We start from the raw sequence: 68,753 nt of genomic DNA, 5'->3' as shown, positions 1-68,753 counted from the left end.
ACATATATGTCAATGATGTCAATGAATTTTCATTTTAAAAAAAAGTTGTCTAGTACAGTTTACGAAACTTACGAACTTCGCCGATACTTTTTTGGTGGGTAGATTGGTAAGTATGTAGGCGGGTAGGTGGGTAAGTGGGTAGGTGGGTAGTTAGGTAGGTAGGTGGGTAGTAGGTAGGTAGGTAGGTGCGTCATGATGTGAAAAAAATATTAAATACAAAATTGTTATTTTGGTGCGAATGAATGTTGTTGCGAGAAATATGACGAATGCATGTTTGATGACGCGGATGAAAGAGAGTGAAGTTTTGCGATAGGAACGGGTTGTAAGCTAGGTAGTTCGGACTAGAGAGAATGTGAAAGATACTTCGTGCATTGTCGATAGTTTTATGTTTATATGAGAATAGTAGTTGAATAATTATTGACCAAGAAAATAATAGGCATTGTGTAAAGTGATTATCGCCTGTATCGTGGTCATGGGAATGCAGATGGTAGTGGTACGCTTTAAATGGTAGTAGATCACGTGATCGCTTTTTTCTCTTTGCGCTTTTTTCCGTGTGCGCTTTTTTTCCGTTGCGCTTTTTGTTTTGCGCTTTTTTCCGTTACGCTTTTTTCCGTTGCGGTTCTTTCTGGGAACCGAATGTGTTTTATATTTATTTGAAAAGTATGTTACGTCAACAAATTTAAACGTTTTGCGAGTACCGATCGACCCCACACCGTTTCATTTGATCGCGGCTTCGCGACTAAGCATCGTAGAAGCATAATCTTAATCTATCTATCTATATATCTTTTATACTACTCAAGTTTGTTTACATGTTTGAATATTTATTTGTTTGTTTGTTTGTCTGATTGGCTACTGGAGAGAATCAGCACTATGTGTAGAGCTGTAAAACAGTAAGTAGGTAGAGAACAATTTTTGTTTTCAGACAGACTGTTAATCACATTTTTTTTAAAGAAGTTAATTAATTTATTGATTTATTCATTGGTAGATTAACCACATTAATTATAAAAGTTTAAAAGAATGGATTTACTTTGACTGAATAGTGACGTAACATATTTTGTTTACTTTTTAGTACAATAAAATGGCGGCTTCCAACCATCGAAGATTGTGTTACCATTCCAATGTTTAACGCGTTCTAAAGCTAATTTTCTGTTGGCTATAACTTTAACAATACGTCCGTTTGCTATTTCTATTACGTTTCAACACTTATATCAATTTTCAACTGTCTTTTTCATTTAGTTTTACAATAAATTTCTCTAGCTCTACAATCTGTCCAATAAAGTTATTTATAGATCTAAATATCAGGTGGCCGAGAAAGTTATTTATAGATCTAGAATCTAGGTCGAACCAAATTATTTTAAAATCAGAATAATTTATTGAGTTTCTTTATTAAACTTTTTTTAGTCCTTAAATATTTGATATAAATCTTTCCTTTTTAGCTTCACGGATCATCTAATTCAATTTATTCAATTAAGGTAACAATAGTAGGCATGAAGGCTTTTTTCACATTGGCCGTTTTAAAATAAACAAATAAAACAACAATTCAATAACAGCATTTTTAAAAAAAAAAAAGCAATTGCATAGTAACGACATAGCAGTAACATAGCACTAAAAATGTGGAATAAAGAAATAATATTACATAGTTATAATACAAAATGAGATAAAAAAAATATAATAGATGAATGAGAAATGTTTCAATGAGTCAGTTAGAGAGGTCATTAAATGATTGTTGTTTTAGTTTAGATTTGAATTTATTTTCAGATCTAACTAGCTTTATTTTATTAGGAAGATTGTTCCACAAATTAGAACCAGAGTAGGCGAAGCTATGTTTTTGGAAAAAAAGTTGTAGATGGGAACGGTAAATTAAGACGACGATTTAATTTTATGTTAAAATAAAATGGGTCTGATAAGTAAGAGGGGGCTGTTTCGTGGACTATTTTATATAAAAAAATGATTTAGTATATATTATCTTTTTATTTAGTGGAAGTATTTTAGTTGTAATAAAAGAATCTAGACTACTAGACAAGCCAGTAACCAGTTTTATAGCCCTTTTTGTAATGATAGAAGAGGACGCTGCTTAGTTATAAAGCTGTCGCTCCACACTACAGAAGCATAATCCAACCTAGATTGAATAAAAGCTTCATAAAAAAACTAGCCTGCTCCTATAGTCGAGAAAGTTCTTTATCCTTGCTAGTTGAAAAGTTGTCTTTAATAAGGACATTCTTAGAAGATGAATATGATCGGACCAAGTGAGGTTGTGATCTATAACCAATTCTAGGCATTTGTAACTGTTAACCTGTTCAATGTTTGTATTGTCCATAGTAATGCGTAATGAGGTGGATGGGAGACGAAGGCGTTTCTGATGAGTTGTAATAATCATTGACTTTGTTTTATCTGGGTGAAGTTTCATTTTGTTCAATTTTGTCCAAGTAGCAAGCTGATTGGCACATGTTTGAAGTTTGTAACTGAGTGACTCAGTACTGTCTGCAAAGACATGTAACGAAGTATCATCAGCGAACATCTCGCACTGACCTGCGTCGATGTGCAAAGCAAGATGATTAATGTATAAAGCAAAAAGTAAAGGACCTAAGAGTGAGCCCCGTGGAACCCCTATACTAACATATTTCTGTGAAGAGATGGTATTAAGGTGAAACAGGCAATGAGATCTGTTAGATAAAAAGGAGTGAAGTAACCTAACTGTAAATTCGTGGAATTTGTATGGAATTAGTTTTTTAAGAAGTGTGATGTGATCAATAGAATCAAAGGCTTTTCTGAAATCGACGAACAGCGTGCCACAGAGTAGGTTTTTGTTAATATTTTAAAGCCAGTTTTCATTCATCTTAATCAAAGCAGTGTGACAAGAATGAAACTTTCTAAACCCAGACTGATTACTATGGAAAAGCTTATGCTTTTCTATGTAGTTTTACATGCATTTGTTTATATGTATTTCTAGTGGCTTGGAGAGGGAAGAAAGTATAGAAATTGGCCTGTATTTATTAGCATCTTGGATATTACCTTTTTTGTGTAGTGGTATAACCTTAGCATGCTTAAAATGTTTTGGGTAATAATGCTTGGCAATACAGAGGTTATAGATATAGGTTAAAACTTCAGAGAATATTGAAGCTGAAATCTTCAATACTTTATTAGATATATCATCAAACGAAGTTGTTGTAGACGGTTTAAGAGATCTTAGGCTAACATAAACTTCATGAACAGTGAGAAGCGGAATTAGCAGCTCTGTCCTACCACGGTGAGCAGAATTACAAAAAATTTTAAGCTCCTCACTGATTGTGTAATCAGCATCTGTGTTGAGCGCTACAGATGATATAAAATTATTGTTAAAGTCATCAGCAGATATCTGGCAACGTCCAGCTGTATTGCATGTGCGTTTTTTTTCTAATTATTTGACTTATGGCAGTCCAGATAGATTTGGAATTAGGTTTGCCTGACAGCAGCTTATTAAAATAATCCTTCTTCGACCTACGTACGAGCAGTTTGACATAATTTCGTTGCTTACAAAAGTCCTCAGTAGTTCCATAACGTTTAAGCCAGTCTCTTTTATTAATTGCAGATTCGATATTGTTGTTAAACCAAGAAGGTTTGTATGTAGTCTTAACCCTTTTACAGATTTTAGGTATATGTTTGTCATATATAGTATAGAAAATACGAAGTCATTCAGAAATGAGTAGAGCGTTTGACAACTGCGACAGCCTTGACCGTTGGGACGCTGTATTGTGTAGAATCACTTTTAGTGCGTGGTCGTTGCAGGGTGCTGGGACTCGAATGTTCCGATGGTTTGGATAAACGCTGCGTCTTCACGCTGTGTTATTTTAACATGGATTGGGAACGGAGCTTTTTGCAGTATGCTTGCCGATGTGATTTTTGTTTCATTTAATAGTTGTTGATTATCCTCACCTGTTGAGGTGGATAAAGTGTTGTAAGAGGACTGCTTGGCTGTGAGGTGTTTTTTAGTGACAGAAATATTTTCTTGATTAATCACACGTTTCTTATGGTTGACGTGTTTATCTTTATGGCTATGTACTTCATTAGATAGTCTCTTTACTTCGTCCCTTAAGAAAGCGTTTTCGAGACGGAGTTGTTCTAGTTGGCTGTTAAACTGTAATTTTTCCGCTTTAAAAGCTTTTTTAACACTGGTCACCTCATTCAATATAAAGGATCTTAAGTTGTTTTCCAATTGGGTGGTTTGAAGAAAGGATTCATTCATTGATATTTTTGGACTATTGAAATCAGTTGGTTGAGTTAGGTCTGAAGAAAAAGTATAGTTATTTATATGTGTAACACAGGGGTTGGCAACCTGCGGCTCGCGAGCCGCATGCGGCTCTTTTGATGTGTAGATGCGGCTCTTCAGCTCGATGCACAATTATTAATAGTTATTTTATTTTATTTTTAATACTCATTAAAGTATTAGTTTGCAACACTCGGTAATGAACGATATAATAATAAATATAAACAATAAACACTCGCTATTCTATTAGAATATTTAGTTACTCCCTATTTCAATGTACTTCCTTGTTTTCTAAAGCTGAGTTATTTAAATGTAAACAATGCCTGTGTTTGGATTATATTTATCGGGCACTGGTTTCTTACACTACCGCCCATCACCATGGCGTGCTGTATGAAAGCCTTGAGTGTAAGTTAATCACTCACCGTAATATCTCCTTTACTAACTCACCGCCTAACTGTCGAGGACGGAAAGTGGCGCTCTCGTGAACCTGATTACACTACGGCAGGGGCGCAACGTACGGCCTCTAGCTCAGTTTAATTATCGAATATCGTATTGTAGGGTGCTCCTTAAAACTAAGGTAGGCGCTTATTGCTCGCGGGCCAGCCCTGTGCGCTAAATCGCACCCAGCAGATAAGCCGGAGGGCGCACCTGATTCGATTTAGTGAGCGACTAAAGCAACTCATTGAATCCATAGCCTATCGCGCTGTTTAAAATGAACGTATTTTTGTCCATCGTGCCTATAGTGTACAGCCTATTTTTAAAAACAAATAGACGCAATAGTGCTCACAGGCAAGCCCGGGGTGCTTCGTGTTGGGCAATGGTTGCGCCTGTTGCAGTTTTGCCGCTGAACATAGTAGTACCCCTTACCCGCTATGCAGGACGCCCGATTAAAGGATGCCAAATACTAACATAGCCACTCTGGAACTCTGGGCGCCAAAAGGTGTATTGACAAATATCTGCATCACCTTGGTGTCGCCTATAAGAAATTTAAAACGATTTTTTTTGTACAAACCTCCCCTGAAGTATTTTAATCAACTCCTTGAGGTTTCATGACGATCGGATGAACGGTGTCCAACCGCAATCGACATTTATTTTTATATACAGTATATAGAGAAGAATCGAATAGCGCGCTGCCGGGGCGCCACTTCTGCGAATTTGAAAAACTTTTTTCTCAGAAACCTTTCCAGGAGTATTCTCAACAACTTCCCAAAGTTTCATGGCGATCGGATAAAAGGTGTAGTAATGCATAAAAGAAAAACAAACACACACACACACATTGATATATATATATATATATATATATATATATATATATATATTTATATATATATATGGCTACAGGACATTTCCCCCTGGAAATTCCCCCCCCCCCCCGGACATTTCCTCCCCCCCCCCATATTTACCCACCGGAGCAATTACCCCCTGTCAATTACCCCCTGTCAATTACCCCCCCACCCCCCCCTCTCAAATTAGAATCCTAACTCTAACTATAATTCTATACCTATATAGGCCTACTATTTTAATCTAAACCTTAAGAAAAAGACCAAAACCTAAGCATCCACCTTAGCCTAAAACTTCACACAAAACCAAAACCAACGCTAGACACAACCCTAACCCTGACACTAGCCCTAATCCTAGCCCTAGCCCTAGCCTTAAACCCAAACCTAACCCTAACCCTAACCCTAACCCTAGCCCAAAAACCTAACCCTAACCCTAACCCTAGCCCTAATCCTAACCCTAAACCTATCCCTAACTTTAACTCTAACACTGTAGGGGGGTAATGTCCTACTGGGCGGGGGGTAATTGACAAGGGGGTAATTGACAGGGGGGTAATTACTCTGGTGGGGTAATGTCGGGGGGAAATGTCCGGGGGGTAATTGACAGGGGGAAATGCCCTGTTCCCATATACATATATATATATATATATATATATATATATATATATATATATATATATATATATATATATATATATATATATATATATACATGTATATATATACGTATATATAGGGCCTATATATAAATATATATATATGTATATATATATATATATATATATATATATATATATATATATATATATATTTATATAGGCCTACCAAATCCTAAAAAAAAAAGATTATAAGGTCATAATATTGAAATAAAAATGTTGGTGGCTCTTTAAAAACTGAAATTTTGTAAATTGTAAATTTTTGGCTCTTCGGTCTCAAAAGGTTGCCGACCCCTGATCTAGGTTCTAGATCTAGATCTAGATTCTAGAGTTACGGAAAACTAGACTTAACTAAATCAATCGTAGAATCTAGATAATTCTATCTAGATCTAGATAATAATGAGTTTCTATACTAAACTATTCATTATTTTATATAAATCTTTGTTTAGCTATGCAATTGGCTAATTTAAATTTAAGATAGAATTTAATTTGAAAGTTACTAGACTTAGATCTAGATGATCTAGATAGGGCCAATGCGTGTAAATAAAGTTGCATAAGGAGACTCATAGTATTAAGTATACCACAACAAAAAAAACTTCAGTGACGTCCTGAGTCTAGACAGCTAAGTTGTTAGTGTAATAGGCTTTCATGCGGGTGGCACGGATTCTAGACATAGGGGTCATCCATTTATGACGTCCACACGCGGGGGGGGGGGGGGGGGGGTCCGAAAAAAACTGACTTTTGTGGACGCATATGGACTTTTAGAAGGAAAAAAAAGTGGATTTTTGTGGACGGAGGGGGGGGGGGGGGTCTAAAATCCCAAAAATATTGTGGACGTCATAAATGGATGACCCCATATCACGTCAATATTAAAATTTTTTTTTTTTTTTTTTTAGATGTGAATGATAAATTTGACTATCTGAACTTGGCGGGATACAGGGCAGATGAAGTAAAGTTCATCTGTTTCTTTGTCCTAAGCATATGAAGGGATGGTGTGGTCAGACAAATGCTCGGCCGGAATCGATTTTTTTAAAGATAAAAAACGTCTTTTTGGATGTGGGGTCTGGTTATTTAGTGATGATAAGTCACAGATGTGAGATCATTTATGGATGACCCCCGAAACCCACAGTTATCCAAGGGATGAACTGGTATTCTAGTATACAGCTAAAACTCAAGTTTGTTTACATGTTTGAATTTTTTTTTTTTTTTTTGTTTGTCCGTTTGGTTACAGGAGAGAATCTGCACTATGTGTAGAGCTGTCAAATTGTATTTAGGTACAGAACAATTTTTGTTTTTAGACAGACTGTTAATCACAAATTTATTTAAAGAGGTTAGTTAATTTATTAATTTATTCATTGGTAGATTAACCACATTAATTATAAAAGTTCAGAACACTGACTTTATTTAGAGTGAATAGTGACGTCACATGATTTATTTACTTTTTACTACAACAATGGCGGCTTCCATCGAAGATTGTGTTGCCCATTCCAATGTTTAACGCGTTTTAAAGCTAATTTTCTGTCGGCTATAGCTCTAACGAAACGTCCGTTTGCTACTTCTATTACGTTCCAACGCTAATATCAATTTTCAACACTCCTTGTCATTTAAGTAGGCATATACAATAAATTTCTCTAGATCTAGATCTAGAATCTAAAAAGATTAGAAATCAAGACATTATTTATAGAACTAGATCTAGAATCTGGGTCAAACCAACATTACTTAGTTAAGTCAATCCATTTTTAAATCAGAATACATTTTTGAGTTTCTTTATTAATCTATTTTAATCCTTAAATACTTGATATAAATCTTTGCTTTTTAGCTTCAATAATACAAGTGATTTATCTATCTATCTAGGGTCTAGATCTAGATCCAGCAAGAGTTACGCAAAAACTAGAATAGACTTAATCAAACCAGTCGTTGAATTTAGATAATTCTATCTAGATCTAGATAATAATGAGTTTCTATACTAAACTATTTGTGAGCGGGTGAATGGATTATTTATTTTGTATTATTTTATTTGGTGCGAATCTGCGAGCGGATGATTCACGGGGTTTCCCTTCCGCCCGAAGCGGTCAGTATATAAATTGACCGCTCGGATAATTTTCTTTCTTTTGACCCGAGGCAAGATATAGATAGGTGATAGGGTCTGTTTCTGCGTGGGCGCGTGGCGCACCTCACGCGTGAAGTGAGGTTGCTTGGGCAACTTGGCTGGGTGTTTTGTTTGGTGTAAAAAGTTTGTTTGGTATATATTGTTTTGTACGTAATGTTTTCTACGTAATGTCTTTTTGTGTGTTGAAGCGATGAGGTGAGGGCGAAGGCGTTCCTCTCTCCATCAAGTATAAAGTACATCATCTAGCTCTCATTATTTTGTGACGTAGTCCGAAATTGGGAGTTTTGTTATATATAAATTGTTTTGTTCCATTAAGTCTGTTTTGTTTGGTGTAAAAAGTTTTTTTTTTTTAGTCGTGTTTTGTGTATTCTGTAGTTTATCATCTTTCTTATTTTGATTGGTTCCATGTAATAAATTTAATTAATTGTTAAAAGCTTTTTTTTTTGTTTTTATTTAGACTAAGATTAGGTTATTAACCAGTCTGGGTTACCGGACTTGCACTGACCGGACAGTAATAGATAAGCCTAGAAGGGTAGATTTTAGAGATCCCCCACCCCTAGCAGGGCTTACACATTTAAAACCTTCATTATTTTATATAAATCTTTGTTTAGCTATGCAATAGGCTTATTTAAGTTAAAAATTTAATTTGAAAGATACTAGATCTATAGCTAGGGCCTATGCGCGTAAATCAAGTTTCATAGGGAGACTCAAAGAATATACCACACAAAAAATGTCAATGACGTAACGAGTCTAGATAGCTAAGTTGTTGGTGTAATAGGCTTCCATGCGGGTGGCACTGGTTTTAGACACACCATGTCAATGATAAAAAAAATATTTTTTTAGATGTGAATGATAAAGTTGCCTATATTAACGTGGCGGGATACAGAGCAGGTGAAGTAGAGTTCACCTGTTTCTTTGTCCTCAACACATGGAGGGATATTGTGGTCAGAGACATGCGCCGCCGGAATCGTATTTTCAAACGATAAAATCATGTTGTCTGAGACTTGGCCGGACACTGGGCAGGAGAAGTAGAGTTGAGTAGGTCACCTGTGACGTCAGTATATGAAGGGATAGTGTGGTCAGACCCATGCTCAACCGAAACCGGCATTTTTAAAAGATAAAAAACGTCTTTTTGAGTGTGGGGTCTTGTTCTTTTGTGATGATAAGTGACAGACGTGATGTCATTTATGGATGACCCCCGAAACCCACAGTTATCTAACTAGATAACGGGTAGTCTAGTATAATTTAAAAGAGCGAATTCTAGCCTGTCGTTTGATGTATAAATTGAAAAAAAATAACGTGTTCATTTCATTTTAAAAAATCACTTTTTAAACTTTAAATGACTATATATTCACGAAAGCAAACTAATTCTGTTTCAATTTTTACACCGATGTAATGTTCACTTGTATAACTACTTTGTGTTGTAAATTGACGTATTTCTCATTTACGGTCGCGAAGCCGTGTCCTCAGCCCAGAGTGAGCCTTCAAACAAGTTGTAAGTAACATTTTTAAAATTTCATTTCCATTTTAATAAATGAATTTTAAGTTTGAATGTCAATTTAGTTTAATTAGTACAGGTTATTAATGTAAATTTGAACGATACTAGTCCACGGTTTTAGCGTGTGAATTACGCTTGTACACATGGTGTGTTTAGACCTGAAGCTAGGGTTGCCAGGTGTCCAGTTTTGAACTGGACAGTCCAGTATTTGAGCAGACTGTCCAGGATAAAATAAATATAAATACTGGACAAGTATATGGACAATACTCTTTTACCCCTCTTCTTCTGCTTTGCCGCATACCTGAGAAGGGAAGGATGGAAAGGTGTCCAGTATTTTCGGAAAAGGTATCTGGCAACCCTACCTGAAGCTATTTAATTCAGGACATTCTAGGGATTTAAAATATGGATGCACTTAACTATTAGATGCTAGTGTTTACTAATTCCTTAAAATCTATCGAATGGGATTAATGATAGGGTCGTATTACTAAAGTTTATCTGGACTATCACGTCAAAATTATGAATCGACAAATTTAAAATGGCCACCAGACAATCCTGGTTACTAAGCGGACGAACTCAATTATTTAGAGGGAAAGAAGGTTAAACACTTACAAAATATTAATGAATCATAAAAGAAATTTATAATTATAATAACTATTTTTGTTAATAGATTTTTATCAATTTATTTAAAACTAATGACACTAAATTTTTAAGGACTAATCCGATTCATTTTTTTTTTCGGTTGTGCACTATGATTATGATTCCCCTGCTGAATAATGTGAAATGGTCTGCGCTAGTCTCCTTAATAAAAATATACCAGATCAATTTTTAGATGTTGGTGCAATTTATTAAGATTGTACATGTTGTGACAGAATTAAATGTTATATTAGTTGTAAGTGTAGGTCAGTACTAGTAGTGTTTCTCATTATTTATTTTATATGCATATAGTAACAATGAAGGACAGTTAAGTTGTCCTATAGGATGTTGAGAACCACAGTATGGTACCTTCGTTGGATATCTCAACCAGTGTGGCACAAGCAACGAATTTCATTCAGTAGACCTACTCCATCTACTACTTTTAAGAATATACTATCAAGTATAAACTACTTTTAACAAAAAGGTGTTTTCGGGATTTTTCATGTTTCCAGTTATAGTTACAGACAAGATTTTGGAAAAATATCGATGTTTTAAGAAAAATTCAACTGCAATTTTGAGGTGTGACTTCATTTTAGGGGGGGGGGGGGGTCTGGCTTTTGTGACGATGTGTAACAGAGGGGAGGGAGATAAAAATCGTCCAAAAAAAGTATGACGTCATTTTACCCTTTTTGCTTTTTTAAAAATCGCATAACTTATTTTATTTATTGAGATAATTTTATAAAATTTTAAAAATTGTGTCATAGAGCTAGGAATAAAAAGTTCTTTCAGGACATAGGCCTACTCACTACAGAAGTCTGCAATCAATAGTTAATTTCAGTTTGGACTATCTACTTTAATTTAAACATTATCAACAACTTTATTTTAGATTTTTTTGCCGCTCGATCTACTATTCAAGTGTTTCAATTGGTTCTACTCCCTTTGATTATTGAAAAATATAATCATTAAATTAAGTTTTTTAATAACTTATTAAATTTCGACTGTCAAAAAAAAAATGGCAGTAGAAGTGGGTTACAATTGAGTTGACCACAGACGGACATACACATTGAGAGGCTCTTGGTTGATTCATCAAACTTTTAATGGAGTATAGTCTTTTTTTCTAGTAGAATTCATCATATCAAATGAGACACAGACAATATTCCCCCTCCCTCATGTTTTTGTAAACAGTTCTAGAATTTCACAGAACAGAACATCCTAATCTTAAAAACCAATTTTGATATGTTAGTTGAGCTCACAAAAGTTATAATCCATAAGAATGTGAAGGTTGTTTTTGCTATTAGCTCGTGATGCTTGCTTTCAACTTTCAGTAAGAAAAATTGTGGATTTTTTGTTATAAAACTAAACTATCCCCCTCCCCCCATGACTAAATAATTCTGCATTCAAAATTTAGAATTTTTAAGCCAGTTGTCTGAGAATCAGATTAAAAAAGATGATGCTATAGTTTGAAATAAATATTTATTTTTTGACTCAGTTTGAAGGACAATACATGCTGAGCTCTCTCTAGAAAGTGTACATTGGTTCCATGAGTGTAAGAGCTAGCTCAGCACTTACTGCTGTACCAGTTGCATGATGGCGTGGAGCTAACGTTTGCCCTATTACAACAATGTCAAACTTAGCATAAAAACACGCTGGTAAGTTTAAAACCAGTCTTACATCAAGTAGAACGTTTGAAACCTGTTTTACATCAAGTAGAACATTTGAAACATGTCTTACATAAAGTACAAGAGAACAGTCTACAAGCTAAACCTAAGCTTATAAAGAAAAATCTAATGAGATAAACTCTAAAGAGATAAATCTCTTGCCATGTCTTGTCACCATCACCTTCCGTCCTTTTGTTGACTCAGTGTACCATGTTGGTATGTAAGCGCACACCATGTTGGTATGTAAGCGCACACCATGTTGGTATGTAAGCGCACACCATGTTGGTATATAAGCGCACTTTGTGCTGGTGTGTGCATACATTTCTTACAATAAAGAAACCCTAAATCAACTGCCCTCAAGGATAAAAATATAATTATTTTAAGTTAAGAATAAAGAAATGTTTAGTCAGTTGTTTTAAAAAAAATAAAACCCATTCCATAAAAGTAAGGTATATTAAAAAGAGACCATTAAAAAAAAAGGATTGAAATATGTTGCATGTCTAGGACAACAATTCAATAGCTGGTAAACAAATAGGACAAACATTGGACAGTCAGAGAAAGCTGGTCTATACAGATAACTTTGACAGTCAGAGAAAGCTGGTCTATACAGATAACTTTGACAGTCAGAGAAAGCTGGTCTATACAGATAACTTTGACAGTCAGAGAAAGCTGGTCTATACAGATAACTTTGACAGCCAGAGAAAGCTGGTCTATACAGATAACTTTGACAGTCAGAGAAAGCTGGTCTATACAGATAACTTTGACAGTCAGAGAAAGCTGGTCTATACAGATAACTTTGACAGCCAGAGAAAGCTGGTCTATACAGATAACTTTGACAGTCAGAGAAAGCTGGTCTATACAGATAACTTTGACAGTCAGAGAAAGCTGGTCTATACAGATAACTTTGACAGTCAGAGAAAGCTGGTCTATACAGATAACTTTGACAGTCAGAGAAAGCTGGTCTATACAGATAACTTTGACAGTCAGAGAAAGCTGGTCTATACAGATAACTTTGACAGTCAGAGAAAGCTGGTCTATACAGATAACTTTGACAGTCAGAGAAAGCTGGTCTATACAGATAACTTTGACAGTCAGAGAAAGCTGGTCTATACAGATAACTTTGACAGTCAGAGAAAGCTGGTCTATACAGATAACTTAGACAGTCAGAGAAAGCTGGTCTATACAGATAACTTTGACAGTCAGAGAAAGCTGGTCTATACAGATAACTTTGACAGTCGTGTGGCTGGGCCTCTTACAGACAGAATACAATGATTGGATAAACATTTTATAAAAATAGCATCAATAAAAATAGAATCCACAAATAATACTTCAAACTTGGAAGGAAATGATTCACGACAAATGGAAACAAAGATTCACCTGACACACGAAAGCAAAGATTCACCAGACAAGTGAAAACAAAGATTCACCAGACACGTGAAAACAAAGATTCACCAGACAAGTGAAAACAAAGATTCACCAGACAAGTGAAAACAAAGATTCACCAGACACATGAAAACAAATTTGAGTGCAGCTCAAACAGAAATTTGCAAAAATATTCACAGCATTGACAAGAAGTCTTATCTTGTAAATGTTGAAACTGGCAACAAATAATGATATCCAGACCAACTTTGATTGAAACATCATTCAAGCAGACATCACAAAAGTTCAGCCAGAAATATTTGATTTTAAAATTGAAACAGTCTACTCAACATACATGGAAATTTCAAACATTGACAAATCTTTTAACCCAGCGAACTGGTTCAATTCTAGAAAATCCCAAATAAAGTTGACTATTCAGTCATTTTGAATTCAAATGGAAAATTGAATATTTTGGACAAACAAAATTGCCCTTTTAGCTCTCTGGTCCAGTACATGCACACATAACAACTTGACAAAATCATTTGTTCTTTAGCTCTCTGGTCCAGTACATGCACACATAACAACTTGACAAAATCATTTGTTCTTTAGCTCTCTGGTCCAGTACATGCACACAAACAACTTGACAAAATCATTTGTTCTTTAGCTCTCTGGTCCAGTACATGCACACATAACAACTTGACAAAATCATTTGTTCTTTAGCTCTCTGGTCCAGTACATGCACACATAACAACTTGACAAAATCATTTGTTCTTTAGCTCTCTGGTCCAGTACATGCACACATAACAACTTGACAAAATCATTTGTTCTTTAGCTCTCTGGTCCAGTACATGCACACAAACAACTTGACAAAATCATTTGTTCTTTAGCTCTCTGGTCCAGTACATGCACACATAACAACTTGACAAAATCATTTGTTCTTTAGCTCTCTGGTCCAGTACATGCACACAAACAACTTGACAAAATCATTTGTTCTTTAGCTCTCTGGTCCAGTACATGCACACATAACAACTTGACAAAATCATTTGTTCTTTAGCTCTCTGGTCCAGTACATGCACACATAACAACTTGACAAAATCATTTGTTCTTTAGCTCTCTGGTCCAGTACATGCACACATAACAACTTGACAAAATCATTTGTTCTTTAGCTCTCTGGTCCAGTACATGCACACAAACAACTTGACAAAATCATTTGTTCTTTAGCTCTCTGGTCCAGTACATGCACACAAACAACTTGACAAAATCATTTGTTCTTTAGCTCTCTGGTCCAGTACATGCACACAAACAACTTGACAAAATCATTTGTTCTTTAGCTCTCTGGTCCAGTACATGCACACAAACAACTTGACAAAATCATTTGTTCTTTAGCTCTCTGGTCCAGTACATGCACACAAACAACTTGACAAAATCATTTGTTCTTTAGCTCTCTGGTCCAGTACATGCACACAAACAACTTGACAAAATCATTTGTTCTTTAGCTCTCTGGTCCAGTACATGCACACAAACAACTTGACAAAATCATTTGTTCTTTAGCTCTCTGGTCCAGTACATGCACACAAACAACTTGACAAAATCATTTGTTCTTTAGCTCTCTGGTCCAGTACATGCACACAAACAACTTGACAAAATCATTTGTTCTTTAGCTCTCTGGTCCAGTACATGCACACAAACAACTTGACAAAATCATTTGTTCTTTAGCTCTCTGGTCCAGTACATGCACACAAACAACTTGACAAAATCATTTGTTCTTTAGCTCTCTGGTCCAGTACATGCACACAAACAACTTGACAAAATCATTTGTTCTTTAGCTCTCTGGTCCAGTACATGCACACAAACAACTTGACAAAATCATTTGTTCTTTAGCTCAGCTCTGACCCTCTTGGTCACCCGCCCACAAGTAAGACCAACAATAAAAATAACACCAATCACAGTGAAGAGAATAGCAAAAAAATAATTTCTTGAAGGAGAAGCAGTCATCTGGTCAACAATTTCTTGGAAACTTTCAGGGGGCGCAACCTACAGGTAATCAACAAACTTGTGTCAGTAAATGTGTCAAACTAAACATCAAACTAATTGATAAAATCTACCTCAAGTTCACCTTAATGGGACCAGGAAATTAAGTTCACCATAATGGGACCAGGAAATTAAGTTCACCATAATGGGACCAGGAAATTAAGTTCACCATAATGGGACCAGGAAATTAAGTTCACCATAATGGGACCAGGAAATTAAGTTCATCATAATGGGACCAGGAAATTAAGTTCACCATAATGGGACCAGGAAATTAAGTTCACCATAATGGGACCAGGAAATTAAGTTCACCATAATGGGACCAGGAAATTAAGTTCACCATAATGGGACCAGGAAATTAAGTTCACCATAATGGGACCAGGAAATTAAGTTCACCATAATGGTACCAGGAAATTAAGTTCACCATAATGGGACCAGGAAATTATGTTCTGTACAGGAAGCCTTTACCTGTGCTGCATATTCCCATAAATCTTTTCGTCTCTTCAGCATTTCATGACAGCTCCTGGATAGAGAGTCTGGGTCACTCTCTAGCAGGGCAAGCAGGCATGACATTTCTGGAGAGCAGAAATCATAGTAGGATATGTCATCATTGTAGATTTGGCAAATGCCATAAAACTGAGTTAGGTCTGAGTATGTACTTACGTCGTCCTTGCCCTTGTTTGACTATGTGGCAATGTTTGATCAGATCTTTCAGGCATGTTGAATGAAGTAGTGGGTCTACATGGACATCTATACGGCTTTCTGCTATGCTGTAGGCCACAGCCTGGAGACACAAGTGTAAACAAGACAAAAACTGTATATATATATATATATATATATATATATATATATATATATATATATATATATATTATATAAACATACATTAGGGTGGTCATTATTTTTAACATTTTGATTTTTCAATGGGGTACCACTTTTAAAATAAAAATTCAAATTTTGGTCAGATCAGACCATATATGGTGGGTGCTACCATAACCCAAAATGCTCAGCATTTCTTTAGATTCAGCATAAACTTGAATAAACATCACATAACCTAGTTTTATTATGAAAAGCAGTTTAGATTGTAGAAAGCTTAAAGAAATGATACAATAACATAAAATGAGAGTGAAATGTTCAAATAGAATTTCAGTCAGTATGGCCAAACAAAACCAATTGATCTGTGCCCACTCCCCACCCAACCCTTGATATGATACATTCAACTTTATACACAAGTGATAAATGTTCCTCGTAATATTATTTTATGTTTTTTAATAAAAAAAAAACTGGAAAAAAGGTTAGTCATCTAAAAATAGACTTGAAAAAGAGAATGTTGTCCTAACATTTTTCCTTACATTTCTTTCAAGCTAATCTTTAAATACATTTTGAGAGAAAAAAGATGGATGACACAATTCAACAACATTAATCACTGACCTTCTGACAACCTTTGGTTTTTAACTTTTGAAAATTCCTTTTTAAGCATTCAATGACAAGACCTTTTTCATCTGAAAACTCATCGGTTTCTTCGTTCTTTTGAAGACTGGCAAATTCAGTCTCACAGACACTATGGATCTGTGAAATAAAACAATCCAAGAGTGATTTCCATAACACTCTAACCATGTGGTCCCTAACACTCCAACCATGAGGTCCCTAACACTCCAACCACTAGGTCCCTAACACTCCAACCATGTGGTCCCTAACACTCCAACCACTAGGTCCCTAACACTCCAACCATGAGGTCCCCAACCACTAGGTCCCTAACACTCCAACCACTAGGTCCCTAACACTCCAACCACTAGGTCCCTAACACTCCAACCACTAGGTCCCTAACACTCCAACCATGAGGTCCCTAACACTCCAACCATGAGGTCCCCAACCACTAGGTCCCTAACACTCCAACCACTAGGTCCCTAACACTCCAACCACTAGGTCCCTAACACTCCAACCACTAGGTCCCTAACACTCCAACCATGAGGTCCCTAACACTCCAACCATGAGGTCCCTAACACTTCAACCATGAGATCCCCAACATTCCAACCACTAGGTCCCTAACACTCCAACCACTAGGTCCCTAACACTCCAATCATGAGGTCCCCAACACTCCAACCATGAGGTCCCTAACTCTCCAACCATGAGGTCCCTAACTCTCCAACCATGTGGTCCCTAACACTCCAACCACTAGGTCCCTAACACTCCAACCACTAGGTCCCTAACACTCCAACCATGAGGTCCCTAACACTCTAACCATGAGGTCCCTCCTTAATTTAAGAGCCATGTCCGACTTACTTCATCCTTACATTCCTGAAACAAGACAGGATTGAGGCCAATGTCTAAAGCTTCCTCTTTGATGATAGACTGGACTTCTTTCTCACAGTCAGATGAGAGACTCTGATTCAAAGATATATCAAAACACCCAGTGACAAAATTGCAAGTCAAAATAAAACTTAATTACATACATGAACTTTTAAAATCAAACTGATGAAAATCAAGAGACAAAAATCTGAGAGTTTTGGCCAAATATGAGATGAACTATTCTTGAAGACTGACTGTAACATGACAACAAGACAATCCAGTTGCTTGGTGTTCAATGAAAATATTTTTGCCCTCAACATTTGAGATTTGATGAACAGGAAGTAGGAACACGAAGACAATTAAATTGGAATTGGTCCAATTACAGAACTTTAGAAAATTTTAATTTTCTTAGCTGAGATTTTTTTTTGCTGGTAGCGACACATCTTGCACTGACTCGACACATTTCATAAGAGATGTTCTCTCATACAAAACCAAACACATTTGACCTTGTCAAAAGAGCCTGTTAAACAAACATTTGACCTTGAGAAAAGAGCCTGTTCAAAACAAAAAAATTGACCTTGAGAAAAGAGCCTGTTCAAAACAAAAAAATTGACCTTGTCAAAAGAGCCTGTTCAAAACAAAAAAATTGACCTTGTCAAAAGAGCCTGTTCAAAACAAAAAAATTGACCTTGAGAAAAGAGCCTGTTCAAAACAAAAAAATTGACCTTGTCAAAAGAGCCTGTTCAAAACAAAAAAATTGACCTTGAGAAAAGAGCCTGTTCAAAACAAACATTTGACCTTGAGAAAAGAGCCTGTTCAAAACAAAAAAATTGACCTTGTCAAAAGAGCCTGTTCAAAACAAAAAAATTGACCTTGAGAAAAGAGCCTGTTCAAAACAAACATTTGACCTTGAGAAAAGAGCCTGTTCAAAACAAACATTTGACCTTGAGAAAAGAGCCTGTTCAAAACAAAAAAATTGACCTTGTCAAAAGAGCCTGTTCAAAACAAAAAAATTGACCTTGACAAAAGAGCCTGTTCAAAACAAACTGGAGTCCAGAGATAAAGTTACAGTGTGTTTACAATATGGGTGCTTTTGCCATAAAGAAAAGCAGGCTGAAATATACTACCATGCATTTTATTTAAGAGATGGCAAAGAAGATTTTCAAGGCAAACACAAAGAAGGGGAGACAACTGGCAAACACAAAGAAGGGGACACAACTGGCAAACACAAAGAAGGGGACACAACTGTCAAACACAAAGAAGGGGAGACAACTGGCAAACACAAAGAAGGGGAGACAACTGGCAAACACAAAGAAGGGGACACAACTGTCAAACACAAAGAAGGGGACACAACTGGCAAACACAAAGAAGGGGAGACAACTGGCAAACACAAAGAAGGGGAGACAACTGTCAAACACAAAGAAGGGGACACAACTGTCAAACACATAGAAGGGGAGACAACTGGCAAACACAAAGAAGGGGAGACAACTGGCAAACACAAAGAAGGGGACACAACTGGCAAACACAAAGAAGGGGAGACAACTGTCAAACACAAAGAAGGGGACACAACTGTCAAACACATAGAAGGGGACACAAATGTCAAGTCGTGGCTGAAAAATGTGACAGAACAGTCCAACTAATCATTAATGTGCATAACAGAAGAATTTAACTCAGTGACATCAAGACTGTATACCCATAGTTGGACCAAAGTTGTCAATATTAGAGCCTGCATGTTAGACACTAATTTGGCTGCCTCATCCACCCAGTCACATCACTTAAGGCTCCATCTCCCCACACAGAGTTCAAACTACCTATCCTCCACCCACCATTAATGTCCACATTTGGTTAAAATTCCTCCCCTTAGTATGTGACATCATCATATGATATGACAATGATGCATATGCTAGTCAGATGTTTTAGTGGTATTGTTGTGATGCTACCAGACAATGATGCATATGCTAGTCAGATGTTTTAGTGGTATTGTTGTGATGCTACCATATGACAATGATGCATGCTTGTAAGATGTTTTAGTGGTATTGTTGTGATGCTACCAGACACATTCAGTATACTTTGGTTTATTTTTCTATGTGTGGATTCCATCCATGACATACAGCAAGGCTTGCAGGTTAAAAACTAAGATTCGGCAATATAACAGAATAAACAGAGAAATGATTCCTGCATGCTCCAAGTGTCATCAGTCTTTGGTAAGCATGAAATAGTAAGAATAGGGTGTAAAAAAAGGTGAATAAATAATGTAGAAAAATGATGTTTTCAAAAGTACCTTAGATTTTTTGACAAATTGTTTTTTCAAGCAGTCAATAACTTTCCCTTCCATCTCCTCTTCTCTGTTGGAGCCGTCGTAAATTGTTGCACAGTACTTGGGGATATCCAGGCGACAGGCTTTTTGCAGGTGGGGATTCAGACGGAAATCTGTTGGGTTCAAAGGTCAGGCTGGCTTCAGACAATAACAAATGGTTGGGCAGTCATGGGTGGTTGGTCAGGGGGCAGCCACTCATGGGTGATTGGTCAAGGGGCAGCCACTCATGGGTGGTTGGTCAAGGGGCAGCCACTCATGGGTGGTTGGTCAAGGGGCAGCCACTCATGGGTGGTTGGTCAAGGGGCAGCAACTCATGGGTTAGGGAGGTAATGGGTTATGAGGCTGTTATGAGTGAGGGTTGTAATGGGTTATGGGGCTGTTATGAATGGTATCAGTTGATTGCAAGGGTATGAGAGTACGTGTTGAATGGTTGATTTATATTAATAAAAAATTGTGTGTGACAAGGTACGTAACAATGTGAGGTTTGAGTGTAGGAGATTGTTGCTGGGGGAAATGATTAGTCTTGTGGGTGTGGAGGTATTAGTCTGTCTTTGTCGCCAATATGGTCGTAGCTAAGTCGGGTGTCACTCGGTGCAACACTTCGTGGTGTCAACCCCCCCCCGCCAACAAATTATATATATATATATATATATATATATATATATATATATATATATATATATATATATATATATATATATATATATATATATATATATATATATATATATATATATATATATATATATATATATATATATATATATATATATATACATATATGTGTGTGTGTGAGTTGGCCTACAGAGGCCTATAATTTAAATATATGCCGCATGCGCTTACATGTATGTGTATAAGCTTTAATCACTGCAGACTTAATAGTAACGATGTTTGTCTATAGTTTGTTAATAATAATACAGTTGGTCATGGTGGTCAAATACGTCATGGTGTCACCACACACTCTTGTAATAGTTGCGTCATGGTGTCACCACACACTCTTGTAATAGTTGCGTCATGGTGTCACCACACACTCTTGTAATAGTTGCGTCATGGTGTCACCACACACTCTTGTAATAGTTGCGTCATGGTGTCACCACACAGTCTTGTAATAGTTGCGTCATGGTGTCACCACACACTCTTGTAATAGTTGCGTCATGGTGTCACCACACACTCTTGTAATAGTTGTGGTCACCACACACTCTTGTAATAGTTGCGTCATGGTGTCACCACACACTCTTGTAATAGTTGCGTCATGGTGTCACCACACACTCTTGTAATAGTTGCGTCATGGTGTCACCACACACTCTTGTAATAGTTGCGTCATGGTGTCACCACACACTCTTGTAATAGTTGCGTCATGGTGTCACCACACACTCTTGTAATAGTTGCGTCATGGTGTCACCACACACTCTTGTAATAGTTGCGTCATGGTGTCACCACACACTCTTGTAATAGTTGCGTCATGGTGTCACCACACAGTCTTGTAATAGTTGCGTCATGGTGTCACCACACACTCTTGTAATAGTTGCGTCATGGTGTCACCACACACTCTTGTAATAGTTGCGTCATGGTGTCACCACACACTCTTGTAATAGTTGCGTCATGGTGTCACCACAGTCTTGTAATAGTTGCGTCATGGTGTCACCACACACTCTTGTAATAGTTGCGTCATGGTGTCACCACACACTCTTGTAATAGTTGCGTCATGGTGTCACCACACACTCTTGTAATAGTTGCGTCATGGTGTCACCACACACTCTTGTAATAGTTGCGTCATGGTGTCACCACACACTCTTGTAATAGTTGCGGTCACCACACACTCTTGTAATAGTTGCGTCATGGTGTCACCACACACTCTTGTAATAGTTGCGTCATGGTGTCACCACACACTCTTGTAATAGTTGCGTCATGGTGTCACCACACACTCTTGTAATAGTTGCGTCATGGTGTCACCACACACTCTTGTAATAGTTGCGTCATGGTGTCACCACACACTCTTGTAATAGTTGCGTCATGGTGTCACCACACAGTCTTGTAATAGTTGCGGTCACCACACACTCTTGTAATAGTTGCGTCATGGTGTCACCACACACTCTTGTAATAGTTGCGTCATGGTGTCACCACACACTCTTGTAATAGTTGCGTCATGGTGTCACCACACACTCTTGTAATAGTTGCGTCATGGTGTCACCACACACTCTTGTAATAGTTGCGTCATGGTGTCACCACACACTCTTGTAATAGTTGCGTCATGGTGTCACCACACACTCTTGTAATAGTTGCGTCATGGTGTCACCACACACTCTTGTAATAGTTGCGTCATGGTGTCACCACACACTCTTGTAATAGTTGCGTCATGGTGTCACCACACACTCTTGTAATAGTTGCGTCATGGTGTCACCACACAGTCTTGTAATAGTTGCGTCATGGTGTCACCACACACTCTTGTAATAGTTGCGTCATGGTGTCACCACACACTCTTGTAATAGTTGCGTCATGGTGTCACCACACAGTCTTGTAATAGTTGCGTCATGGTGTCACCACACACTCTTGTAATAGTTGCGTCATGGTGTCACCACACACTCTTGTAATAGTTGCGTCATGGTGTCACCACACACTCTTGTAATAGTTGCGTCATGGTGTCACCACACACTCTTGTAATAGTTGCGTCATGGTGTCACCACACACTCTTGTAATAGTTGCGTCATGGTGTCACCACACACTCTTGTAATAGTTGTGTCATGGTGTCACCACACACTCTTGTAATAGTTGCGGTCACCAAACACTCTTGTAATAGTTGCGTCATGGTGTCACCACACACTCTTGTAATAGTTGCGTCATGGTGTCACAACACACTCTTGTAATAGTTGCGTCATGGTGTCACCACACACTCTTGTAATAGTTGCGTCATGGTGTCACCACACACTCTTGTAATAGTTGCGTCATGGTGTCACCACACACTCTTGTAATAGTTGCGTCATGGTGTCACCACACAGTCTTGTAATAGTTGCGGTCACCACACACTCTTGTAATAGTTGCGTCATGGTGTCACCACACACTCTTGTAATAGTTGCGTCATGGTGTCACCACACACTCTTGTAATAGTTGCGTCATGGTGTCACCACACACTCTTGTAATAGTTGCGTCATGGTGTCACCACACACTCTTGTAATAGTTGCGGTCACCACACACTCTTGTAATAGTTGCGTCATGGTGTCACCACACACTCTTGTAATAGTTGCGTCATGGTGTCACCACACACTCTTGTAATAGTTGCGGTCACCACACACTCTTGTAATAGTTGTGTCATGGTGTCACCACACACTCTTGTAATAGTTGCGTCATGGTGTCACCACACACTCTTGTAATAGTTGCGGTCACCACACACTCTTGTAATAGTTGTGTCATGGTGTCACCACACAGTCTTGTAATAGTTGCGTCATGGTGTCACCACACACTCTTGTAATAGTTGCGTCATGGTGTCACCACACACTCTTGTAATAGTTGCGGTCACCACACACTCTTGTAATAGTTGTGTCATGGTGTCACCACACAGTCTTGTAATAGTTGCGTCATGGTGTCACCACACACTCTTGTAATAGTTGCGGTCACCACACACTCTTGTAATAGTTGTGTCATGGTGTCACCACACACTCTTGTAATAGTTGCGTCATGGTGTCACCACACACTCTTGTAATAGTTGCGGTCACCACACACTCTTGTAATAGTTGTGTCATGGTGTCACCACACACTCTTGTAATAGTTGCGTCATGGTGTCACCACACACTCTTGTAATAGTTGCGGTCACCACACACTCTTGTAATAGTTGTGTCATGGTGTCACCACACACTCTTGTAATAGTTGCGTCATGGTGTCACCACACACTCTTGTAATAGTTGCGTCATGGTGTCACCACACACTCTTGTAATAGTTGTGTCATGGTGTCACCACACACTCTTGTAATAGTTGTGTCATGGTGTCACCACACACTCTTGTAATAGTTGTGTCATGGTGTCACCACACACTCTTGTAATAGTTGCGTCATGGTGTCACCACACACTCTTGTAATAGTTGCGGTCACCACACACTCTTGTAATAGTTGTGTCATGGTGTCACCACACACTCTTGTAATAGTTGCGTCATGGTGTCACCACACACTCTTGTAATAGTTGCGGTCACCACACACTCTTGTAATAGTTGTGTCATGGTGTCACCACACACTCTTGTAATAGTTGCGTCATGGTGTCACCACACACTCTTGTAATAGTTGCGGTCACCACACACTCTTGTAATAGTTGTGTCATGGTGTCACCACACAGTCTTGTAATAGTTGCGTCATGGTGTCACCACACACTCTTGTAATAGTTGCGGTCACCACACACTCTTGTAATAGTTGTGTCATGGTGTCACCACACACTCTTGTAATAGTTGCGTCATGGTGTCACCACACACTCTTGTAATAGTTGCGTCATGGTGTCACCACACACTCTTGTAATAGTTGCGGTCACCACACACTCTTGTAATAGTTGAGTCATGGTGTCACCACACACTCTTGTAATAGTTGTGTCATGGTGTCACCACACACTCTTGTAATAGTTGAGTCATGGTGTCACCACACACTCTTGTAATAGTTGCGTCATGGTGTCACCACACACTCTTGTAATAGTTGTGGTCACCACACACTCTTGTAATAGTTGCGTCATGGTGTCACCACACACTCTTGTAATAGTTGCGTCATGGTGTCACCACACACTCTTGTAATAGTTGCGTCATGGTGTCACCACACACTCTTGTAATAGTTGCGTCATGGTGTCACCACACACTCTTGTAATAGTTGCGTCATGGTGTCACCACACACTCTTGTAATAGTTGAGTCATGGTGTCACCACACACTCTTGTAATAGTTGCGTCATGGTGTCACCACACACTCTTGTAATAGTTGCGTCATGGTGTCACCACACACTCTTGTAATAGTTGCGTCATGGTGTCACCACACACTCTTGTAATAGTTGCAGATTTATACTTAAAAGACTATTTAACTTTAATTAATTAATAATGGAACTGGCAAAAAAAAACCCAACATTTATCTTCTGTAATTTTGCAATTTTTTGCCATGGTGTCACCCCCTCCCCTTCTCTAAATGGTGTCAACCGGTGCAGTCCGCCGCGCCCTTGCTACGTCTCTGGGTCTTTGTATAGATTGAGAAAGTGGTGGTCTGTGTGTATTTACTATAGTATTTAGCTATGTAATCAACAGAGGAATGAACCAATGCGGTCCTGTTCAGTCATCCGTATAAAATCAACATACAAGGTCACAAACTGGCATCAGAACATGGCCAGTCATGGGTGGCATGTCATAGGTTATGGGCTGGCTGGTATGTATTTACCCTATGACTCCACTAACAGAGTCAGCCAACACATATTTACCCTATGACTCCACTAACAGAGTCAGCCAACACATATTTACCCTATGACTCCACTAACAGAGTCAGCCAACACATATTTACCCTATGACTCCACTAACAGAGTCAGCCAACACATATTTACCCTATGACTCCACTAACAGAGTCAGCCAACACATATTTACCCTATGACTCCACTAACAGAGTCAGCCAACACATATTTACCCTATGACTCCACTAACAGAGTCAGCCAACACATATTTACCCTATGACTCCACTAACAGAGTCAGCCAACACATATTTACCCTATGACTCCACTAACAGAGTCAGCCAACACATATTTACCCTATGACTCCACTAACAGAGTCAGCCAACACATATTTACCCTATGACTCCACTAACAGAGTCAGCCAACACATATTTACCCTATGACTCCACTAACAGAGTCAGCCAACACATATTTACCCTATGACTCCACTAACAGAGTCAGCCAACACATATTTACCCTATGACTCCACTAACAGAGTCAGCCAACACATATTTACCCTGTGACTGCTCTATCTGGCGCCGTAGAACTATCTGCCGACATCTGTGATCAAAGCCTGAATCTTCAAGATTACTCTTCAAGCAGTTCATAATGTCAGCTTCTTCAGTCACACCATCACAAAATTTCTGCAAGAAAAAGAAAATCAGCATTTATAATAAAAAATTTATAACTTTGGTTAAACAAGCTGACAGTGACATTTGAAATAAACAGTTGATAATTTAAATAAACAGATGATGACAATTTTGAAATAAATAAATGACATTTGAAAAAACAAATGATGCCATTTGAAATAAAAAGAAGACATTTGAAATAAACAGATGATGACATTTGAAATAAACAGATGATGACATTTGAAATAAACAAATGATGACATTTGAAATAAACAGATGACATTTAAAACATAAAATAACCTTTATCATTCTTTGACAGACGTGGTTGACAGCATAGTCACCAAGCACAACCTCCTCTTTCTGTGGACAAAATAAATAAACATAAATGGCACTTCAAATCTTGACAAAATAAATGGCACTTCAAATCTTGACAAAATAAATGGCACTTCAAATCTTGACAAAATAAATGGCACTTCAACTCTTGACAAAATAAATGGCACTTCAAATCTTGACAAAATAAATGGCACTTCAAATCTTGACAAAATAAATGGCACTTCAAATCTTGACAAAATAAATGGCACTTGAAATTTTGACAAAATAAATGGCACTTCAAATCTTGACAAAATAAATGGCACTTCAAATCTTGACAAAATAAATGGCACTTGAAATCTTGACAAAATAAATGGCACTTGAAATCTTGACAAAATAAATGGCTCTTGAAATGTTGACAAAATAAATGGCACTTAAAATGTTGACAAGAGACAATGACTTACTTCCCTGTCAAAGACAACTTTATGACAGCTTTTGCTCAGTTTCTTCTTGTGGGACTTCAAGCATTCAAGGGTCTGAAGAAAATAATCAAAGATATATCAAAACAATTTTTTAATAACAATCAAATATTCAACACTACAACACAACAGCTAACAAGGTGATTGATTGGTCACTACAACACACCAGCTAACAAGGTGATTGGTCACTACAACACACCAGCTAACAAGCTGATTGATCACTACAACACACCAGCTAACAAGGTGATTGATCACTACAACACACCAGCTAACAAGGTGATTGATCACTACAACACACCAGCTATCAAGGTGATTGATCACTACAACACACCAGCTAACAAGGTGATTGATTGATCACTACAACACACCAGCTAACAAGGTGATTGATAACTATAACTTAATCCAGTTATCTTCCCTTGTGGTAATGTCTAACAATCAATTTCTAACAAATACACAAATGGCTCCATTCAATCGGGTCAAAAATGAGTTACAAATTTTGACAACAAACAGCATCCATCCTTATAGACAAAGATAATGATGAAGCAAAAAAATTGTTAACAAAAGTTTACAAGCTAAATTTACATGCAAAGATTACAATCCAATTTTAAAACACAACTAACCTCTCCTTCTCCCTCTTTTTTGTTTTTGCACAACTTTTTCACGTCATTCTTGCAAGCTTCTTTTAGTTTGGGATCCAGGTTAATTGACTCACCCTATGAGTAGAGACATGAACACAAGACATGAACACAAGACATGAGACATGAACACAAGACATGAGACATGAACACAAGACATGAGACATGAACACAAGACATGAGACATGAGCACAAGATATGAGACATGAACACATGACATGAGACATTAACACAAGATATGAGACATGAACACAAGACATGAGACATGAACACAAGACATGAGACATGAACACAAGACATGAACACAAGACATGAGACATGAACACAAGACATGAGACATGAACACAAGACATGAGACATGAACACAAGACAAGACATGAGACATGAACACAAGACATGAGACATGAACACAAGACATGAGACATGAACACAAGACATGAGACATGAGCACAAGACATGAACACAAGACATGAGACATGAACACAAGACATGAGACATGAACACAAGACATGAGACATAAACACAAGACATGAGACATGAACACAAGACATGAACACAAGACATGAGACATGAACACAAGACATGAGACATGAACACAAGACATGAGACATGAACACATGACATGAGATATGAACACAAGACATGAGACATGAGCACAAGACATGAACACAAGACATGAGACATGAGACATGAACACAAGACATGAGACATGAGCACAAGACATGAGACATGAACACATGACATGAACACAAGACATGAGCACAAGACATGAACACAAGACATGAGACATGAGACATGAACACAAGACATGAGACATGAACACAAGACATGAGACATGAACACATGACATGAGATATGAACACAAGACATGAGACATGAGCACAAGACATGAGACATGAGCACAAGACATGAACACAAGACATGAGACATGAGACATGAACACAAGACATGAGACATGAGCACAAGACATGAGACATGAACACATGACATGAACACAAGACATGAGCACAAGACATGAACACAAGACATGAGACATGAGACATGAACACAAGACATGAGACATGAACACAAGACATGAGATATGAACACAAGACATGAGACATGAGCACAAGACATGAGACATGAACACATGACATGAACACAAGACATGAGCACAAGACATGAACACAAGACATGAGACATGAGACATGAACACAAGACATGAGACATGAGCACAAGACATGAGACATGAGCACAAGACATGAGACATGAACACAAGATATGGACACAAGACATGAGACATGAACACAAGACATGAGACATGAGCACAAGACATGAGACATGAACACAAGATATGAACACAAGACATGAGACATGAACACAAGACATGAGACATGAACACAAGATATGAACACAAGACAAGAACACAAGACATGAGACATGAACACAAGACATGAGACATGAGCACAAGACATGAGACATGAACACAAGACATGAACACAAGACATGAGACATGAACACAAGATATGGACACAAGACATGAGACATGAACACAAGACATGAACACAAGACATGAGACATGAACACAAGATATGAGACATGAACACAAGATATGAACACAAGACAAGAACACAAGACATGAGACATGAACACAAGACATGAGACATGAACACAAGATATGAACACAAGACATGAGACATGAACACAAGATATGAACACAAGACATGAGACATGAACACAAGACATGAACACAAGACATGAGACATGAACACAAGACAAGAACACAAGACATGAGACATGAACACAAGACATGAGACATGAACACAAGATATGAACACAAGACATGAGACATGAACACAAGACATGAACACAAGACATGAGACATGAACACAAGACATGAACACAAGACATGAACACAAGACATGAACACAAGACATGAACACAAGACATGAACACAAGACATGAACACACGACATGAGACATGAACACAAGACATGAACACACGACATGAGACATGAACACAAGACATGAACACACGACATGAGACATGAACACAAGACATGAACACAAGACATGAGACATGAACACAAGACATGAACAGAAAAAACCCACTCTCTGTAGAAGTTCGAACTTGAGCTGTCTTTGACATCCTGCTTCAATTCTCTGGTCTCTTTCCATCAAGGTATCATTACGTACATGTTCACTTAGACAGGCAACAACGTCATATCTAGGTAAACAAAAACAAAAACAAGTACAGACAACACAAGTAACCTGCTAGAGAGGGTTAGGGTTAGGATTACGGTTACAACACAAGTAACCTGCCACAGACAACCTGCCACAGACAACCTGCCACAGACAACCTGCCACAGACAACCTGCCACTGACAACACAAGTAACCTGCCACAGACAACACAAGTAACCTGCCACAGACAACCTGCCACAGACAACCTGCCACAGACAACCTGCCACAGACAACCTGCCACTGACAACACAAGTAACCTGCCACAGACAACACAAGTAACCTGCCACAGACAACCTGCCACAGACAACCTGCCACAGACAACACAAGTAACCTGCCACAGACAACACAAGTAACCTGCCACAGACAACCTGCCACAGACAACCTGCCACAGACAACACAAGTAACCTGCCACAGACAACCTGCCACAGACAACCTGCCACAGACAACACAAGTAACCTGCCACAGACAACACAAGTAACCTGCCACAGACAACCTGCCACAGACAACCTGCCACAGACAACACAAGTAACCTGCCACAGACAACCTGCCACAGACAACCTGCCACAGACAACACAAGTAACCTGCCACAGACAACCTGCCACAGACAACCTGCCACAGACAACCTGCCACAGACAACACAAGTAACCTGCCACAGACAACCTGCCACAGACAACCTGCCACAGACAACACAAGTAACCTGCCACAGACAACCTGCCACAGACAACACAAGTCACCTGCCACAGACAACACAAGTAACCTGCCACAGACAACCTGCCACAGACAACCTGCCACAGACAACACAAGTAACCTGTCACAGACAACCTGCCACAGACAACCTGCCACAGACAACACAAGTAACCTGCCACAGACAACACAAGTAACCTGCCACAGACAACCTGCCTCGGACAACCTGCCACAGACAACCTGCCACAGACAACCTGTCACAGACAACACAAGTAACCTGTGCCACTCACTTAGTTTTCCTGTTGGAGCAGAATGTTGCTACAGAGAATTGACAAGCCTCACGAAACTTGTGGTTAAATCTGAAGTCTTTCATAGAGATCTGAAACATTGATCTTTCATAGAGATCTGAAACATTGATCTTTCATAGAGATCTGAAACATTGATCTTTCATAGAGATCTGAAACATTGATCTTTCATAGAGATCTGAAACATTGATCTTTCATAGAGATCTGAAACATTGATCTTTCATAGAGATCTGAAACATTAGGCTTGAGCGGGTGATGAAAACCAAAATAACCAAAACACTTATTTTACTACCTAATGCTTGATTATATTTAGCATACAATTGTAGTTATGCCTCAATCAGTTAAGTCTAAAGTCAACATTTTTTATTTATCGGTTTTCATCACCCGCCCATACCCTAAAAGGGACAAAATTTAAATGTTTGAGGGGGACTTTGAAGGTTGAAAAAATTTCATAAAAAAACGTTTTAATAACAAGCTTTTATGTAAAAGTGCACTAAAAAGTAGAAAATAAATTATAGACTACTATTTAAATAACTAGAAAGAAAAGCGTGGGTCACTTTAGTATGTATTGGATACCTTTACTAATGTTAAGGAAGACACCCACGCTTTTCTTTCTACGTATTTAAATAATAGTCTATAATTTATTTTCTACTTTTTAGTGCACTATTACATAAAAGCTTGTTATTAAAACGTTTATTTATGAATTTTTTTTCAGTACTTTACATGTTTTATTTACAATAGAGTTAAATGACTAAAAACCATTGCGCGCCTACTGAACGTGATTTCGCAGCCATTGAACGTGATGGCGCAGCTATTGAACGTGATGACGCGTGTGGTGTGGTTGGATAAGCATGCCTACTAATTTGGTCCAAATTTTAATTAATTCATAAAAAATTAATTAGGCATCCAATTAAATAAAATTTAATTTCAGATTGCATTGTCTTCATGTCTTGACCAACATGCCAAATGTGAATCGTATCGGTCAAATAGTAGTTTCCGAATTTTCACTCCTGCATTTCGATCTAGACTGACGACAGCTTGACGACTAACGACAGAGGAAGTGAGTTAAATAAAAGCTTGTAAAAATTCATGTTTGAGGGGGACTTTAGAGGGTGAAAATTCATATGTTTGAGGGGTTCTTTAAAAGGCGAAAATTCATATGTTTGAGGGGGACTTTAAAGGGTGAAAATTCATATGTTTGAGGGGTTCTTTAAAAGGCGAAAATTCTAATGTTTGTGGGGGACTTTAAAGGGTGAAAATTCATATGTTTGAGGGGTTCTTTAAAAGGCGAAAATTCATATGTTTGTGGGGGACTTTAAAGGGTGAAAATTCATATGTTTGTGGGGGACTTTAAAGGGTGAAAATTCATATGTTTGTGGGGGACTTTAAAGGGTGAAAATTCATATGTTTGAGGGACTGTGAAGAGATTGATATTTAAATGTTTTAATGACTGGGAAGGGATTGACATATGAAGGATTGTGAAGGGACTGACATTTGAATGATTATAAGGGACTGGTACTTAAATGACTCAGGGATGTGACCAGACCATTTTTTTTCAGACAAGTACTCAATATGTTTTATCTATTTTTTTATCACATTTAAAGCAGTCTCATACGGTTACTGTACTAATTAATTGTTTAATTTAGCAACTATTTTAATTAAAGAAGTTTATGTTACTCTAAAATAACACTGAAAATCTTGAATTTCAATTTAATAAACACATTTTTAAAAAATAGATTATTACAATGTAACAAAAGTGGCAAGTTTTTTTAAACATTAAGCTAATTTAAACTGTACTAATCTAGTCTAGTTCTGCTCTTGTTTTCAATTAAATTATGCTTTATATTTGTTTACAGATTGGCAAGGTAAAACTGTAAAGAATCTGATTTAGATTAATTGTAGTTTGAAAATTTTGGTTCATGTGATGGAAAATAGAGTTGACCAGATTAGCTGAAATTAGAAAAGGTTTGATATTTGAATTAAAATTTACCATTTTGATAGCCAAGCCACATTGTTATTTATGCTTTTGTAATAGCTGTAGATTATTATGGGTCATAACGTCATGCTTATTTTGGATGATTTTTACCTCTACCTCTACTCTTTCACAAAAGCGAGACTCCTCCTAAAATGATGTCACACCTTAGCCAACAATCGTCCCACCTCCTCAATATTAAATTTGAATTTTTTTTAAACGCTGATTTTTTTTTAAAGATATTGACTGAGCTTGACCAACATAGGGTACTTTAATCAACGAGCAGACACGCGGCATATTATACACAGCTATAATCGTTTTATTTTCTATTTTCTGTGACGACAGTTTACAGCTGACAAGGAAAAGATCAAGCAAAACTTGTTCCCTTCCCTTAGTTTCAAATCGTTTAAAAATTAAATTATCTGCCCCTAATAGCAGTCACTGATTCGCCCTGGCTCTAAGATTGTAAACATTTGGGGAGAACCACAGCTCACCAGACTGGTGGGGGTGGGGGCGATATGGTCTGTTGAGCATGCCTGGGGAGCGAGGGAGGGGGCAGGAGGAGGGTTAGATAGTCGGCTTGCCTTGTGGTCGCTTTTTGTAATGATTTCACTAGTAATTTGAGGTTGCTAAATAAAATTGAAGCAGAGATGTGCGTTCTGAAAAATTCAGAAATTTGCTGAAATTGTGAATCTCAAACTAGATTTACATTGAATCTTAATCTAATACTGTAAGACCTAGCTCAATCATCCAAGGGAAAAGAAATATGTGTTTTCAATTGCCCGTTTTATCTAAGTACTGAAATACTTGATTTAAAAAGGAATACGCATGTGAGCTGTTTCCTTAGAGTTAGAGGTCATTTTCCTAATTTTTAAAACTTCGTAAAAAAATTGGCAATAATAAAAAATCAGAGGGAAAATTTGGAGAAAATGAAATCGCTAAAGGAAAGTTGCAGCTGAAACGGAAAAATCTGATTTCATTTAAAGTCAGATCCGTGATGACTGTGAAGGGACTGATACTTACAATCTGATGATGTTCTATCCCAGCAGCACACTTGTCATTCATGTCAACCACATTCTTATGTTCAATTAGACAATCTAGCACATCACTTGGAACTGCATCACTGTTGAGTAGGTCCTGAGAAATAAAAACTTGGAGCTGTTAAGTAGGTCATGGAGGTCCCAATGATTGCACTGCTTAGATTATAAAAAGAGCACAGTTTAGAAAATAGAAAGACCAAGATAGTTATGAAAACTAAAAAGACCAACACTGCAGAATTTTTTGATCATAGGTGTGCAGGCTTTCATGAGTATCCTGTCCAGCTCAATGTCCTCCATTTCCTCCTCTGTGTAGTTGCCCACAGCAGACTTACACGCCTCTCCCAGATCTTCATAAGCTTCCTGTAGGCAAGTCATCTCCTGGAAAGACAAAGAGTTGGCATGGAGGCCATCGCTAAAGTCTTCAAACAACAACAGGAATCTTACCTAATGGCAGAGCTTTCTATTTACCCCATTTTTTTCATGGTGTTCACTCTCTGAGCAAAACTCAGACAACTCTTTTATGCAGGCAGTTTCTATTTCTGGGAGAAGATGGATTCTGTCTGCACGTTCTCTCATGACACGCTTCACTTCATGGACACAAGCACGAGAAGGCTGAAACAGAACAGGGGAGAGACTTAAACACAGCCGGGGAGAGACTTAAACACAGCCGGGAAGAGACATAAAAACAGCCGGGGAGAGACTTAAACACAGCCGGGGAGAGTCTTAAACACAGCCGGGAAGAGACATAAAAACAGCCGGGGAGAGACTTAAACACAGCCGGGGAGAGTCTTAAACACAGCCGGGGAGAGACTTAAACACAGCCGGGGAGAGACTTAAACACAGCCGGGAAGAGACATAAAAACAGCCGGGGAGAGACTTAAACACAGCCGGGGAGAGTCTTAAACACAGCCGGGGAGAGACTTAAACACAGCCGGGGAGAGACTTAAACACAGCCGGGGAGAGTCTTAAACACAGCCGGGGAGAGACTTAAACACAGCCGGGGAGAGACTTAAACACAGCTGGGGAGAGTCTTAAACACAGCCGGGGAGAGACTTAAACACAGCCAGGGAGAGACTTAAACACAGCCGGGGAGAGACTTAAACACAGCCGGGGAGAGACTTAAACACAGCCGGGGAGAGTCTTAAACACAGCCGGGGAAAGATGGAACACAGCCGGGGAAAGATGGAACACAGCCGGTGAAAGATGGAACACAGCCGGTGAAAGATGGAACACAGCCGGTGAAAGATGGAACACAGCCAGGGAGAAAATAGAACAGCCGGGGAAAGATGGAACACAGCCGGGGAAAGATGGAACACAGCCGGTGAAAGATGGAACACAGCCGGGGAGAAAATAGAACACAGCCGAGGAAAGATGGAACACAGCCAGGGAAAGATGGAACACAGCCGGGGAAAGATGAAACACAGCCGGTGAAAGATGGAACACAGCCAGGGAGAAAATAGAACACAGCCGAGGAAAGATGGAACACAGCCGGGGAGAAAATAGAACACAGCCGAGGAAAGATGGAACACAGCCGGGGAAAGATGGAACACAGCCGGGGAAAGATGGAACACAGCCGGTGAAAGATGGAACACAGCCAGGGAGAAAATAGAACAGCCGGGGAAAGATGGAACACAGCCGGGGAAAGATGGAACACAGCCGGTGAAAGATGGAACACAGCCGGGGAGAAAATAGAACACAGCCGAGGAAAGATGGAACACAGCCAGGGAAAGATGGAACACAGCCGGGGAAAGATGAAACACAGCCGGTGAAAGATGGAACACAGCCGGTGAAAGATGGAACACAGCCGGGAAAAGATGGAACACAGCTGGGGAAAGATGGAACACAGCCGGGGGAAAGATGGAACACAGCCGGTTAAAGATGGAACACAGCCGGGGAAAGATGGAACACAGCTGGGGAAAGACTGGAACACAGCCGGGGAAAGATGGAACACAGCCGGGGAAAGATGGAACACAGCCGGGGAAAGATGGAACACAGCCGGGGAAAGATGGAACACAGCCGGGGAAAGCTGGAACATAGCCGGGGAGAAAATAGAATACAGCCGGGGAAAGATGGAACACAGCTGGTGAAAGATGGAACACAGCCGGTGAAAGATGGAACACAGCCGGGGAAAGATGGAACACAGCCGGGGAAAGATGGAACACAGCTGGGGAAAGATGGAACACAGCCGGGGAAACATGGAACACAGCCGGGGAAAGATGGAACACAGCCGGGGAAAGATGGAACACAGCCGGGGAAAGCTGGAACATAGCCGGGGAGAAAATAGAACACAGCCGGGGAAAGATGGAACACAGCCGGGGAAAGATGGAACACAGCTGGTGAAAGATGGAACACAGCTGGTGAAAGATGGAACACAGCCGGGGAAAGATGGAACACAGCCGGGGAAAGATGGAACACAGCCGGGGAAAGATGGAACACAGCCGGGGAAAGCTGGAACATAGCCGGGGAGAAAATAGAACACAGCCGGGGAAAGATGGAACACAGCCGGGGAAAGATGGAACACAGCTGGGGAAAGATGGAACACAGCCGGGGAAACATGGAACACAGCCGAGGAAAGCTGGAACATAGCCGGGGAGAAAATAGAACACAGCCGGGGAAAGATGGAACACAGCCGGGGAAAGATGGAACACAGCTGGGGAAAGATGGAACACAGCCGGGGAAACATGGAACACAGCCGGGGAAAGCTGGAACATAGCCGGGGAGAAAATAGAACACAGCCGGGGAAAGCTGGAACACAGCTGGGGAAAGCTGGAACACAGCTGGGGAAAGCTGGAACACAGCCGGGGAAAGCTGGAACATAGCCGGGGAGAAAATAGAACACAGCCGGGGAAAGATGGAACACAGCCGGGGAAAGATGGAACACAGCCAGGGAAACATGGAACACAGCCGGGGAAAGCTGGAACATAGCCGGGGAGAAAATAGAACACAGCCGGGGAAAGATGGAACACAGCTGGGGAAAGCTGGAACACAGCTGGGGAAAGATGGAACACAGCTGGGGAAAGACTGGAATGTTTAGACCTACAGACTCCTGTAATGTTAGGACTGCTTTGACAGGAATATACTGACGTTGTAAATGAGATTAGCGGTCAGTTAGGCATTGGTCAAGAATGAACTTTTTTTTACCTTGGAATCTTGTGGATGGTTAGAGCGCATGTGGCGATGGAGGCAGGAGAAGATGAGAGAGCCTTGTTCAGGCTCCATAGTTTTAGGGTCTGTAAATCCATTGGAGTGGCACAGAGTTAGGGCATCTTTCTGACAATGCTTAAATAAATGAGCATCTAATCTGAAAGAGAAATATCAGGTTTAACGTCATATGACAGACTGTAAACAGACATTAATGTTTGACACCGTTCATCCGAGTGCCATGAAACTTTGGGGAGATGATGAGAACACCCCAGGGAGGTTTTTACGCAAAAAGAATTTTCAAATTCTCATGGGTGGCGGCCCAGCAGGGCGTGATTTGTTTTTTCTCTGTATATGGTATATGAAAATAAAAGTCGGTCGTGGTTTGACACCGTTCATGAGATTGCCATCAAACTTTGGGGACTTGATTAGAACTCTCCGGGGGAGCTTCCTGTAAAAAAATCTTTTTTTTTTTTCGCTAGGGCTGCGCCCTGGAAGGGTACGATTCTTCTCTATATACGGTATGAAAGTCGGATGCGGTTTGATAACGTTTATCCAAGCGCCATATAACTTTGGGGAGCTGATAAGAACACTCCGAGAAGGTTTCTGGGGGATGGGGGAAATTTACTTTCGCACTGGAGGGAGGAGATAGACTATGCATCAGATTGGGTTTTAGAGTCGTTCGCCAAACATAATCAGGCACGTCCACCGGCGCCCCAGCAGGGTGCGATTTGGTGCCCCAGCAGGGTGCGATTTGGTGCCCCAGCAGGGTGCAATTTGGTGCCCCAGCAGGGTGCGATTTGGCGCCCCGGCCTTTTTGGTAGTGTAGCAAACCCTTGCCCTGATAAATATAATCCAAGCGCAGGCATTGTTTACATTTAAATAATTCAGTTTTAGAAAACAAGTTCACGCGCCTAAGAATATAGGATTGGTAAATCATTGATGAAACCCTCTTAATATATTACGTCGGATTGTATTTGTCTTTTATGCATTGCTAAATCTTTCATCTGATCGCCATGGAACTTTGGGAAGTTGTTGAGAATACTCCTGGGAAGGTTTCTGTGAATTTTTTTTTTCAAATTTGCATGAGCGGCACCCCGCCGGGGTGTGATTAGGCGCTCCGGATTATCCCCAGAACACTATGGCACCTAGGTTAGTTTTAAACAGACTATGAATAAGATGGGGCGTTTAGTCTTTCACTAAATTGAATCAGATGCTATCCCGTTAGCACTACGATGCAATCGTTTGCTTTAAAGAGTGTGATACAATATGGATAAGAAGTAGAATTATAGTCATTCACAAAACTGAATCAGGCACGTTCGACTGCGTCCCGTCAGGGAACCATTTGCCCCGGGCTATCCTGGGACTTTTTTTTACCCTGTGGCACGCTAGTAAAGAATAAGGATAGGGTGAAGTTTAAGGATAAGCATAGGATTTTGGTGAGGATCAAGACTAGGGATTAGCAGATGGCTATGGGTAAAGACAGGGATAGATATTATATGTATTCTTAAGTGGGTTAATTATGCAGGGTGTAAATGACAGTAGGTAATTTAGCTTAAGGCTAATGACTGGGTAAGCGGTGTGTGGTGGTAACTTTATAGACCCAGGTAAAACATGTCACTTTTTGCTTCAAATTTACCTTGAATTTAACTTGTGTACTTATTTATAAAATTCCTAAGACTTTTACTTAGGTTTAAATATTATTGGCAATCCTGTATTGAACAGATAATGGGTAATGGTGGATTCTATTTTTATAGTTGATGTAGAGTATGTTCAGTGTCCAACGCTCTGTTACACTTTCTTCTTTTGTCATAATTTTGTTTTGTTTCTGTCAATAATAGGATTTGCGATGACAGTGTAAAAAGTTATATACACTCACATGGTAATATTCTAATCATTTCATTTTGGATATTTTAATTATTGTATTACATGGTGAAGTTGTTCACTAGGGGAGGGAAAGAAGGAACAAGCTGTTTTGTATCTAAAGATTTGATGCTGATGATTGTTTGTGTAACCAACAGTTTTATCAAGGAATGGCAGGTGATGTCAAAGTTACACTTGGTTTCATTTTTCTAATTTTTTTGCCAAATTTAAACAGACATACATGTTTAAGTTCTCATTTACATTTAGTCATGGCTATTAATAGCTGAAACAAATCCTAGTTGATAATGGCTAGTTTTAAATAAAATTGACAATGATTTCATTATTTTTCAAGACATTTGATTCAATACACAAACCTGTTGCAGATTTACTATCTTTGCTACTATCTTCAAACAAAAATTTAGATTTAAAGGATTGTGCATATAACAAAATTAGAATATTTTTAGACCCATCTCTACCACATGCATTTTTCAGAGTATAAAGGAAAGATTGTAATCGTGGTGAAAAATAAAAAAAACTGATATTTTTACAGTTTTTGCTGTTTTACATCTCCCTACTTAATGGTATTTGGAATTGAAAAGATGTATTGTAATGTTGCAGAAATCTAACTAGAGATTTTGATCAAGTGTGATGTTTTACAACCTGCTGGCCACTGAAAAAACTTTGCAATCCTGTCCATGTGTGTGTGTGTTTGTATGTAAACATTATAACTTGAGTAGGCCTACCATTTCAGTTAGGTTAAGGGTCGGCGAGTTCGAGTCGGTAAAGCTCATGGTTGCTAAACCGAAAAGTCTTGAGTTCGAACCCTCGGGCTCAATAGCCTCAATGAGGCTCAATAGCTGGGGACAGCCACTCTTCTAGGAGAGACAACTCCAAAATTAAACAACTGCTGCCTTGTAGTTTGTTCTTGGTTGGACAAAGGCTATGGAAGCAAATCCAAAAAAGAAAAGCAGGCTGAAATCGGAGTCAATGGCCTCAAAAGGCGCATAACCAGTTGACACGTAACGCTTAATTGTGTTGTAGGCGTGGTCGAGTCGGCAAAAAGCTCATGGTTGATAAATTCGAGTTCAAACCCACTGGCAGATAAATCTCGATCCCCTTCAACACTAATAATTAAGAACGAAGAAGAAGAAAAAGAAGTTAGGTTAAGAAAATTTCATGTATACAATTTTTTGCCTTCTACCAACTTTTGAAGTGATACTAACGCCACTTTCGGTTTCTTAAAAGTTTTATAACTTGAGTACTGTGTAGTAAGGTGGACCAAACTTCAAGTATAAGTATTGGATGGTGTGCCAAGGTTTCTGTCAATTTCAAATGATTTCCTGTGGCAACACAAGAACTTGAATACTGGTTCAGTTAGGTACATGACATTTCATAAATAAGTTTAAGATCTTATAGTTTTATTACTCTCAAATTTTTGAGTGACCTCCGATATTTTGTTCTATTTCTGGTTTCTTAAATACCTGTTATAAAAGAACCATTTCAGTTTGGTAAAGTAGATTTTGTGGTTTTGTTGGAAAACATTAACCACATTAATACAATATTTAACTTGTAATTCTCAATTTATAGCCTGCTCCACTTTACCAAGCGTATCAGACAAATAAATTACAAATAACAATTGCTAAATATAAAATAAGCATTCATCTTTTTCAATTATTAAAGTGTCAAAGCAGATTTTGCAAAATAAAACTGGCTAAACACATAATTTCACCAAAAAAATTATGACACCTAGTCTTACTTGGCAGACATGATAACCAATGCAACGCTAAAACAGTAGGTAGTGCAATAGGCTGTTATTGTAGTTTTTATTTACATTGGACAATACAAATGTGCAAGAAATTTGTTGCATGAATGACAGGAAGAAAATATATGCTGATTTTTCACACATCTCAATGGCTAATAGTTGACTGAAGAAGAAAAGGTTGACAGTTCATGACTCAAGTCAAAGGCTTACCTAAAATCTCTGACAGCAAAGTATTGAATTTCTAGCAGACGTTCCTCACACTCGTCAGTCATGTCCTCATGGTCGATGTTCTCTAGCAGACAGGTGATGACACTGTTCAAATAATCACAAGCAGGTATCACACTCTTCAAATCATTTCAACCACCTGTACCACCACACTACCACCTGTACCACCACACTACCACCTGTAGGACCACTCTACCACCACCTGTAGGACCACTCTACCACCTGTAGTACCACCTGTATCACCACACTACCACCTGTACCACCACACTACCACCTGTACCACCACACTACCACCTGTAGGACCACTCTACCACCTGTATCACCACACTACCACCTGTAGGACCACTCTACCACCTGTAGGACCACTCTACCACCTGTATCACCACACTACCACCTGTAGGACCACTCTACCACCTGTAGGACCACTCTACCACCTGTATCACCACACTACCACCTGTATCACCACACTACCACCTGTATCACCACACTACCACCTGTAGGACCACTCTACCACCTGTAGGACCACTCTACCACCTGTATCACCACCTGTATCACCACACTACCACCTGTACCACCACACTACCACCTGTACCACCACACTACCACCTGTAGGACCACTCTACCACCTGTATCACCACACTACCACCTGTAGGACCACTCTACCACCACCTGTATCACCACTCTACCACCTGTAGGACCACTCTACCACCACCTGTATCACCACTCTACCACCTGTATCACCACACTACCACCTGTAGGACCACTCTACCACCTGTAGGACCACTCTACCACCTGTATCACCACACTACCACCTGTATCACCACACTACCACCTGTATCACCACACTACCACCTGTAGGACCACTCTACCACCACCTGTATCACCACTCTACCACCTGTAGGACCACTCTACCACCACTTGTAGGACCACTCTACCACCACCTGTAGGACCACTCTACCACCTGTAGGACCACTCTACCACCACTTGTAGTACCACTCTACCACCACCTGTATCACCACTCTACCACCTGTAGGACCACTCTACCACCACTTGTAGGACCACTCTACCACCACCTGTAGGACCACTCTACCACCTGTAGGACCACTCTACCACCACTTGTAGGACCACTCTACCACCACCTGTAGGACCACTCTACCACCTGTAGGACCACTCTACCACCTGTAGGACCACTCTACCACCTGTAGGACCACCCTACCACCACTTGTAGGACCACTCTACCATCACCTGTAGGACCACCCTACCACCACCTGTAGGACCACTCTACCACCACCTGTAGGACCACCCTACCACCACCTGTAGGACCACTCTACCACCACCTGTAGGACCACTCTACCACCACCTGTAGGACCACTTACTCTCCCTGTCCTGCCTGACGGTCTTTACAAGCTTTGACCACAACATCACCGCAGGCATGTTGCAGTGGACGGTCAAGTCGAATGTCCTCCCCTGGGTTAGCCACATGAAGAAGGGCCCCAATCTGGGGATAAGACATCAGTTACGGGTCATTTTGGGGTCAGATCAGAATAGATTAGAATAGTCTAGAACAGGGGTTCCCAACTCTGTGCCCGCGGGCGCCATGGCGCCCTCTGAACGATTCGTATGTGCCCGCCTCTCACTATTCGACAGAGACAGAATTTTTTTCATAAACATTATTTTAAATTATTTTAAAATATGATTTATTTTTATTCATTTCTTACAGTTTTAATTTTTGTTTGACTGCCTAAGTTTATTAAATAAGTTTGATACTTGTCCCAACTTGTCTAGCGGCGAGCCAGACTGCACTATTTATGCTAGCCTAGAACGGCTAGTGCCATTTGAATCATTTTTCGGTTCGACATATTTATGCGAATCATTGTTTTCAAACATGACCTTAATAAAATCAAGATATAGATCTCGACTCAACGATGAGCATCTTTATTGTCTGCTAACAAGATTATCGTCATACGCTCCTAATTATGAAGCTCTGGCCAGTGAAATGCAATGCCAAAGATCACATTGACTTTATTATATTTTTTAATTAAACGTTTTCTTTGTATTAATGTGTTTTGTTTACTTTCTTTACGTTTTGTAAATACCTTTCTTTGTGTGTATGCCAAATAATTTTATTATTTTGAAACATTTTTGTTTATTATTTATTAATACATTATGACTCTAAGAAAATAAAGTATGGGAAAATGACAAGTTATGGAAGGAGTTTGTCGATTTAAAATAGGTGGTGCCCGCCACCCTACCGATATTTTAGAGAAAAAAAAGGTTGGGAACCCCTGGTCTAGAACTTAGGGGAGAGAGCCTGTGTCAGTTGAGTTTACCCTGGTGTTTATGTATTGTTATCCCAAGGTCGAGTGCGGTATAAAAGCTGGAGAGAATGATTGAAAGAGGCTTTTGATTGGTAGTGGCTAGGGTCGAGGGCTCGTTGGTAGTGGCTAGGGTCGAGGGCTCGTTGGTAGCTGCTAGAGTCGAGGGCACGTTGGTAGCGGCTAGAGTCGAGGGCACGTTGGTAGCGGCTAGAGTCGAGGGCACGTTGGTAGCGGCTAGAGTCGAGGGCACGTTGGTAGCGGCTAGAGTCGAGGGCACGTTGGTAGCGGCTAGAGCTTGTGGTGTAATGATGGAGATAAAAAGTGAAATTCTATGGTAACCAGCACTACACACCAATCAATAGACCAATACCTATAAATGACCAGTACACACCAATCAATATACCAATAAATGACCGCTACACACCAATCAATATACCAATAAATGACCACTACACACCAATCAATATACCAATAAATGACCACTACACACCAATCAATATACCAATAAATGACCACAACACACCAATCAATATACCAATAAATGACAACAACACACCAATCAATATACCAATAAATGACCACTACACACCAATCAATATACCAATAAATGACCACTACACACCAATCAATATACCAATAAATGACCACTACACACCAATCAATATACCAATAAATGACCACTACACACCAATCAATATACCAATAAATGACCACTACACACCAATCAATATACCAATAAATGACCGCTACACACCAATCAATATACCAATAAATGACCACTACACACTAATCAATATACCAATAAATGACCACTACACACCAATCAATAGACCAATAAATGACCGCTACACACCAATCAATATACCAATAAATGACCAGTACACACCAATCAATATACCAATAAATGACCGCTACACACCAATCAATATACAAATAAATGCCCAGTACACACCAATCAATATACCAATAAATGACCACAACACACCAATCAATATACCAATAAATGACCGCTACACACCAATCAATATACCAATAAATGACCAGTACACACGGAGCACATGACCTACCTGTGCAGAGCACTGAGAACTGACTTGAATATTTAAGTTGTGTTTAGCTGCCAAGGTGGCCCTCATAAGGCAGGTGATGGTGTTACCTCCTGGCTCCAGATTCTTACAGAGGCTCTCAATCTCAGTCTGACAGGCACTGACCAGCTCCGGACTTATCTTGTAATCATTCATCAGCTCTGATCTCAACTCCAGCATCTCTTGGAGACATTCTGGCTTCATGAGTTTACCTTCAAGTGGGTCAACATTCTTTCAATAATCTATCCACAAGTTAGAGGCAGATCATATGGACATACAAACACACAGATAATGTGGACATACAAACACACAGATCATGTGGACATACAAACACACAGATCATATGGACATACAAACACACAGATCATATGGACATACAAACACACAGATCATATGGACATACACACAGATCATATGGACAAACACACAGATCATATGGACATACAAACACACAGATCATATGGACATACAAACACACAGATCATATGGACATACAAACACACAGATCATATGGACATACAAACACACAGATCATATGGACATACAAACACACAGATCATATGGACATACAAACACACAGATCATATGGACATACAAACACACAGATCATATGGACATACATACACACAGATTGTGTACACACACACACAGATTGTGTACACACACAGATTGCGAACACACAAACACACAGATTGTGTACACACAAACACACAGATTGTGTACATGCAAACACACAGATTGTGTACACACACAGATTGTGTACACACACAGATTGTGTACACACAAACACACAGATTGTGAACACACACACAGATTGTGTACACACACAGATTGTGTACACACACACACAGATTATGAACACACAAACACACATATTGTGGTGACACAAACACACATATTGTGGTGACACAAACACACAGATTGTGTACACACAAACACACAGATTGTGTACACACAAACACACAGATTGTGTACACACAAACACACAGATTGTGTACACACACAGATTGTGTAAACACAAACACACAGATTGTGTACACACACAGATTGTGTAAACACAAACACACAGATTGTGTACACACACAGATTGTGTAAACACAAACACACAGATTGTGTACACACAAACACACAGATTGTGTACACACAAACACACAGATTGTGTACACACAAGCTGTATGTGTACACACATACCTAGACTTTGAGCTTTCTCCAAACAGAGTAAAACAGTGGATCTCTGCAGGTCATTGACCTCATTGATCAAGTGGCATTTGTTTTCTTCTATCTCACTGGCACAGGCTGAATAAAAGGAGCGGTCAACTTTGACATCTTCTGCCACAAGTCTCTGCCTGGCCTCCAGCTTCTCCCTGCACTGAAACACATCCAGGGTCAAAGGTCAGACAGTCTTACATGGAGCCTGTAGACATGTGAGAGTGAACAAAAATAAGCTTACCTCAACAGATAAAGACTTTTCTCCCAAATGTTTGTAAAGGCATTTAAAAACTGCCCCATTTCCTGCCACGGTGTCGTGGCAGAAGCTCTCACGATCTCCGCGACATGCATAGAAGAGTGGCCGGTCGAGGTGGAAGTCATCAGACTGCAGCTCTGCCACCCTCAGCAGGGCTTTCTTACAGCCTGCAGACAGGAGTTTTCTCTGCTCATTCAGACAACTGACAGTCTTGCCTTGGGAGTGAGGGGTCTGTGGGGGAGGAAGAAATCTTCAGTTTACAGCACAACTAGAACAATGCCAACCCCCCTCATGTTAATGTAGAGCTTTATCCCCACTACAATAGATGTACAACATTACCCCCCCCCCCCCAATACAATAGATGTACAATATTACCCCCCCCCCTCACTACAATAGATGTACAACATTACCCCCCCCCCCAATACAATAGATGTACAATATTACCCCCAACTACAATAATACCTGTACAACATTAACCCCTCCCCCCCCCCCACTACAAAACTGACCACAATATTACCTGTACAACATTAACCCCCCCACTACAAAACTGACCACAATATTACCTGTACAACATTAACCCCCCCACTACAAAACTGACCACAATATTACCTGTACAACATTAACCGCCCCCCCCCCCCCCACTACAAAACTGACCACAATATTACCTGTCCCTCATTTAAGCGGCCACATTTTGTCACTTGGATGTCATTTTGACAGTCATGTATAAAGAAGTCCATGAACCTGTAGTCACTGAAGATAATGGCTGCCATTTTGTTGAGAAAAGTTTTGCACGTGGGAAAGTTAATTTGCTCATAGTGCTCTATCAGACAAGGGATTATCTTCCCTTCACCTTTATTAAACTTTTTACATTCAGTCACCTGGGGAACCAACAAAATGTTTTACATTCAGTCACCTGGGGAACCAACAAAATGTTTTACATTCAGTCACCTGGGGAACCAACAAAATGTTTTACATTCAGTCACCTGGGGAACCAACAAAATGTTTTACATTCAGTCACCTGGGGAACCAACAAAATGTTTTACAGTTAGTCACCTGGGGAACCAACAAAATTCAGTCATGACTACATTCATCACAACATAAACAATTCCCAGAATCTACACCACCCACATCCCAAACCAAACCACATCATACCACCTACCACAACACCATAACCCACACCACATAATCAATTTAACACAACTCACATACATCATTCTACTATAGTACTAATGCCATTCTCCACATCATATTACTCGTCATACACACCACAGCCCCACAACACTTCATCATACACAACACAGCCCCACACCACTTCATCATACACAACACAGCCCCACAACACTTCATCATACACAACACAGCCCCACACCACTTCATCATACACAACACAGCCCCACACCACTTCATCATACACAACACAGCCCCACAACACTTCATCATACACAACACAGCCCCACACCACTTCATCATACACAACACAGCCCCACAACACTTCATCATACACAACACAGCCCCACAACACTTCATCATACACAACACAGCCCCACAACACTTCATCATACACAACACAGCCCCACAACACTTCATCATACACAACACAGCCCCACAACACTTCATCATACACAACACAGCCCCACAACACTTCATCATACACAACACAGCCCCACAACACTTCATCATACACAACACAGCCCCACAACACTTCATCATACACAACACAGCCCCACAACACTTCATCATACACAACACAGCCCCACAACACTTCATCATACACAACACAGCCCCACAACACTTCATCATACACAACACAGCCCCACAACACTTCATCATACACAACACAGCCCCACACCACTTCATCATACACAACACAGCCCCACACCACTTCATCATACACAACACAGCCCCACACCACTTCATCATACACAACACAGCCCCACACCACTTCATCATACACAACACAGCCCCACACCACTTCATCATACACAACACAGCCCCACACCACTTCATCATGCGTACCACAGCCCAACAACACTTCATCACATTTAAGGACAGACTTTGTTCAGATGAAGACAGACACTGTACTGAAGTATTAAAGAAAAATCTTACATTAGTAAGAGCTGAGTTGCAGGCCTCATCTGATGCTTGGTCAAAGCGAATGTCTTTGGACAAGTTCATTTTAAAGTTCCACAAATACTGGGAAATACAAAGGTCAAGTTCATTTTAAAGTTCCACAAATACTGGGAAATACAAAGGTCAAGTTCATTTTAAAGTTCCACAAATACTGGGAAATACAAAGGTCAAGTTCATTTTAAAGTTCCACAAATACTGGGAAATACAAAGGTCAAGTTCATTTTAAAGTTCCACAAATACTGGGAAATACAAAGGTCAAGTTCATTTTAAAGTTCCACAAATACTGGGAAATACAAAGGTCAAGTTCATTTTAAAGTTCCACAAATACTGGGAAATACAAAGGTCAAGTTCATGCATTATATTTTGTGATCATTTGACTGACATTTTGTGACAGCAAAGTTAAACTGTCATATAACTGATATGATTACTTCCTGATGTAAATGATTACATTCTGACTTACATGATTACATTCTGTAGAGAGGCTCTCTGCAGTCTGAAAGCAAAAGAAGGTATCATCATTACATAACATAGATGACATCATTACATGACATAGATGAAATACATAATGATATCACTACTTTAAATGGTATCTCAGGGTATAGAAAGGGTACGAATGATGTAGAATAAATATCCTAATATATAAAAGCCCATGTGCGCACTTCTCTCTCTCTCTCTCTCTCTCTCTGTCCGCAAAATATTTTCGCAGGGTATTACATCAGAATCAATAGCGATACAGGGAGAACTTGATACTGACTTTTGTTGAAAATAATATGGTAGATGTTTTAAATGTATAACCAACATTTTATTTAATGAAGAAAAATAAAAAATAAAGGCGTATTCGAATGTGGAAAAACAGTTTTAATTATACAACAGGAAAAGCATTTATAGTTGTGAAAAAGAACCCATGAAACAATGACGTCACTAATGTTTATACATTAACTAATGACGTCGTCTGCCGAGTTTAGAATAGAAAGAAATGAACTATTTCATTCAAATTTGATTAAGACCTAGATCTACGTACGCTATAAAATTTATACAATACAATTTTTCTGGCCTAAACTTATAAAATTTATTTTATCTATTTGGATTCTAGATCTAGACTAGATCTAAATCTACACAAAAACTAGACAGACGCTAAGTCGATAAGAGCTAGATTTAGACTCTATCTACTCTAGAATCTATTCCAAAAATAAATTTCTATATTAAACTATTTCAGGCCTTAATTATTTTATAGAAATCTTTGTTTGTTTAGCTATGGAACTGGCTAATTTGGGATAAAAAAATTAATTTGAAAGAATAGGCATATTCGCGTAAGTTTAACTTTTTTAATAGGTCTTTCATTCTCTGTGTTTTATAAGGTGCCTAAATGACTGAGATGATAGTGTACTTAATACTACGCAGGTGGTGTGGGATCGAGACACACCAAGCAAAACTTATTTTTTAATTTTTTTTTATATGTACATTTTCCGATTTTAGACTATAAAGAAAGGAACTACTTCATTCAAATTTGATTTAGATCTAGATCTATAGATCTACTCATCAAGACGTATTTTATCTGTCAAACTAATACAAATTACTTAAAAACAACCTAATGACCATTGAATAGCCAGATTTTTAACGAAATCATCTAAGTCACTTAATCAGTGTGTGCCAGTGGCCTAGCTACCGTAAAGCAAGGCATAGGGGCCCAAGGCATTTAGGGCCTTTTTCCCTCTTTAAAAAATGTCTGACTTTTAAATTGGAATTTTAATATTTGTTTTACATAATTTTAAAAAGAAAATGAAAATTCAGTTTCTTTTCTATTGTAGAAATCATTTACATTTCCAAAAAGGACCCCAGTCCTTTCTTATTTAACAAATAGTGGGGGTCGGGACGGTGGAACAGGGCCCATCCGCAGTAATATCACTAAAAATAAACTTTGACTCTTTTGTGAGATGGGCATCCAGCACCCGTAAATTTCAATGAACTTATTCATCATTTTACTACATTAAAAGCATGAAAGAAAAATCTAAATAAATCATGAGCAGTTTTTAAAAAATGTGTTTGGTTAGTGGCGTCACAGTCGGGTGTTACCCTCTGCGTTTACTAAAGGTGTCAACCCATAGTCCCCAACAACTTTGTGTTTACTAAAGGTGTCAACCCATAGTCCCCAACAACTTTGTGTTTACTAAAGGTGTCAACCCATAGTACCCAACAACTTTGTGTTTACTAAAGGTGTCAACCCATAGTCCCCAACAACTTTGTGTTTACTAAAGGTGTCAACCCATAGTCCCCAACAACTTTGTGTTTACTAAAGGTGTCAACCCATAGTCCCCAACAACTTTGTGTTTACTAAAGGTGTCAACCCATAGTCCCCAACAACTTTGTGTTTACTAAAGGTGTCAACCCATAGTCCCCAACAACTTTGTGTTTACTAAAGGTGTCAACCCATAGTCCCCAACAACTTTGTGTTTACTAAAGGTGTCAACCCATAGTCCCCAACAACTTTGTGTTTACTAAAGGTGTCAACCCATAGTCCCTAACAACTTCCCATTTTCCGTAGTGTGTCACTCCTCTCACTAATCTTTATTATTTTAGCTCGATACAACAAAGCTATGAAAGTAAATTTTACAATGTTTAGTCATGGTGTCACGTCCATATGTTGTCATCCGATGCAGACTGCATCTCTGCCCCCCCGCCCTATGACGCTACTGTGTTTGTTAGCCTGTAACATTTTTACAAAACTACATAATGATATAGTAAATATACACAATCGTGTATAAAATATAAAATGTACAGAATATTTATATTATTTAAAACCCTCCATCATAATTAGCAGTTGATTTCTTCGTTTAACTCCATTGTAGCCTGTTGACTAACGAAGGGGCCCACTGAAAATTTTTGCATAGGGGCCCGAAAATCCTCGCTAAGCCACTGGTGTGTGCCTGTGTTATGTTTTTTAGCTAGTTAGTTATTTCTTTGCTTTGTCACTAATATAGTTCAGCGTGTAGTAAAGCACATTGCGTTTTGACCAATAACTATTTCATAAATTATTTTTCTTAAACAAGTACAACATTTTAAAATTAAAATATATAGGTCTATAATTCACGTGAAACGGGTACCGATGGCTAGTATATATATAATTCTCTTCATGAAGGGACCATGCGATGACCCTCCCATGAAGGGACCATGCGATGACCCTCCCTCTCCCAAGCTCTCCAGGCATGCTCAACAGACCATATCGCTACCACCCACACCAGTCTGGTGAGCTGTGGTTCACGATGAATGTTTACAATCATAGAGCAAGGTCAAATTAGTGACAGCTATTAGGGGCAAATAATTTAGTTTTTAAACGACTTGAAACATCAACTGTAAACTGTCGTCACAGACGGCGTCTTTCAGGGGGGTATAGAGGTAGGTTAGGACAGTCTGTGTGTTGTTGTGTTAGGTTGTGGAGGTAGGTTAGGGCAGTCTGTGTGTTGTTGTGTTAGGGTGTGGAGGTAGGTTAGGGCAGTCTGTGTGTTGTTGTGTTAGGGTGTGGAGGTAGGTTAGGGCAGTCTGTGTGTTGTTGTGTTAGGTTGTGGAGGTAGGTTAGGGCAGTCTGTGTGTTGTTGTGTTAGGTTGTGGAGGTAGGTTAGGGCAGTCTGTGTGTTGTTGTGTTAGGTTGTGGAGGTAGGTTAGGGCAGTCTGTGTGTTGTTGTGTTAGGTTGTGGAGGTAGGTTAGGGCAGTCTGTGTGTTGTTGTGTTAGGTTGTGGAGGTAGGTTAGGGCAGTCTGTGTGTTGTTGTGTTAGGTTGTGGAGGTAGGTTAGGGCAGTCTGTGTGTTGTTGTGTTAGGTTGTGGAGGTAGGTTAGGGCAGTCTGTGTATTGTTGTGTTAGGGTGTGGAGGTATTTATCCCATTCTATTATATGCAGTCTTCATATAGGTAGTGAAAGTCATCTATTTAGTTCAGTCAACATTGTTATGTTCATAAACAATGCAGAAACTTAAGGATTTGGTCATTATTAAATAAAACAGATGACATCATTACATGAAATTGTTAAATGACACAGATGACATCATACCATAACATAGATGTCACTACATGACATAAATGACATTACATAACATAGATGACATTATTAAATGACAGATAACATAATTACATGACATAGATGACATTACATAACTTAGATGACATTACATAACATAGATGACATCATTACATAACACAGATGACATGATTAAATTACAGATGACATCATAACATAACATAGAGATGATTACATAGATGACACCATTTCATTACCATTTATGTATTCATCTTTCTGATATTGTCATACTTTATTGTCATCTGTCTATCATAGATTCTGATCATCACTTAGAATTACCAGTCACCAGATCAAATATTAATCAGACACTTTAATTAAAATATTTAACAAAAAATCAATTCAACAAATAGTATTTTTTTTTAATTATGAAAAAAGACAATCAAGGACCTACCAGTTTAGTGTACACAATCAAGGACCTACCAGCTTAGTGTACACAATCAAGGACCTACCAGTTTAGTGTACACAATCAAGGACCTACCAGTTTAGTGTACACAATCAAGGACCTACCAGTTTAGTGTACACAATCAAGGACCTACCAGTTTAGTGTACACAATCAAGGACCTACCAGCTTAGTGTACACAATCAAGGACCTACCAGCTTAGTGTACACAATCAAGGACCTACCAGTTTAGTGTACACAATCAAGGACCTACCAGTTTAGTGTACACAATCAAGGACCTACCAGTTTAGTGTACACAATCAAGGACCTACCAGTTTAGTGTACACAATCAAGGACCTACCAGCTTAGTGTACACAATCAAGGACCTACCAGTTTAGTGTACACAATCAAGGACCTACCAGTTTAGTGTACACAATCAAGGACCTACCAGTTTAGTGTACACAATCAAGGACCTACCAGTTTAGTGTACACAATCAAGGACCTACCAGTTTAGTGTACACAATCAAGGACCTACCAGTTTAGTGTACACAATCAAGGACCTACCAGCTTAGTGTACACAATCAAGGACCTACCAGCTTAGTGTACACAATCAAGGACCTACCAGTTTAGTGTACACAATCAAGGACCTACCAGTTTAGTGTACACAATCAAGGACCTACCAGTTTAGTGTACACAATCAAGGACCTACCAGTTTAGTGTACACAATCAAGGACCTACCAGTTTAGTGTACACAATCAAGGACCTACCAGTTCACTGTTCTGCAGACAATCCAGGACCATAAAGTTGTTCATGTTGGCCTTGTCTGAACAAAACTTCTTGACATCATCCATACACTCAGCAGCTGAGGCAATCCTGACAGGCTTTGGCTTGACCTTCTCATCCACTGGCACTAACTTTTCCCCTGTACTGCCAACAGGACCGGCTACTGCGCCATTTTGTACAATACACAACACAACTAAGGAGACTGTCCAATACATCCTTCATCAACAACTATTTGACCCAGTGTAATGTGATGGCCTTAGATGGACCTACTGAACAATAGAAATACATTTAGAAATTAATTTCACAACCCAAATATCATAGTCATGACATGTCAAAATTTAATTGTTGACAGCTAGTTATATCATGCAGGATCTTCACAGTATTTGAAGATGGTAACAAGAATTAAATACCTACATAAGCATAGATAGCAACAGAATTTATACAAATCAGCACCTAAATGAGTATACCTACATAAGCATAGATAGCAACAGAATTTATAAAAATCAGCACCTAAATGAGTAAGAGCCATAAACATTTATTTTAAAAAATGCATAAAAACATTTTAATAACATTCTTTTATGTAATAATGCAATGAAAAGGAGAAAATAAATTATTTTCTTTCAAAATATTAGAATAATATACTCTTATTTAAATAACTGAAAATAAAAGCTAGGGTCTCAAAATTAAGTACTCAATACCTTTACAATGCTGTAAGAAGCAACTCACTTTTATTTTTACTGCAGATTGGGGGTAGGATAATAGGTGGGTAATGCCTTAGATGTATACCATCATACAGCCTTAGATGTATACCATCATACAGCCTTAGATGTATACCATCATACAGCCTTAGATGTATACCATCATACAGCCTTAGATGTATACCATCATACAGCCTTAGATGTATACCATCATACAGAATCTTAGACCCGTGCCATCATATGGAATCTTAGACCCGTGCCATCATATGGAATCTTAGACCCGTGGCATCACACAGTCTTAGACCCGTGCCATCATACAGAATCTTAGACCCGTGGCATCACACAGTCTGAGTCTTAGACCCGTGCCATCACACAGTCTTAGACTAGTGCCATCATAGTCTTAGACCCGTGCCATCATACAGAATCTTAGACCCGTGCCATCACACAGTCTTAGACTAGTGCCATCATACAGAATCTTAGACCCGTGCCATCATATGGAATCTTAGACCCGTGCCATCACACAGTCTTAGACTAGTGCCATCATACAGAATCTTAGACCCGTAGCATCATACGGAATCTTAGACCCGTGCCATCATACAGTCTTAGACCCGTGGCATCACACAGTCTTAGACTAGTGCCATCATACATTCTTAGACCCGTGCCATCATACAGAATCTTAGACCCTGCCATCATACAGAATCTTAGACTAGTGCCATCACACAGTCTTAGACTAGTGCCATCATACAGAATCTTAGACCCGTGCCATCATACAGAATCTTAGACCTGTGCCATCATACAGAATCTTAGACTAGTGCCATCATACAGAATCTTAGACCCTGCCATCATACAGAATCTTAGACTAGTGCCATCACACAGTCTTAGACTAGTGCCATCATACAGAATCTTAGACCCGTGCCATCACACAGTCTTAGACTAGTATTAGTAATGCTTACAAATTACATCAGTCACACTAATGTTTATAACACTTCAAACAATTTTTTTTTTACATGTTAAAGAAAAAATCCTGGTGATTTGTGTCACTTTCGAGAATGACGCAATCTGCATTATTGTTTCAGGATGCTATTTGGCACTCTGGGTTATACTATACTGTGAGCACTATGGCATGTACGTTAGTTTTAAGGAGCCAGGGGCCGTACACGGCACCCCTGCGGTAGTGTAATCAGGTTTTCATGCGGTAGTGTAGGTAAACCTGTGTCCCGTAATTTATGATCCAAGTGCAGGCATTGTTCACATTTAAATAATTCCGTCTGAGAAAACAAGGTCACGCATCTAAGAATATAGGATTGGTAACACATTTTTTACTGTAACGCTTTGATGAAACCCATCTTATATATTTTGTCTGACTTTCTTCTATCCCCGCGGCAACAGGCGGGGACCGGCACGCTAGTAGTAAGAAAAATACTAATTTTAAAGGAAATTTTATGTAACTATTTAAAATTTAATTCATCATCCAATTAAGTCAAGAATTATATCAGATTGCATTGTCATTGGGTCTGGACCCACGAATCATGTTTTGGGCAGACAGACAAATTAAATAAAAGCTAATAAAAATAGGACTAGGACACTTTTTCTGATCAGAATTAAATATGTCTGTCTGTTTTATCACACTTAAAGCAGACTCAGGCCATTATTGAATTAATTCATAGTTTAATATTGCTAATATTTTAAATAAAAGCAATGTATGTTACTCTAAAATAAAAATACTGTCTAAATATAATTTTATGTAAATTTTATAAATAACTTTTTAAAATTTAATTTTTACAACTAAATGAAAAAAGAAATTAAATTATATTTTAACATTCAGCTAATTTTAAACTGTAATGATTTTGTTGAGCTATTGTTTTCAATTTTAAATTGTGCCTTTTTTTCATGAATTTTTTTCCCACTCAAAAGAATCTTTTTGTTAGCTGCGTCTTGTTTCTGTAATAGACAATGTGTAGTAAAAAAAATATACTCATTTTAAAACCTTAATGTTGTAGGTAGTAAACAGCTAATTTTTTTTTGCAGAAATGTTAATAACTAAACAGAAGAACTATTTTACCTTTTAAGTTGACCATAAAATATTTTAAAAAAACAGAGGTGCTAAAGTAAGGAAAGGGCTTGGATGAGGAGGAAATTGACAGTTACAACAAATTATAGTTTTAGCAGTGATTTTCATTAATTATAGCCTAATTAATTATTATTCTTTGCATTTTTAGGGCACATGTTTGTATATTTGTAATATTTATAACCGTTTTAAACTATTAAAACTAGGGCTGTCTAACAATATAAATTATGAAAAATTCTGATTTTTATGTAACACATACCATGGGCTACAAGTCAAGGGGGATAATTTACAATATATGTGGTTATGGCCCCTGTGGGACCGCAACTATTGATGTACTTTTCATGCTCTTCTATGAGCAATGTTTCCCCGTGTTCCCATGTCATGTGACCTCTGACTAGGTTATATATAGACCTAATGCTGACATGGGCATAGGTCAAGTAGGTTATATATAGACCTAATGCTGACATGGGCATAGGTCAACTAGGTTATATATATAGACCTAATGCTGACATGGACATAGGTTAACTAGGTTATATATAGACCTAATGCTGACATGGGCATAGGTCAACTAGGTTATATATAGACCTAATAAAGGTATTGTAATTTTATATTAATGGTTTTTTATCATACTAGTGCCGCATGTTGTGGGCTAGGTATGTGAAGTATTTTATTTGTATTACTTGTTTTGTACAATTCCTACGAGTGCCACATGTTGTGGGCTAGGTATGTGAAGTATTTTATTTGTATTACTTGTTTTGTACAATTCCTACGAGTGCCACATGTTGTGGGCTAGGTATGTGAAGTATTTTATTTGTATTACTTGTTTTGTACAATTCCTACGAGTGCCACATGTTGTGGGCTAGGTATGTGAAGTATTTTATTTGTATTACTTGTTTTGTACAATTCCTACTAGTGCTGCATGTTGTGGGCTAGGTATGTGAAGTATTTTATTTGTATTACTTGTTTTGTACAATTCCTACTAGTGCTGCATGTTGCGAGCTAGGTATGTGAAGTATTTTATTTGTATTACTTGTTTTGTACAATTCCTACTAGTGCTGCATGTTGCGGGCTAGGTATGTGAAGTATTTTATTTGTATTACTTGTTTTATACAATTCCTACAAGTGCTACATGTTGCGAGCTAGGTATGTGAAGTATTTTATTTGTATTACTTGTTTTGTACAATTCCTACTAGTGCTGCATGTTGTGGGCTAGTATGTGAAGTATTTTATTTGTATTACTTGTTTTGTACAATTCCTACTAGTGCTGCATGTTGTGGGCTAGTATGTGAAGTATTTTATTTGTATTACTTGTTTTGTACAATTCCTACTAGTGCTGCATGTTGTGGGCTAGGTATGTGAAGTATTTTATTTGTATTACTTGTTTTGTACAATTCCTACTAGTGCTGCATGTTGCGAGCTAGGTATGTGAAGTATTTTATTTGTATTACTTGTTTTGTACAATTCCTACTAGTGCTGCATGTTGTGGGCTAGGTATGTGAAGTATTTTATTTGTATTACTTGTTTTGTACAATTCCTACTAGTGCTGCATGTTGTGGGCTAGGTATGTGAAGTATTTTATTTGTATTACTTGTTTTGTACAATTCCTACTAGTGCTGCATGTTGTGGGCTAGGTATGTGAAGTATTTTATTTGTATTACTTGTTTTGTACAATTCCTACTAGTGCTGCATGTTGTGGGCTAGGTATGTGAAGTATTTTATTTGTATTACTTGTTTTGTACAATTCCTACTAGTGCTGCATGTTGTGGGCTAGGTATGTGAAGTATTTTATTTTCTATTTTATGACACCAGTGTATTTATGTTATAGCCTACACGTGGTGGTGTATTCAGATATGTAACCTATTGTCTGTTTACATTTGTTTTAGGGCTTTATGCTGTGCATGGATTTACTGTGTATAAATATGCTGTTTATGGAGTTGCTGTATAAGAATTTTTCACTGGGCTTGTCATCATGGGACTGGTTTGGGTGCAAGTTCTTGTACTTGGTTTGCAATAAATCATGATCTGACAGCAAGAGTGTCAGCCCTTAAAAAAGCTACACCTCAGTGGGTGATATCACACCACATCCCCATAGAGGCAGTGTCACATTTAATTATGTGCAAAATTATAGCAGAAATAGTGCAAAATACAATTTTTTAAAGATTGTTGTTTTTTTTTGTTTCCTGGTGTTGTCTCCCATTTAAAAATTTTCTGTTGATTGTCCAATTAAAAATATAAAAATTGATTTTACAGCTTCTAATTAAGCTAGGAGTGCAAATGGACTCACCAAGAATACTCTCAAAGTAATTCAAGAGGCCCATTAAAACATTTTTAAAATTATGAATAGTGTAATTAAAATTAATATGGTTATATTTTGTTTTTGTCTGACTTTAAAAAAAAAAGTGGATGCGTTTAACGCTTTAGTATTTTTGTTAATTGAAAACATTTTTAAAAAGGCAAAAGCTATTTGGTTTTCATGTAGTAATGGCTACATAAACAAAGACATCCTGGACAGAGTGGTCTAGTACAGGGGTCGGCAACCTGCAGCTCGCGAGCAGCATGCGGCTCTTTTGATGTCAAGATGCGGCTCTCCTGTTCCATGCACAAATTTTAATGATTATTTTATATTATTTTAAAAACTCATTTTAAATATTGCACAGAAAAATAACTTTAAACAGGATAAAAACACTCATCAGAGAACAATGAGAGAAGGTGAGGTAGAAAGTATACGACAGCTAGTAGCCGCTTGGGCACCAGACACAGCCTCAAAGCCGTGGACAGCACGGTGGCGACGGTTCCATTCTTGCCAAAGATAAACAGCTTCATAAACACGTGTTTTCTTGAGGGGGTGTGACCCGGGTGTGGCACATCGCATTGTAACTTTATATTTCTGTGTTTTATGACTATATTTGTTCACAATCAGCATGCTATGCTTTTAAAATTGATAGAGGGTAAGTATACCAAGTTACAAAACCTGCAATCTAATTAATAATTCATATTTTCAGTTTAAAAAATAAAAACGATCATCAATGAAGAAAGCGTAAAAATTCTATTTTTGGGTATGACAAAAAAACAGTCATAAATCTAGCCAAATGATTGGTTTCTTGCGCGGCACACTTTTTCCCGCGCCTCGTTTTCACCAAAAGAGATTATAATAAAATGGCTTTATTGAGGGGTGATCATTTTCACAGAACTCATCTCCTAAAGACCATAAATTATTACCAGTTTTTTTTATTGCAAGAAAATAGAGCTAGTTTTGCTAAGGCGTCGCTTGCGAGACAAACAAAGAAATTAGGTCAAAAGTAGATCTGACAATTCTTAAAAAACAGACTTAAATAGAAACGGATAGTTCAGATTTATAAAATTAACGATGGCGTCGTAATCGTTAGTTTTATCCCTCTACCAAATAGCGAAAGCGAAACTGGTCGCCATTTTTTAGTAGGTGCATGAGCCGTGAGATGGCTTCAAAACAACAAACCTGAAAGCTGTGAATCGAACGGCCTACACTTTAGTCCTTATTTCGACTTTTTAATTCCATGGGGGGCGCGGGTCACCTACTTTTTGTTAAAGGGGTCGCCACTCAAAAAAAATTTGTGAATCACTGTTCTACATAGATCTAGAAGATCTATAAGTAAGTATACTGGATACGACTCTACAATACTCTACATTCTACATTAATGAAACTAGAAACATTTATGTAACTTTCAAAACATAAATCCTCCTAAAAATGTGAAATATAGAATTTAAGAGTTAACTTATTTTCACATTACTAGTACCTAAAACAATAGGGTAATTTATCGTTTTAGGTACGTAAAATCGCCCGCGACTAGTAATGTGAAAAACAGGTGACTCCTTAAATTTTAATAATTAGTTCACATTTTGAGGAGGATTTATGTTTTGAAAAATACAAAAATGTTTCAAAGTTTCATTTATGTACCTGTTTTCAAACAATTGAATTAAAACTTTTCAGTAATAAATGAACACCAGCGATGTTTCCAACAGATGGAACCTTGCTCATTTACTATAGCAGCCATCTTGTTTAAGTTCTTTCTTTGTTAACTTATAGCGCGAGATTCAGGGGAAGGCAACTCTATTTTACAAATGGCTGCTGTTTATATAAGAAATCTTGCTAGCAAACACTGCTGTTTAAAGTTAATTTCTTGCCCATATTGATATATTTAGCCATTGATTTTGGTTTATTATACAGTTATCTATGATATTTGACACAAATATATCACAATATACTACTATTAAAGCCTTGACAGTGAGGTAACTTTTTCGCACATTTCTAGCCGCGGGCGATTTTACGTACCCAAAACGATAGATTACCAACAATAGGTTACCATTTGGTAAAACCTTAGTTTAGCGTCGGAAATTATCGGGTAATGTTTGTTGAGTTTCGGTAACTAGAGTTACGGTAAACCATGGTTTATTTGACCATTGAAATATAATTAAATTGAAAGTCGATTGTAGTAAATTAATGTTTTAATTTTTTAAGAAAAATCGACAAAAGGAAACAGGAATAAATATAATAGTAGATTTAAATTAGTAGATCTAAAAATTAAAAAAAAACAACATAGGGCCTATATTAATATAAATATAAATAATGAAGTCAAATGTAATAATTTAATGTTTTTGGCTTGCAGCGGATTTGCGACCATTAATTAATTAGATCTAGATCTAGCTACTAGCTAGATATCTAGCTGCTAGGCCAAGTAAAAAAATCTAGATTTTGAAAATAGTAAAAATGATTACAAAATGTAAAAATGATTAGGCCTACAAAAAATAAATCTATCCAAATTTTAAACATTCTGTATAAAAATAAAAGCTGACGCCAAATAAAGTATGGTTTACAGTACTTCCGGTGAATTCCGGAAGTGTGTGACAGACTTTGGCATTGTTTTACTGTTTTTTTACTGCTATACGATTCCGGAATAATAACCGACGCTAAACTAAGGTTTTACCTACCATTTTAATATTTAGGCCCTAATACGCTAATAGTTAGATCTAGGCCAGCTAAGTAGTAAGTAGCTTAGCTACTCAGCTAGATCTAGGCATAATGGTAACTACCCTGCCCTAATCTGCCCAAATAAAAATACTAGACTCTAGATCTAGAATAAAATAATAAATTATTAGGGCCTAAATAAATACGCTAATAAGTTATTAGCCTATTTATTTAGGCCCTAATAATTTATTATTTTATTCTAGATCTAGATTCTACATCTAGATCTAGAATCTAGTAGATCCCTCTAGATATCTATTTTTATTTGGGCAGATAAGGGCAGGAAGGCTATTATATGCCTAGATCTAGCCTACTAATAATAAATAAGCCATAATTTTATTAATTTGGTGAGAAACTATATTAGATTAGTAGAGCTGGTAATCTACCTATTTTACTGTAGAAAGTAGATTTTATATCTTAATTCTAGATCTAATTGCTGAGTTTAACTTTAATATTATTATTGACGTGTTCATCACTACAAACAAACGGATGTAACCACGAATGCATTCCCTTGCATTGGTTGTTATTTTTCAGAAGCCCAAAAATTATTTAAGTACTCTCCCCTGTAATAGGCCAATTTTTAAAAAACAACAAAATCAGATTCATTTTACTTTCTCGTATATATCTACGAAGTATAGAGAAGGTATTGTATTCGTGCAAAATTTTTTTTTTACAAATCTCGACGTTTTACACCTTACTGATACGGAAAAACATAATTTTGCAATCTTGTCCGTATGTCTGTGTGTCTGTGTGTGTGTGTGTCTGTGTGTAAACACGATTACTTGAGTACCGTTACAGTTAGGTTGATGAAATTTCATATATAAATATTTTATCAAAATCGTAGATCCGTATCAACTTTTGAGCGATTTCCGATAACCGGAAGTGGTACTTTTTCTACTGTGAATTTTTCAAAAGCTTATAACTTGAGTACAATTTCAGATAGATAAATGAAATTTCACGTCTAAGTAAAAGATCTAATTCTCTACCTTCTGTCAAATTTTGAGTAATTTCCGTTGACCGGAAGTAGTAATTTTCACTCTTTCCGATTTCTCAAAAAAACGCATGTGAATTTATAAAGTACTAATAATATTCCGCACTATTACACACATGTTTATTCGGCGTTCGCTTGGTGCGCAATTCTTTTTTCTATGAGATTCTATTCTATTTTAAAAAGTTTAAGTATTTAAAATGGATTAAAATTCATGTCTTTATCCCGAGTTCCCATCCTCTGTTGTTTTATATAAGAATATTCGAGAAAGTTTAGGAGAGATCACCCCTGCCCCCCCCCCCCCCCCCCCCATCGCTAATGCCTCTGCAACCAGCTCTAGCATGGGCCAAGTAATTACAACCTTGACCAGAGGATATCATACCTCCAAAAATATGAAGTTCATTTCACTTGTTCAGTTTGTTGTTCAAATGTATGCATCTTGTTCAATCTCAGTTCTATTGATTTGCTCTAAAGGGGTCAAATATAACAAACAGACAAAAGTGTGAATTTAAACCCCCACCTCCCCTATATGGGCCTATAAGATATATATATATATATATATATATATATATATATATATATATATATATATATATATATATATATATATATATATATATATATATACAGAGGCGTAGCGAGGGGGGGGGGGCTGGGCAGGGGTGCGGACCGCACCGGTTGACACCAATTAGGGGGGTGACACCAAGGCAAAAAAAGAAAAATTTATAGAAAAAAATTTGAGGGTGGGTGCAAATCGAAAGTTTGAGGGAGGGGGGTGTAAATTAAAAATTTGAAAGTTTGTCCCCGGGAAGGGTCGCTACGGCTCTGGGGGGTGACACGATTAGGTGCCGCACCGGGTGACACCCGACCTCGCTACGCCACTGTATATATATATATATATATATATATATATATATATATATATATATATATATATATATATATATATATATATATATATATATATATATATATATATATATATATATATATATATATACTAGCTGCATCCCGTGCTCCGCCACGGTAAATCTTTTTTAAATGTACCAATAGAACAAAACTAAACACAAAACAAACGAACTCAAAAAAAAAAAAAAAAAAAAAAAAAAAAACGAAAAAACAAACACAACACTCATAACATAAACACAATTTAAATGCAATCATAAAGGCATATTGCTCACAATCTAACCCGTAGCGCCAAATCGCGCCCTTTCCGGTGATTTGCACCTCCCTCAAACTTTCGATTTGCACCCCTTTCCCCCCCCCCCCCCCGCCCTAAAACTTTCGATTTCCACCAACCCCCCCCCCCCTCGCAAATTTTTTCCAACGGCACCCGGGGACATATGCCCCCCCCCTCGCTACGCCTCTCCTATAAAACCCGAAAGATAGAATAATAATTAGAAAACAGTATAAATAATAGGCAGTATCTATAATATATACAATATTTCACTTTATCCATTCACGCATTTTTTTCCAGTACTTTAAATTTTAAAAATTTACAAAAGAGTTTAATAACTAAAACCATTGCGCACCTAATGAACGTGATGACGCGTCTTTAATAGTGCTGAATAGTTGATTAAAAATTATAAGTAATAAACAGTAGGGCCTACATTCAGTGAATAAAATAAATAAAAGATTGCCTTTTATCAATCCATGCTAATTATAATTTTCTAACAATAATTTCCTCTTACACATCCGAATAATTTGCATTCACATTTTGCTAATTATATTATTGCAACACTAATTCCTTCTATGACGAACGTATATTTGCATTCACATCTTTTATTAGCGTGAGTTTAAATGTATTTTTAAATTACCTCCTTTGTCAAAATTAGAAAAGAGTTAAATTAATTTGATTTTTCTACCGTACTGTTATTATGTTATTAAAATGTATCCACTTTTTCTTGGAGCCTAAACGAAAATGATATTTGACATTAATCTTTTTAATACGTTTTAGCAGTTTGCGTGTATTTAATATTTTCTTGACGTTATGCGAAAGAGTAAAAACCGTGGCAATTATAAAATAGCTCTATACCGCTATATAAACAAACCCTACTCTAATACTTATAATAAGACACTGCGGTGCACTGAAAAGCACAGCATGGTGCGAATGTTTACTTTTATGGTTCCAAAAGCTATAGCGATGACGGAAGGAAGGACTGACACACTACTTGCCCGCTTATATTATAGATACTAGCTGCATCCCGTGCTCCGCCACGGTAAATCTTTTTAAAATATACCAACTTTGGAACAGAACAAAACAAACAAAAACACAACACAAACACAAACAAAACACAACCACAACCACAACACAACCACATTACAACCACAACACAATCACAACACAACCACAAACACAACCACAACACAACCACAACCACAATACACGGTAAATTTTTTTTAAATGTACCAAGTTGGGAACAGAACAATACTAAATACAACACAAACGAACGCAAAGAAAAAACAAAAACGAAAAAACAAACACAACACTCAACATAAACTCAATTTAAATGTAATCATAAAGGCATATTGCTCACAGTCTATCCCGTAGCGCCAAATCGCGCCCTTTCCGAGCGCCGGCGGAAAATTTCGATTTACACACTCCCACCTCCCTCAAACTTTAGATTTCCACCCCCCCCCTCTTGCTACGCCTCTGTTATAAAACCCCTAGCTTTTCCGCAAATAAATTAAAGGCAGTATATAGAATATCCGTGTTTTACCGACCATATTGCACTTTATAAATTGTACTTTTAAAAATTTACAATAAAGTTTCATGACTAAAACCATTGCGCACCTAATGAACGTGATGACTTAATATAGTAATGGAGAATAGTTGATTAAAAATTATAATTAGTAAACAGTACATTCAGTGAATAAAATAAATAAAAGATAGCCTTTTATCAATCAATGCTAATAATAATATTCCAACAATAATGTACTCTTACACGTCTGCATAATTTGCATTCACATTTTGCTAATTATATTATTCCAACAATTATTCCGTCTTGCAGATTTTGCATTCACATTTTTAGCGTGAGTTCAATTTATCTTTGAATTACCTCCATTGGCAAAATTACTAAGCAGTTTAATTAGATTTTTCTACCGTACTGTTATTATGTTATTAATATGTATCCACTTTTTCTGGGAATATTAACGAAAACGATATTTGACATTGATCCTTTTAATATGTTTTAGCAATGTGCGTGTATTTAATATTCTCTTTACGTTATGCAAAATTGTACAAACAGTGGAAATTATAAAATAGCTCTATGCCGCTATATAAACAAACCCTACTCTATTACTTATAATAAGACACTGCGGTGCACTGAAAAGCACAGCATGGTGCGTAGTTTACTTTTATAGTCCCAAAATCTATAGCGATGACGGACGGAAGGAAGGAAGGAAGGACAGACACAGCCCGCTTATATTATAGACTAGCTGCATCCCGTGCTCCGCCACGGTAAATCTTTTTTAAATGTACCAACTTTGGAACAGAAAAAAACAAATAAAAACAACACAAACACAAAAAACACAACCACAAACACAACACAACCACAACACAACCACAACACAACCACAACACAACCACAACACAAACACAACACAACACAACACAACTACAACACAACCATAACAAAAACACAACCACAACAAAAACACAACCACAACACAGCCACAACACAACCACAACACAACCAAAAAACAACCACAATACAACCACAACACAACCACAACACAACCAAAAAAAAAAACAACACAACCACAACATTAGAATCACCACCAAACAACACGCTTTTTAGGCGTCCGCGCCCAAAGAGACCCTTTCCAACATTAAAAATTTAAGTCACATAAATAGATCCTACTCCATAACTTACAATAAAACAATGCGATGCAAATGAATGTACGGCAAGTGGTGTTTACTTTTATGGTTCTAAGAAAACACATTGGCAATGTAATTAGAATTACCACCGAAAATCACGCTTTTCCCAGGCGTCCGCGCCAAGAGAGAGTCTTTCCACCATTCTCTATATTATAATTATAAAATTTCACCATCTGTTAGCACCAAAAAACAAAAACAAAAAATAGTGATTTTGAGAAATCATAGACTAATTAGAAAATAATATAAATAATCTTAACATTTTTCTCTTTTAATTATGAACCTTAACATAGACTAATCAATGCGGTAGTAATAAAAAAAAGATTAACTTAAATTATTGTTGAGTTAAATATATTTTTAAATTACCTCCCTTGAAAAAATTACCACAAAAAAAAAGTTGAATTAATTAGTTTTTTCGACCTACTTTTATAGAAATGTATCCATTTTTTCTAGGAATATAAACTAAAATGATATTTGACATTGATTTTTTTAATATGTTTTAGCAATGTGCGAATATTCAATATTTTCATAACGTTATGCAAAAAAGTAAACACAGTGGCATTTATAAAATAGCTCTATGCCGTTATATAAACGAACCCTACTCTATTACTTATAATAAGACACTGCGGTGCACTGAAAAGCACAGCATGGTGCGATGCTTACTTTTATGGTTCCAAAATCTATAGCGATGACGGACGGACGGACGGAAGGAAGGAAGGACAAGCACAGCCCGCTTATATTATATATATATATATATATATATATATATATATATATATATATATATATATATATATATATATATATATATATATATATATATATATATATATATATATATATATATGTTATGATGCATGTTTGACTGGGGAAATCGGTGCGCAGGATTGATGGTGCGACCGTATATTGAACGAGTGAATGTGTGACGAGATACGAAAGATAGTGACGTTTCAGGTTAGAGAGTTGGTTGCTATGAGTTTATGTGTGAGCAGTTGAATCCTTATCGTCGGTGTGGAAGGACGTGTGTTGTTGTAGATACGAGATTAAAAGATCTGTACACGGATTACTTGGTTCCTCTTATCTCTGAGCGTTGTAGCAGAGGCGTAGCTAGGGGGGGCGGGGGGGGGGGGCGGCCGCCCCGGGCGCCGACCCTATGGGGGCGCCAAAAGGGGTGGGAAAAATTTTTTAAAGCTGATTTTATGCTGCAGTTTTGAATTATAAACTGTCTAAGTTAAGAAATATAATGGCTACACGCATTTACATACTGATTTAACTGTTTTCTATCTTGATTTCTTAATGTAAAACATATACTCTTAAGAAACAGTGACCGGCAAAACCGCTTTGAAGCTTTTCCTAGATGGGGGGGGGGGGGGGGGCGCTTTTTCGAGACTTAAAACGGAAGAATTTACACTAGATTGTTGAGTCGATAAACGTTACCACTATTAAAAGAAACCAATTGTATTAAAACGTATTGTACGATTGTTGAACTGTAAAATACGTTAGTGACTTTTATCAAGATGGTGCAGGGGGGCGCTTTTAGGCTAAATAAAATAGCAAAATTACACAGGATTCTGAGTAAACAACCTTTAGCTCTCAGAAAGAAACGAATTGTACTGTGCATTGTATAATTGTGTAACATTTTTAAAAAAAAAGTTAGTTACGTTAAAAACCGCTCTACAAACTTTGTCCAAGATGGTTGTGATGAGTGTGTGTGGGGGTGGGGGGGGGGGGGGGGCGCTTTTTTCGCTAACAAAAATCGCAAGTATTTGTACTGGATTGGTGAGTACATAACTCTCTTAACACTTAGTAAAGAAACCAAGTGTATTAACGCGTAATGTACAATTTCAATAGCCAGTTTTGTTAAAAAAAAAGACGCGACTAGTTCTTTGTAAGATTCTTACGATTCTCTCAACTTCAACGTGAGAGATCAGATACTTTTGATCAGTGTTTCTTCCAGACTTTTTTCTCCGGGGGGGCACTTGAAATCTTCGGGGGGAGGGGGGATGCGGTAAACTTTCTTCGGGGGGGGGGGGGCGGACACTGTTAAAAGTATATATTTTCTATATATAAATTATATAAATTTCATTTCGTTCGGGGGGGGGCGTAAAAATTTTTCCGGGGGGCTTCGACCCCCCGAAAAGATGCCTGGAAGAAACTGTGTGCGAGAAGGCAGGGCAAATCTGCGAAATCCAAGACTACGAGCTGTTAACATCCGTTGGATTCCAGTTTGTTTTCTCTAGCTTGTTTTGTCATACCATCAACCAATCAACGAAATACCCATGTCGTATTCCAATGTGAACAATAAATATTTCTGATAACTTCTTCTTGTATGTCACTTGTGTGTCCTTACTCTAACAAACTTCGAATCCAATATGTACCATATCACAACAGAGATCGTTCAAAACTAGAACATAAAAGGCTGGTCTAAACATATTAGCGTTAGCTACAAACTACCCTCTAACACAGATCAGGCTTATTTTTTTTACTGACATTACTAATCTTTCGCAAAAAAAGTTAAACGCATCTTAATGGGAATTAAATTGTCGTAAAGTTTTAAGGAATGAAAATCATACAATGTAATTATTAAACCTTGTCCGGACTGTAGCATACACGCTTACACACACGCTTACACACACAAATACACTCTTACCCACACACAAGCTTATATATAAACACACTATCACACACACATAATTATACACACACACACACACACACACACACACACATATATATATATATATATATATATATATATATATATATATATATATATATATATATATATATATATAAGCGGGGGGGGGGCGCCAAATTGAAAGTTCGCCCCGGGCGCCGGGAAGGGTCGCTACGCCTCTGCGTTGTAGACTCGTTTGAATGTGACATAACCTAGGGGTTCTCAAGGTGTAATACTCTCTCCCTGGTATTGGAGACGAGTGAAATGGTAGCTGGCTGAATCAAATAAATAAACCCTCTCACTGCACTGCAACATAACCGTAACATGGTGAACCAGTATAACAATATGTATGTATGTATGTATAGTATAGAGTAAAGCATAAAACAAAATTGTTATCAAACGTGTTTAGATAGGCCAAAATAAATTATTGTTGTTTTTTAAATTTAAAACGAAGACCA

At 38.1% G+C, this 68,753-nt stretch overlaps 1 protein-coding gene across 1 annotated transcript; it reads right to left on the bottom strand.

Moving 5' to 3' along the window:
• Positions 1-11,871: 11,871 nt before the first annotated feature.
• LOC131929463 (Golgi apparatus protein 1) lies at positions 11,872-61,265 on the bottom strand. The gene is made up of 26 exons (XM_059285691.1): positions 61,140-61,265; positions 52,973-53,257; positions 48,218-48,250; positions 47,734-47,820; positions 46,293-46,505; positions 45,613-45,858; positions 45,354-45,531; positions 44,148-44,374; positions 42,139-42,260; positions 40,748-40,849; positions 36,913-37,072; positions 34,240-34,383; positions 34,000-34,149; positions 33,755-33,868; positions 30,745-30,833; positions 29,641-29,755; positions 27,535-27,627; positions 26,900-26,971; positions 26,427-26,486; positions 26,015-26,141; positions 20,033-20,181; positions 17,746-17,847; positions 16,894-17,031; positions 16,126-16,246; positions 15,931-16,037; positions 11,872-15,468 (listed from the first exon to the last, which is right to left on the bottom strand). The coding sequence occupies exons 2-26, from the start codon at positions 53,201-53,203 to the stop codon at positions 15,301-15,303; spliced, it is 3,348 nt and encodes a 1,115-aa protein (XP_059141674.1). The 5' UTR covers positions 53,204-53,257; positions 61,140-61,265; the 3' UTR covers positions 11,872-15,300.
• Between the last annotated feature and the right edge of the window lie 7,488 nt (positions 61,266-68,753).

Source organism: Physella acuta, unplaced genomic scaffold (genome assembly GCF_028476545.2).
Source record: "Physella acuta isolate Inbredline_101_S28 unplaced genomic scaffold, ASM2847654v3 ptg001635l, whole genome shotgun sequence".
NCBI classification, from domain to species: Eukaryota; Metazoa; Mollusca; class Gastropoda; family Physidae; genus Physella; species Physella acuta.
Note: the sequence above shows the minus strand (reverse complement) of the source record. Positions and strands in the feature narration are given on the sequence as shown.

Bases quoted from the DNA above. Each gene is read 5' to 3' on its own strand.
- LOC131929463 (XM_059285691.1), bottom strand. From the start codon at position 53,203: ATGTATTGGACAGTCTCCTTAGTTGTGTTGTGTATTGTACAAAATGGC. The intron at 34,150-34,239 runs GTAAATAGAAAG...TTGTCTTTCCAG, and splicing joins AACACCATGAAAAAAATGGG to GAGATGACTTGCCTACAGGA. The intron at 16,247-16,893 runs GTCAGTGATTAA...TTGTGTCTCCAG, and splicing joins AAACCAAAGGTTGTCAGAAG to GCTGTGGCCTACAGCATAGC.